Below are 72,089 nucleotides of genomic sequence, written 5' to 3'. Positions count from 1 at the left end.
AGATATTCATCACTCATGTGAATTGTGATAATTGTCAAAGTATCAATGACAACGAGTAGGCAGAAATCATTATTTTCTGTTCTGATATGTAGCAGCTATACTCCCAGTTTGCAAAACATAAGGAAAAATGAAGACAGCAAAAATATTTTTGTCAATCATTACTTTTAAATAATGCTCATCAGAAGAAACATCTTGATAATCATGCCTAATAATATCAGTATTTTATGTGTCTTATATACTCTTGGATAGAGCTACAGACAATAGAGTCTATCAAATTTCAAAATAGTTACATACAGGAAACATGGCAAGAACTGCACACTTGAAATGGAAGGCTTTTTAAAAGAGCTAGGTCACCCAAGCTGTCTTTCCTTACTTCTGAGATGATAGTGTGATGGCACTGATGACAGCTGCCATATTAACTACATATTAAACTATTGGTACAGTAAGGCTTTGTCTTTAGTCTGCAAAACACCCATATATTGATGTCCCTATATACAGCATAAGTCACCATGTCCTTATATAAAATTTACATTAACATATATTTTAGGGAACTCCCACTAGGGCTCATTTTATGTCAAGTGTTTTAATCAAAATTCAAGCACCATAAAAATATGATTTTGCTGTGTGCAGTGGTGCAGGCTTTAAATCTCAGCACTCTAGAGGCAGAGGCAAGTGGATCTCTGTGAATTCAATGCCAGCATTGTCTACACTGCAAGTTCCAGGCCAGCCAGAGCTACATAGTAAGACCTTATCCTCATTTTGTTTTCTTTTTTCATATGTATATGGTATGAATGTATTCATGTGTATATCATGTTCATATGTAGGTGGGCACACACATTCATATGAAAACTTAGAGCTGATTTCTGGAATCTGTGCCATTGCCTCTGTGTCTTATTGTTCGAGACAGGATCTCTCACTAAACTCAGAGCTCATGAGTCTGGCTTGCTACACAAATCCCTTGTCTCTACATCCTTAAGTCAAAATTGCAAGTAGGCTGGCTGCCACACCCACCAGACACCTATATGGGTTTTGGGGATCCAAGCTCCAGCCCTCTTGCTTATGTGGCAAGCACTTTAATCAATGAGCCCCAGCCCAAACATAAAGAGGTTTTTTTTCCTTCAAAATAAAAATAAAAAGCAAATATTATTCACTAGTACAGTTGTATTACAGCATTACATATATGGATGATTTTCATTATTGTTATTTATGTTATTGCTGCTGTTTTAGTTTTTGAGATAGGGTTTCATTGAGCTTCCGTGTAGTCAAAGATAACCATGAATTTCTCATTCTCCTGTCTCTACTTCCCTTGCTGTTGGGATTGATGGTTTAGGCTACTGTACTCTTTTATTTGGTCCTGGGGACTGAACCCAAGGGTTTGTGCATACTAGGTTAGCATTCTACCAACTGAGATAAAAACCCTGACCTCAAACATATACTGACCATGTGAATGTGTGTATGTGTGTGTGTGTGCACACAAGTGTGTGCAAGTCTGTATACAGTGTGAGTGCAAGAATGTGTGAATGAGTGTGTGTGTGTGTGTGTGTGTGTGTGTGCCCGCGTGTGTGTGCGTGTGCATGTATGTGTGTTAGGATACCAGAGATTGAACCTAGGTCCTAGACAGGCTAGGTAGGCAGCATGCTCTACCACTGAGATATATCCCCCAAGGTATGTCTTTTAGTGTCAATAGAGTTTTTAATCTTCTTCTTGTGATTACCACAAAACTGTAGGTTTGTAGTTGTGAAAAGAGAAAGCTGTGTTGATCGTGTATTTTTACGACATAAGCATGGTTCGTTGCTATTTTAACTATTTATTTATTTTATTTTTATACAAGTGACTCACTATGTAGACTAATCTGTCCTCAGACACACAGAAATCCTCCTGTCTCTTCCTAGGTCTATGTCTGAATGCTGGAACTAAAAGTATGCTGCCATGTGGCCCAGCTATCTTAGCATTCTTATGTCAAATATCTACTATGCAAGAAATATGATCTCTATGTAAGCAACTTTCATGGCTAATTTTGTTAACTAGGCTGGAATTCCTAGCTCTCAGCTGTTGAGAAACTTCAGCCAGACCTAGGGTGAGGAGCTCGTTTTCTTTCCCAAGTCCTCTTAATAGAAAGTCTAGACTTGTATCCACACTAGACACACTCAGAATAGGGATGTGTAGTTGCCTAGAGCAGTGTTGAGAACCAAACATTCACAAGGGGTGGGTCTCAACTGAGGCAATGGAAGCATTTTGAAGAAGAGTTCCAGTACTGATGCCTACGTGCACAGAATTCCTAAGATCTGTCCACCCGCACACTTACATTGAACTAATTTATGCGTTGTACAATTAAAATTTATATCTCATGACATATTCCTGGTTTCTAAGTGATTTATAAAGGTGCCATAAAAATTCAAACAATGATAAAAAGAACCTAAACTACAATTTGAGCTTCATATAGGAAATAGAATGGGAAGTTGGAGGCCAACCAAATCTACAATCTGCTGATTGTACAAAGAACAGAAACTGGAGGTACAGATCAGCAGTTCCATACCTTTCTGGCTCACACGGGTTCTGAGTTCAATTCCCTGCACCACAAAAGTAATACAAGTTTTTGAGAAATAAAAACAGAACTCATAGAAGACTACAGCAGAATATGTAATACAACATTGACAATGCCCAGGGTTCAGCACATAAATTACTGAACATATTTTGAAAAAATATGAAACTTAATTTTAACAATAAAATGATTACCAATATTCAAGGGGGTAGGATTTCATAAAAAGGAAAGAATATATTTGAACATGTGTGTGTACACACACATATAAATAGTTGAAACTGTGAGGTACAGAATTCCATGAAAAAAGTTGAAACTGACACACAATAATTTTAAATTTCACTGTTGTAATTATGCTCAGTGACATAAGGATAAATAAGAATAAATATGTCAGTAATCAATAAAGCAAAAGAAACCTAAGTAGAGATACAGAAATGATTAAGGAGAAGCTAAAAGTTCCATGTGATGGATGAGTGGATAAGGGAGCTGCGTTTCAACTCCCAGCATCTATGTGCAAAGCTGGATCTGCTGTCACACACCTGCAATTATAGTACCGACTGCAGGAGACAGGTTGATTCTTGGGATCTCTGGCCAAACAGTCAAGCCAATTGGCATGCTGCAGGTCCAACGAGAGGCCCTGGTGTAAAAACAATGAGGTGGAGGACACTTGACTGATTGCTGGTTTCACCTGCACAGACACGTGCATCTCTATACACATGCAAGCACACTTAGGTCATTGGTTGGTATAGTAATAAGACAGAAGTAAACATAAAAATGTGAACTTGATGATAACACACACACACACACACACACACACAAACCAAGATAGAGCAGAGCCACCTGTAACGTCAGAAATCTGGGGACTGAGGCAGAGAGACATAAATTTGAGGCTAGCCCAAGCTCTATGCCAAGACCATAAATATATGTGCTTGTGTGTGTTTGTGAGAGAAACAGAGACAGAGAGACACAGAGAGACAGAGAGGAAATGTGTTCAAATTGCTAATTTAAAATGCACCCCCTCAAAAAAACTGGAATAAGCCAACCAAAGCTTTGGAAACTTCAAGAAATATGCCACAGTATCACAGAATTTAAGGTGTATATAATTGGATACCCAGGAAGAGATGAAAGAATGTGGAGAGAAAAATACTTGAAAAAAGAGGACCCAAATCTCCAGCATTTGGTAAAGGAAAAAATACACAGTCAATAGAGGCTTGTTAAATCCCAAGCATGATACATACGAAAAAGCTATGGGCTGACACTTTATAGTCTACGTGCTGAAAGCCAAAGTAGAAGGCAAAACCATAAAAGTGGACAGAAAAGCAGGCAAGCTAACAAACGCAGGGGTAAAGAACGACTCAAAAGATTGGATTTCACATTTGAAACGGTCGAGGGCAGAACTCTATGAAGAGAAAAAAGCGTCAAGAATGCACGGTTCCATACTCAGTCAACATGTCCACCTGTTTAAAAGAAGAGAGAGAAAACTGACAGGGCATTTAAGTACAGCTACATATTTGTTTTCTAATTGATTTGTTGAAATCATGCATGAAATTCTTTAGACTGAAGAGAAATTATTCCAGATGAAAACTGGAGTTCTTAGGGAGAGAAGATACTGAGAAATGAAGATATCTGGATAAATATAAAATTCTATTTCACCACTTGACCTTTTTAATGTGTGTGTGTGTGTGTGTGTGTGTGTGTGTGTGTGTGTGTGTGTTTAGATTAAACAAGAAAGAAAGTATGAAATCCTCAGCTGATCACAATGAGTTGTGCCTGTAATTCCAGTGTTCAAGAGGCTAGGGCAGGAGAATTCCCAAGGGTCCAAATACAGTCTGGGCTTTAGGATGAGTTCTAGGAAAGCTCAGGCCATACAGCAAGACTATCTTAAAGAGTAAAATTCAGACATAAAATACACAAGATTCCTTGTAGACTTATAGTTTCTGTAGATGTGACACATGATAATTGTCACCATAAAGGAGAGGGGAAAATAATCCAATATAGTACCAAGCTTCTGACATTTATGTGACCTGGCAGATTACTAACCTTGGAGTTAGAGAAAAAGATTAAACCAGTAGAAGCACCAGTTTATGAGAACTAACATTTTTAAATGGTTTATCTATTTTTATTTTATGTGCATTGGTGTTATGCCTGCATGTATGTCTCGTGAAAGCGTCAGATCACTGGAGCTGGAGTTACAGATGATTGTAAACTGCCATGTAGATGCTGGGAATTGAACATAGGTCCCCTGGAAGAACAGCCAGCGCCATTAACCATTGAGCCGTCTCTCCAACCCCAGAATTTTTTAAAAAATAATTTTTTAAACTTCTTGATAGTTTAACCCTTCTATTCAGAATTCTTCAGCACACACATATACATATACATATATATATGGAGACAGAATATTTATAAGCATATTTTAATCAACTTCTTTTATTGACATGGCTCCCAGCTAAGTTATCATTAGACTCAATACAATGTTTGATATAAAAGTCAAAAGATGTAGCTATTAGTAGTGATGTCTATTCTTACTTGTGTCTTTGGTCCACAGCACTGCCATGGGTCATGTTTCCCAGGCCATCAAAGAATAGCCAACTCAAATTTAAAAGTGTGTTTGTTTCAGAGCACCCAGACTTAGGGTTTGAGTTTCACTATTTTCTATGTGACTTTTCTATTTGCGTGTGACTTAAGCATGACTTTCCTATTTGCGTGTGACTTAAGCAACATGATAATAAAACACAGTGCACAGAGCTACTGAGAAGATTCAAAGGAAAGTCACGGACATTGTTGATCACAGCCCTGTGAAAAGAAGGGTGCTTGATTTATGTGGGTCACACTTACTAGAGGAAGTATTGCATTTGACAATGCTCAGTATGAGCTTTTTTAAAACGTGGCAATCCATGCTTATCACAGACACTAACTCTGTGCTCATTACAATTTCCGGTTTTCACATTTATTGGATCACTGTGTTATACAATTCCCCTGTGTTATGGAAGTCATTCCTATACTGATTGTTTTGTGTCAGCATATGAAAAGCAAGATTGGTATTAACTATAAAGTAACTGCGACACAGATCAACAATTCCTTGGGAAAAGCCTTGGGACCTAACTCCTTTGAACTTCTTAAAACAACTACAGTCCAGAATGCAGTAAGTGCAGAGATATAACTCCAACTCACTGCCAATTCTCCTATTATACAGGTAGATATTCCCAGGAAATGGGATTGGTAAAGTCTTCAAGTTGCCAGGGTTCTGTTCCAGCCAGATTTAGTCGCTTGCTACACTTTGTAACAACTTTTTCTCTGATTTTCAGGTTTCCAGAATTGTAAATAAGGGATCCGGGACCTGTAATAGTAAACATTTAAATTGCATTTATCATGAGCCCGACACATTTTAATAGTTCACAAACTAACATTCTGTTCCATAACAAGGTCATTATATCAACTAGATAGCAAGGAAACACAGACAAAAAATGAGTAAAGGGTTTACCCGAAATACACATCTAATAAGGCACAAGCCTTATCAAGATTCTGGTCCAGGGCTTGTTCCTCAGCCACCTTGCCATATACTGCCTCTCTGAAATCTAATTTGGGCTCTAATTATCTATAATGCAACACATTTAAAGGTCATCCTAAATAACAATGTCTAAATCCTGCAGGTATCAGCCAGCTGGCCAAAGGGCCCATTAGAGCTGCAGAAAAGCTCCCTTGCACAGTGAACAGAAATAGAAAAGCTCACAGAGTACCAATATGTACAATATCCACCAACATGTACCAATCACCACATTGTTTTTCTCTGCCATGCTGGCAGAGAAAGAAATAGCAGGGGGTGAGAAATTGGTGGAGGAGGCAAGCAGGATGGAAAATAACATGTGAAAAGCAATCGAATCCCAAGTAGGTAGTCTTTTCTCACTTCCATGTGTTCATTTTTGCTGTTGTTTTGTTTTGGGGTTTCTTCCCCCTCTCTCATGGGGAGGACTGGGTGGCAAGTTGTCTGGGCTTCACTAAAAGTCATACAGCACTGAGTCTCCTCCACTTGAGGAACTACATAAAAGTCATTATTGATTTAGAGCATTTCCCTCTACGATTATTGATTTAGAGCATTTCTCACCCCTGATTCACTCAAGTATTGACTAAGACTTGAAAAGCTTTACCAGAATTTTCTGTATCTTAAATTCAACTACAAATGCACACTGGCTTCTTTTGAGGTTTAGGTAGTAAACTATACTTCATTGCCTCTTCTTTCAAAATCAAATAATCAAAATTTTCCAATTTAGATTTATTGATAGGTATATCACAATCATATCTGTTCAAATACTTTGTTTAGACATTGGCTCCACAGTATAAAGCATTATATTTGAAAATATTTATATATTTTTAATGGTATACTTTCCCTTTTGGTCAAGAAAACAAAGTTTTCATTGTGTTCCTTACCATCCTTGGGTATAGTCAAATCTAGGATGTGTCTACAAGGTTGGAAATCATTTTAATTATATGTCTGTGTTCCTTCTGGGGAAAGAAAATCTTCCTGATTTTACATTCTTGTTTTTCTATCCTCAGTTAATGTCCCAGGCCCTCAGGTAATCACAGCTCTTTCATTTGAAAAACAAGTTTAGTAAGATTAGATTTGACTGCCCTTGGTAAAAAAGTTAAGTCACTGTAGAACTGAATTGTGATATCCAAGGGGTATACAGAAAGTAAGGAAATCAATGGGCTGGAGTTTACAAGAAGTCACTTCATTATAAACCATGGGACAACTCAGTTTAACTGTATGCATCTAGAATGAGCTGATAAATGACAATGTAAAAATAAATGAGATCTCTACCTTCCCCAGCCTTGGAAATACTGGGAAACCAAGAAATACTATTAAAGACAGACAGTAACAAAACAGTATCTTAAGATCAAATGGATAGAAGTAGAACAGGACAAAACCATATAGATGGGACTTTCCAATAACTCAGTAGCCCGTTATCTCTCTCCCTAAGGGCAAAGGGCCATTACTGCCACAGAGAGAGTGAAATATTCTCCTCATTGAAGCGCTATACCAAACTGGGTGATCACAGAAAGGGGAAGTACACTAAGTGGCTTAGCAGGGGAGATTGCCTGCTAGGCTATCTGCAGACAAGGTGAGAAAGAACCCACCTCTAGGTTTTACCAGAACAATCACATTAAGGGGGACTTTGAATCCACTTAGAAGGACAGTCTTTTATGATGGAAGTCCTCTTTTTCACATGGTTACAATCAAACCTTGTAGGACAAGAGGAAGGAAACCTGCATTTGAGGGCCACAGTAGAGGGCATGGTGATTGTGCATTGTTCATAGCTTCCCATTTGATGCTTTCAGAAACTCCCTGTCTTGGATGTCTGCTTCTCTGGGCTGATGAGATGAAAGCCAAGAAGCTCCTGCGAGGTGGTCACAAGGGTGATGTGTGCTGTGATGAGGCGGGGTTCAGTCCACATATCTTCAAAGCCCATACTCTTCCTGGAACATTAGGGCAAGCTCTCCCTGGCACACAGGCCCTCCCATTTGCTTTTCTTCTCAAAAAAAAAAATGTAACCCATGACCAGACTCTTTCTTATGTGGACAAGGCAGTTTTCTAAACTGTAATATGCATGCTTCCCCTTTAGACTCCTCTTCATCAGTCAACTATTTTCCCTGAAAACAAGCCAAGCTAGAACGACACTTGGCACTGGCCAAGGAGCAGAATCAGGACAAAGGGACAGCATTCTTTAAACCATACTTCCTAAACGGAGGGAATGGACATTGTCTTTTGGCAAAAGAAATGAATCAGGACAGTTGGGATTCAAGTCATTCTAGACCACTCCTCAAAGTATAACCGACCCACGTGTCAATCATGGCCCAGAATGCCTACACTCTGGACTCCTGGGAGGCAGTTGCTCACCAAGAATCTAGGCTCCACCTGGGGGTGGGAAATGTGGAAACGGAAAATGAGCAAAGACTCCATCCTTTCCTCCACTTTCTTTGCTGGCCTTTGTCAGATGTCTCATACTACTAAAGTTACAAGGGAAAAATGAAAGTCATCATGGGATAAGAAACATGAAACTGCACATTAAATATGAGTTTCCTAACAATTCAGAGGTCAGCCAGATATAAGTCACAGCAGAATTTAACTTCACCTACACAGTTGGTCTGCCACATATTACAAAATCCAAGCTACCAACTCACTGGTTTTTAATGGGAATCAGTTTGCTATTGCTAAGGCATGCAAGAGACTGGGCTCCAAGCAGTGTATGGACGGCATATGTGGACATTTCATCTAGGTCAGAGGAGGAATGATGACATTTCCTTACCTCAAAGATCTTTCTCAGGACAAGAACGACTCCTAGTCTCCATATATGGTCATCTCTCCTTGCAGAAAACCGGATAGTCTTCCCCTAGCTCATTAGTAGACAGAGGGCAGCACACTCCCCCATATATCTGGTATTACTCAACTTTGTTCATCTCTCTACCCCTACCTCCTGAGGATACTTGTGGATTATATTGCTGCCTATTTACATATTTATGAAACTGTACTTAGGAATCTTCTTTACTCTGTGTTTTATAAATTATATCTCATTAGAACAACAGTTAAAAGGGAAATTCTCCTATACTCTCTTTATGAACGATAACATTTTTGCTTCAATTGAGGGACAACAGAAGAGGGACTTTAGTTGATAATTCTCATGCAGTGGGTAGTAAGGTGCCAAAACAGAGACAGAAGCAAAGGTTTCGCACCAGCTTGACTCTCTTGTCTTGAGATGCATTGACAGATTAAGATTGTTTATTTGACTCTTCTGATTTTATGTTCATCAGTTAAGTTTCAAGCAATAATTTGACAAACCATCTCTCATCTATAAAGGAAGAGTGAGCTGGTCATAGACTGTATAATTCTTTGGGGAGTGAGGCAATTGTACTTCCAATTAAAAATCAGGAAATTAGCATTCAGTTTTAAACATCCTTACAAGTTTGATTTTCGTGACGCTGCGACTGAAATACATCTGATCTTCTGCGAAGACATAGACTCGAGAGTTTCAAGCCCCTGCAAGCTCAGAGCCAGATCATTTGCTGGGATAAATCCACCCAAGCAAAGGCCCCTTGCAGGGTTCTGTGAGGTGTCAGGAAAGCCAGCTGCTGGCATGGCCCTGACGCCATTCCACTCACAGTCAGGGTCTGACTTGACATTTCCATAGCTTCTGAGGAACGGTGTTAACCATGGCACCCCGTTAATTGCCTTATGTACAGGAATTTACCACACAGAGAACATATTGTTCACATCTAATTGGGGTGAAAAATCCATTTTTGTGGTCTCTCATCCCACCTTCTGTCAATTGTCGTCGTATTTGGTGAGAAAAACATTAAAGCTGAGAAAGTCATTAATCACCATGCCCCTCCCCATGCCACCAAGCTTACCAAACTCACAAAAGGGAGACAGTACTTTTGTAAACTTTCCAGACTTCCATGTTGGACAATTTACTATTTATGTCAGCTTTGCTAGCTTTGATAATGCAGAGTGTTTCCTCCATGCTTTTCAAATTTTCTCTGTGTCTTGAACATCTGAAAACAGAGTTATAAATTCATCAAGGTGGAATACTGTAAATATATTTGATTCATGTTTACTTGCATTATCTCGACGGTTACTTGCTTTTCCTACTGTTTCAGGGGGTTGAGGGGGAGAATTGAGAGATGGACTGACTGTGCAGGACAACCCCAAACATGGTAATAGAATTTCGTGACATTCAGAAGGAAATCCATCTGTATTTATTGAGTTGTTATCATGTATCACATAAGAGTTCTCATGTTTATAGTCATGAGAATGTTGCATTTAAAGTGCATGTTTATGTTTATTTGAAGATGTGTCAAGGTAGAGACCAAAGAAGGTCATTATTTTTCCTTAGGTGGCTACCATAAAATATTGGGAGTATCTCTCTGAAACGACATCTATAGGCCTCAGTTTTAACTATGTGGTAGGTAAATGACAGCAGAAAACTTCCCCAACTGTGTTAGCCACAGAAGTCCTTTGCTGTCCCATTGGTCATGAATAGCCCTTGAAACCAAATACTGAAGAGAGTGCTGTTGCTATTTATACCCATGTAGCTCTGTAGAAATAGCCTGTCTCTATGGCTGGAAATTGCAAGAAACATTCCTGTACCAGCCAGCCACTCTGTTCAAACCCACCAATAAAATCTTAGTGCACAGGACATTTGGGGGGCTGAGGCAGGAAGACAGAAAGTTTCACAGGCTGAATTTAGGTAGTTTAAATACATTTTCTTTTCTTCCTTCCTTCCTTTCCTTCTCCTTCGTTATAGGGATTTTAATCTCATTCTTCCGATTTTATCTCGCTATCTCTCTAGTCCTTTCCGTGAAACCTTTCAGTAATTCCAAAGTGAGCTGCCTCTCTGGTTTCAGTGGCTTAACCACAGCAGATACTCATCATTAGTGGTTTTAATTGCTTCACTCTAACCCACTCTTGGCAAACAATATGCTCTGTATACAGAAGTAGTTAGAGAGTAACAGGAGGTGCCTGGCTTGATCTCATCCGACCCCACGGGATGCTCCTTTTTAATGCAGTGAGCTTCTGACAAACAAGGAAGAACAAACCTAGGACTAACCCCTACAGCAGCAGGGATGGAGTGGAGCAGCCCTGGACACAGGGCTCTTCCCCAGCTTGCTATGCCTGCTTTTTGCCTCACCCACAAAATTTTGAGTTACCTGCCTAATATTTAGCAACTACTGAGGAGTGCCACAAGAAATACGAATCCAGAAAGGAATGTAAAAGAGAGTCATGGAACCAGACATGCTAGCCGGAGGCTACCAGAGAGTGGAGGAATGAGGACAGGAGCAAAGGTTACCTGTTCTGCTGCTTATTGCTCTTCCTTCCAGAGCAGGGTTCCTTCTTAGTAATTGTGATTTTAAAAAAGAGTGAAGACAACTAAACTATGGATCCTGTTCTCAGATAATATTCAAAGAGAATATAGTATGCATTCAAACAAGGAACCCTAAAGGTAGTTACAGAGCTCTTTAACAAAACAATCGAACCGCATCTGTCATTGCAGGATGTCATCCCGTGGAGCTAATGGGACACAGGAAATAATTCCCAAGAATGTGCCAAAGAAAGTAATTTCCCACAAGAACCTAAAGAAATATGCTGCTGTAATGATGACGGCAATAACTGATATACTATTCACAAGCCTTCATTTATCATGTGCTTTACAGTTATTTCCATATTGAACAGAATTTTTTTTTTTGTTTCTTCCACCAGACAGCTACTATACCTAATGTTCCAGGATTAACTAGAAGGAATCGTGTTGGATTCAGAGTGACTATTTGCATAAGTGTAGCAGGTAGAGGCATAGGAACTGTGCTGAGAGGTCTGTAATTCATATTAGAGAAGACGCCGGGAACATTAGTGCAGGAGAGCTAAGCGCACGTCTCTGGCAGTCTGTGCATTCTTTACTGTGGTTATGGAGCTGTACTCAAATGAGAGAAGGCACCACTCTGGGCAGAGATTTCTGCCTCTGCAGTTAAAGCTAAGCCTAAGAAGAAAAATCGCATCCCTGTTCTGGGCTTTAAAGCCTAACTATCAAAAGAGAACATTTAGATGGTGGGTTGCCATCATTTTCTACACATTTTCCGAGTGACAGCAGATCAGGTAGCTCTCTTGGCATGATCAATATGTGCTCTTAATGACAACACATGGGCCTATTGTTTTATTTTTAATGGAACAACTATATCAGTTGTCTATCTCTAGATGTCTATCAGAACTCCCTGTGGGTGTACACACTCATAGTGGCAAGGGTTTAATCCTTGGATGTAGAGTACTGAAATGAAAATTAGAATAGTATACGGTAATTTTTATAACTACTTAGGTGTTCTAGGATCTAAAAGATTATATAGAAACAAATGGTAGCTTTCTTGGTAATTCCTTACCCCTGAGGCCACAGTTGTTTAACATGTATCATTTGTCTGATCCATTAAATAAAATCAGATTATAGAATCAGATTATAAAATTCAGAATCCTCTATAAGGATTCAAGGACCAAGGGATGCCTGAAGACATTTTGAGATCATGACCTTTAAGTCTTTCTGACACTGGCCTCTGCTCACACAATCAGAAATATCACCCATCACTGCCCACACCTCACCTTGGTAGCTACATTCCATCTTCATGGGTCTCCTTCTCAGTCTTAAGGTAGAAAGCCTCTTGCACTTTTGCCTATAATTTGGAATGAGCAGCTCTTCCCATGGATGCTTCTAACTCTAAAGATGCCCTCATCCACTCTTACACTGCTTTCTACTCACGACTCTACTTGCTTCATACAATAAATACTAGACAAAATAATTCTACTTATAGTTTGTATTATAGCTTGGTCTTTATGGGGAAGCAAACACAAACTAGTTTTTAGACTTTTCTTTTCCTAGTCACTGCCTTCATCTTTGAAACGACATGATTTTCCTTCCCTGCCTCTAAACAATAACTCCAGCAGCAACCAAAACTGGTGAGTCATTTTCACTTATTAAAAATACAGTCTACTTCATTTTTAAACCTCAGCAGCATCCTCTTCACAGGATATTTCTTTCCCATATTCTCTTTCACACCTCTTCCTGTTCCTTCCACTATTACAGATTTGAGAAAGAAGAAAATAAGATGGAAGATGGCCGGAACTTACAGAACGGCTTGTCAGTGGTTCTCCCTGGCCACTGAGACTTCTTTGAGGGGAGTCACCTAGTCTTTGGCATTCTCTTGTAGCAGCCATCAACTGCTAGTTCTTCAGAGGACCATGTGAATCTCCAGATAAAGAGCTCTTCCGTTTTACTCCTTACCTCCAAAAGTACCTAGCACAAAGTTCTTTCCTACTAAGAGAGGCAGAGTCTACTATAGCCTATGGTATCTGATAGTGTTAGGGAATCCTAACATCCTTGCCATACCAGGGTGAAAGGATTGAGTACTGCTCCTCTCTGTACTGTCATTCCTATCAGACTCCTTCTTCCTCTGTTGCCATGGCAAACACAGTTCCATAAGTCTGAGCATAAGCAAATGATACGCTGGGAAACAAGATGCCTTTCCACAAACTATAGGTACTCCCAATCTCTAGGTGACTGTCTTACAGTTCCACTCATTTGGTGGGCACTAACCAATGCTCACATGACTCTAAAGAGACATCTGTCCAACTCACAGCACAGAGAGGAGAATTAGGTACCATCACTCAGTTCATGCCTAGCTTCTTTCTTTTTCCCTATCCATTCTCTCAGAAGTATCTAACAGAGTATGACAAAAATAGAGAGGGGAGCTAGCCTGAAGTTGGAGATCACCAGCAAAGCAAACACAAAGTGATGGCTGCCCTTATCTGTTGGCTACCATTCTTTTTTTATTATTTAATATTTTTTCTTATTTTACATATCGATCCCTGTCCTCCTATCTCATCCCCCATCCACTCCACAAGGAGGGTGAGGCCTTCCAGGAGGGATCACCAAAACCTGCCAAGTCATTTGGAGAAGGACCTAGGCCCTCCCTCCTGTCTCTAGGCTAAGGGACAGGCCTGTCCTCCACGGGAAATGGCTCCTGAAGTCCTTTCCTGTACCAGGGATACATCCTGGTTCCACTGTCAGAGGTCCCTTAGATTGCCCAGGCCTCCTAACTGAGAGCCACATTTAGGGGTTCTGGGTCTGTCCTATGCTGGTTTCCCAACTATCAGTCTGGGGCCATGAACTCCCCCTTATTCAGGTAAGCAGTTTCTGTTGGTTTCTTCAGCCTGGTCTTGATCCCTTTACTCATCACTCATTCCTCTGTGTAACTGGATTCCAGGAGTTTGGCTCAGTGTTTAGCTGTGCGTGTCTGCTTCTGCTTCCATCAGCTACTAGATGAAGGCTCTAGGGTGGCATATAAGGTAGTTATCAATCTCATTATCAGGGAAGGGCATTTAAGCAACCTCTCCACTATTGCTTAGATTGTTAGTTGGGGTCATCCTTGTAGATCTCTGGACATTTCCCTAGTGCCAGATTTCTCTACAAACCTATAATGGCTCCCTCTATTATGGTATCTCTTTTCTTGCTCTCCTCTATTCTTCCCCCCCCCCACTCAATCTTCCTGCTCCCTCATGTTCTCCTCCCCCCTCCTCTTCTCCCCTTCTCTTTCTCCTAACTCCCTCTCCCCGCACATCCCCCTCCCACTCCCAATTTGCTCAGGAGATCTTGTCCCTTTCCCCTTCTGTGAGGGACCATGTATGCCTCTCTGAGGGACCTCCTTGTTTCCTAGCCTCTCTGGCAGTGTGAAATGTAGGCTGGTGATTCTTTGCTCTATGTCTAAAATCCTGTAGAATAAAGAAGATGAAGATTGTAGGCTGAGGACTTTATTACTACTCAGTATACAAGAAAAGAGTAAAGAAGGGAGGGAAGGGGACCTGAGGACTGGAAGAGTGATCAGACTAAGCCTTTTACAAAGCATGAGAAGCCAGCCCAGATCTCAGTGGGAGCTGGTTACTGATCCTGTCACTCCTACCCTTTCTTGCCTAGCCTCTTCACTGCAGTCATCTGTAATTCTTTCTCTCACCTTCTTCTTCCTCTTGCTGCTCATTTCTCTCCTCTCTCTTCCTTCTTTCTTCCTCTGTCCTTTCTTTCTTTACAAGGGACAAAAGGTAGTGCCCAATATTCACATGTGAATAGAAAAGTTTTTTTTTTTTTTTTAGTCAAAATATTGAAATGTTGGATAACTAAAGCCGCGGTCTACCGTAATCTAGTCAAATTAGTAGTCCTGTTTCAAATGACCTTGAAGTAGATGAAGTAGTAACGTAAGTGTAAAGAGATAATCAGATGTCATTTAAATATTTCATATGAAGAGAGTCCTTGGATGCATCATTTACTTTTCTCCAAAACTTTCAAAACTAGTTTAATGTTTCCTCAATTTCTTCAAATGATTTTGTAGAGTCAGAATTCACAGGTCAAATTTATATCAGTGAAAAAAGATGCTGAACAGTGAGTTCTTTAGTCTACTTTAAGACTCCCTAAACTCCTTCTAATTCATTTCATGGGATAAGAAATAGTTAGTCACACACATAAAGAACAGGAGGTATATTCTCAGTCAGCCCAGAAGGGAAAGCCAAGAATTTCTTTTCAAATGATCCTTCTTGACTTCCTTCACACCTCTTCCCATATTGTCTCCATCATCATGGAAGTCTAGACCACATGAAGCATCCTACCAAGACTTTGACAGTGTTGGCCATGAGATCTTTAAAATCTACTTTATGATTACTACATCAACACCATGAACAACCTGTGTAATTTCTTATCTAAGATAGCACTTAAATCTTATTTACTATTTCCTATCACAAAGCAAGTCTAGCACAACATAGGAGAATAAATAATACCGCAAAGTATTGTCACCACAGCCCTTCAGAGGTCTGATGCCTGCCCTTTACTGCCTTTACAATACTTTATACACCTGTAAACCATGGCTAACTGATTGTACAAAAACATCTATGGATGGCTAAACCAGCCCGCTCTCCATTACTTCCCACCTGCCATTTGAAGGGACCAGTTTTACTTTTATTTACACATTATTGAAGCATGTCTGATTTATAGTTTTTGCTTTTTTGTTTTTTTTTTTTAAACTTCTTTGAACAGGTAACATTTCACCTTTTAAATAAAAACCTTTCATGTATTTCCTTTTTTATGATGATAGAAGTTTTGCTTGTTTTGATGTGGGCACAAAACATGGGGCTTTATGTATACCGAGTATATTCTCTACAACTGAGCTATAAACCCAGCAGTCATTTTACCCTTCCAGAATTATTAAGCATACTCAACAGTGATACATTGTCACATCTTTTTGACTACTCCATCCTGGGTTAAAGTAATATTTAAATAGTCAAGTCAGTTTTTTTTTTTTCTCTCAGTACTCAGTGGGAAATTTCATTTTCTCTGTCTCTAAGTTGTGACTCTTCAAATGTTCTCACAGCTGAATTCAGTGAGAATGGTGGGGATATCAGAACCCCAGGACCATCTTACCTTCCAATCATTAGAAATCCTCATGTATGTTTGGTTTTAGTGTGAACAACTAATTCCTCATGGATGGCGCGGTGATTAGGGATCTGATTTTATCTCCCAGGAAATAATATGGATCAGTTTCTGTTGGATGAGAGATGATGAAAAATCTCGTTTGTCAGCCTTTCCCCAATTTATTTATCCTTCTATATGTGAGCACAACTCACTCCAAGAAAACATTCTGTGTTCCCTTAGAGTAACACATCTCTCTGCCATCTGCCATAGGGCTTTTTACAGGGATGTCTTAGCTGTTAACTTAGATGAGTCTGTAGGCCAGGAAAACAGATTCTCAGGAGGTGTATCTGTCCTTAGTTGTGGAAAAATCTTTACTTTAATCACGTAAATTTGATATTTCTGCTTCTGAAGTATGGAAATAAACAATCCCTTGTACAGAACTGTGCTCTCACTAACTCATAAAGAAAAGTATATCTACAAGTACAGTTTATGGGTTTCTTAGGAAGTAGATAAAGTGGGTACATAAAACTAGTCTTAAAGAACCCTTGGGAGACTTCAAGATCAGAAGTGGGTATGTAGAAAAACACACGTTCACACGGTAATGACAACTGTCATAGCTGTAACTCTTGGACTGAAAACAGCTGTGTAACTCTTCTCTGTTTTTGAGGGTGTGGTCGATTCACTTCCTGTTGCTGCAAACATTTAATTTACAGCTCCTGTTGGTGAACCAAGCTAAATGTGTTAGATAAACTAAAGTGTTACTCCATTGTGAGAGATCCTGTAAATGGGAAGGGAAGAGGAGGCTTGGGAACTGGAGCAGGATATGTGTGGTTAAGGCAGACTTGTTAAGACAGGACACTAACTGAGCTAGAGGACAGGCTAGGGCATCAGAGGACTGAGAGACAGTGGGAAAGCCAGCTTCTCCGCGTAACTTTTTTTTTTTTTTCTTTTAAGTTCTTTGAGTTTCATATGATGTGTTTTGAACAGAGTCACCCTCCCTCCTCCCAACTATTTCTAGAATCAGTACCCTTCTTTCCTAAACAACTTCAGGTCTTCCCCAATATTTTCTCCTTTTACTTATCAAGGTCAAGTGGTGCTGCCCATATATTCCTGGATGTGTAGCTAAACTAGAGAAACCTGCCCCTTCCTCCCCAGATACTAAGGATAGCCAATAGTTCCTCAGCCAGGGGTGCAGCTTCATACCCAACTCCCCTCTCCATGCTGGAATTTGGTATAGATTAGGTTTGCACAGGTCTTATTCATGTTGTCACAATTGCTGTGAGTCCATATGTGCTGTTGACTTGAGCCTTTATTTATTTATTTATTTTTGAGGGGTCAGTGTTAAAGCTGAACCAGGCTCTATTTAATAGTTACCCCCTTCCATGAGTTTTGATAATTTGAAAAATGAAAGCTAACTTTTTGGCCAGCTAAGCAATCTGTTGTCCTTATAGTAGTCTCTTTGACCAGAAGAACGAATTATACCTAGAAATTACTACTGAAAATTTTCCTGGTAGAAATAGTGGAGTTACTTATTGGTGTATAGTTTTATATTTCTAGTCAAAACGTAAAACAAATAATTAAATCAAGTTGATATACTATTGAAAAACAAAGAACAAAAACATATAAAGTATGTAAAATTTAGCCTCAACCAATAAGCTACATGAACACAGATGCTCGTGTACTCACATGTGACTTTCTATGAAGTTTGACAACTTAATCAAGATCTATGATTACCATAAGAGCTGAGGCTTATTCTGTTGCCATTTTTTGTCTTTGGCCAAAAGAGGAAAATCACAGTATGGGTAAAATATGATAGAGAGGTGGTTATCCACCTGATCAACATTATTTAGAGATATTTATAGCCATTTTTCTGTAGGACAGAGGAGGTGGGAAGTTCTGAGGATGTTTAATGATGCATAGAGGACGCATAGTTCAGAAACTGACCTCTGAACGATTAAATGATTCAAGGAAGAATCTGAACACTGCTTTTAAGCAAAAAGAGAATCTAAAATTTGGTCAATAGAAAATTTCAAAATATTTTCAATTGTTTCACATGTTGGTAACTGGCCATATGAATTATTGTATTTACTTTACAAACACTTAGAAAGATGAAAAATGGAAGTTTATGACAGTAGGGGATTATGTGCTTATTTATGAGTTTTACTGGATTTGCTTACTGTATAGGACAGGCATTTCTTGAACTCAAAGTTTTCTGTCAGAAATAGAAACTAATTTGGCTTAAAGCTGCCATCTGCATGAGTAACCAAGGGTTATGCTAAAGCCTTGGTAGCGAAGTAGAAGCAAGGGTTGAAAAGAGCAGATTATTCTTGCAGAGGACCTGGATTCCCAGGACCCATGCCTAGTGGCTTGAACTGTTTTAATTCCAGTTCCAGTGAGCCCGACACTCTTTTCTGGCTTCCATGGGCATGTGATCCTGTGCATATACTTCCACATAGATACCACACACACACACACATACACACGAAATAAATCTTAGGAAAAAGAAAAGTGCAACTAAGAATGAAAAGCAATGAATTGCATTCCAGGGGATAAAGATAGCCAGGCATGGTGATTCTCAAAATAACACCAGCACTCTGGACACTGCACAGAAGTTCAGGTTTGGGCCCTGGAATGCCTAAGAAAATTCTGTCTCAGACATAGGGGGTTACCTTGAAGTAAAACTTGTGGATTTTCTAAGAAATATTGTTAAAAGATTGTGTATGTAATGCAAGACCTAATATATGTACAAAGTTATAAATGTACAGAAAAAGATATTTTCTCTTAATGCAAATAATGAGAAATTGGTTTTCTACATAGTAAATTCCTAGACTGTTTGCTATGGGTAGTGAAGCTTATTCTTTTATACTTAGCATCATCTCCCTCCATGGCAGACATTCCATATCCCTCCAGTCCTCTGTTTTATGTTGAAGTTGTCAAGCTTTTGATCATCAGGTAACACAATTTTAATCTTCCCCCCTTCTGAAAGACCTATGGCTTCCCCCTTCTGTGCATTGTTGTTGTTTTATGGTTGCTCTGATAAGTACACATATTTATTTCTTAAGCATTCCTGTTTGTAGGTGATCTGAGGCACTCTGATGACTCTTTGTTTTGCTTTTTTATGATGATAATCTCATTTAAGAAAAATATATTTCAAAGATTTTTAAATTTCCTTTATAAGGTCACTGGAAAAATCTGGAAAGCTAACTCTTTTACCTGGAGGAAGAAGTGAGACCCAATTATTGTTCTAGACATTCAAAAAATTATCCCAACATGGTGGCCTGGATTGACCAAAAGTGGTCAAATTATAGGATATGTTTCATAGATACAATAATTTTCATCTGCCTATGACAGAGCCTACCCATACAGAATGGCACTAAATAGCTCTCTAGAAATCTTCGAGGAACCTCACTATCCATCCATAATACATTCTTTTCCCCAGAGAGACACAACAAAATGCTATGGAATATTTAACTATGTAGAGATGTGTTACATTTGTTTATGCTGTGGAATATTACTTTAACTGTGTAAAAGTAACATTTGTTTCTGCTGCCTTTGTTAATGAAGTAAGGATGTGTTACCTTTTATGTGCTCCATTTGTTTAATTGTGTAAAGATGTGTTGCATCTGTTTCACCTTACCTGCCTAAGGCACCTGATTGGTCTGATAAAGAGCTGAACGCCCTGCAATTGATAGCTAGGCATAGCTAGGCGGGAGAGGGATAGGTGAGGCTGAAAGGCAGAGAGAATGAGTAGGAGGAGAAATCTCAGCTCCAGAGAAGGAGAGGAGGAAGGAACAAGGGAGAAAAAGAGGGACATGCCTAGGGCCAGGAGCCAGGAAGCCACCAGCCAGACATGGAGACAGCAATAAAGAAATAAAAGAAAAAGAAAAAAATGAAAGAGTAAAAATCCCTGAGGCGTGTAGGTGGAGTTTCTCATCGGGACCACAGGTCAGCTCTGTCCCACCAGCGGCTCCCAAATAACACAGAGACTTATTATTAATTATGAACGCTCAACCAATAACTTAGGCTTGTTACTAAAATAGCTCATACATTTTAGATTAACCCATATTTCTTATCATGCTCTACCACATTGCCGCATCCTTTTTCAACATGGCATATTCATCTCTGCTCCCTGGGCATCTGTCTGGAAACCCCACCTTTTCCCCCTTGCACCCTTTTTCCCTGTCTACAGTCCCATCTAACCTCTTCCTGCCCGGCTATTGGCCATTAGCCTTTTATTAATCCAATCAGAAGGCACCTTGGAAAAGACACATCTTCACAGGGTACAAAAAGACTATTCCATAACAGAGGCAAAATGTAGATAAAGAGAAACAGATTAAAATAAGGGCTAAGATAAATAAAGCCGAGCACATTCAAAACTAATAAAAAGTCTCTTGTGTCATGATTTGGGAGCTGGCTGGTGACCCTAAAGGAAAAGCCTCTTACAACCAAACGCATGTGTCTCACTCTCAAAGAGAGTATTACTGTGTTCAGTTTTGACGGTGGATATATCTATATAGAGATAAATAAGTATAGGTGATATATAGATACTGGCAAGGCTCATTAAATAAAGGCATTACTTGCAAAGCTGAGAATCTGCTTTCAATGTCCTGGACTCATATGGTGGAAGAGGTGAGAATTTCCTCCCACAACTTGTGTGACTTTTACAAGTGCACTGTGGCATGCACGCAGGAACACACACACACACACACACACATACACACACACCTTTCAAAATTATACATTGCACCCCTATGAAGATTATACCTGGAGTCATATTTGAGAATACATCTAATCCAATTTGGAGAGCTTATCCATTATAGGACAATACCTACCAATGTTACCTGAGAATTTTACAGGTAAGACCTCACAATGAGAAGCAACATTGTTTAGTGGCCAGCTGGGAACCTTGGATTGTTTGGATACTTCAAGTGAAAGGAAATTTTCCAGAATCTAAAAGTAATGTAGACAAAATCTTGGTGGGTAGATTTTAGTGGGCTTGCTTTCTTGATCTTCAGATAGATGGAAAAATAATAGAGACATCTAAGTCACCAGTCCAATATTCTTTAATGAAATTCCCTACCAGAATTTAATTGTTGGGCCTCCATAGTGGATCAATACTGACTGCTCAGGGAGGCACATCTCATTAGTTAGTACCTCTTGCTGAACCATGCAAACAACCGGCCAAAAAAATACTGAGGCTCTGACTGTGCCCCGCCTGTGTGCTTAGTTGTGTGTGATCAAGAACGGTCCCCATGAAATGGGGCACAGTTTAGTATTAGGAGCCTTGTGTAGTATGTACTGGGCCCTGGAGTCAAACTACATAGCACGCGCACTCTCACATGCTCACACACACACACACACACACACACACACACACACACACACACACCATAATCTCAAGAGGTTTTTATGATCAAACTTGGATTGTTAAACAGAAGTACTCAAAACTAAAAACTAAGATTTTTTTTTTAGAGTGAGAACTTTAGTATTATATAGTATTTTGTTTGGGGGGTGATTTTTAAGGTTTAACCAAGGGTTATTTTACAATAAGTGAATGTGTGTGTGTGTTTGAGTTGGCTATGTTTTGTTAATCTCAGTGTTGACCTTCACAGGCAGAGGAAAAATGTAAGACCAACTGCTTAAGAGTTGACTAATTGCAACAAATTTTGAAGGAAGCAGGAGGCTTCATTGGGTATCATTAAACTGTCAAGAACTATACATTACTCACCTAGACATACAAACAACATTGAGTGACAGGTGCTATTGTCTTCATTTTACAAGTAAGAGAGTAGGAGTCCAAAGGTAAAGTGATTTTCCAGATTGTTTAGTTCAAACGTATGACAGCCAGGTGTCAGGTACCAAATTTTCTTTCAAAACTGCATGCTCTTTTTTTTTTTTTTTTTTTTTTTTTTTTTTTTTTTTTCCCTTTTTTTTTTTTTTTTTTTTTTTTTTTTTACTACATTCCTCTACCCCTATAGTAAAATTTCCCCTCTCCCCTTTGAGGACCACAAAGTTGCCACTGCCACTCCTGTAAGCTCAAAGTGATATCTAAATGTCACAAGTTGGAAAGGCAGCTCTTCATGAGGAGAAACATAAGCATGAGTTCTGGGTGCAGGATAAAAAGCTCGGAGTCATCCTGAGCAACCTAGGTTGACTATTGCTGTTTATCAACATGCTAGTTGGAATTAGAAGTATGTGAGATGAAGCATCCCTGAGGAAAAAGTAGCTACATTTCAAGTGTTTCACAGACATTATCTAATACATTTCACATGTCCCTGTGAGCTACACAGCCCCACAGGAAAAGCCATCCTAATCTGTTTACAGACATTTGCAGATATACCACTGTACAACGGAAGGCCAGAGTACACCTAACAGCATCAGACTTCCCTGAGGCCTAGGGCGGTTTGAACATTTCAGCTGCAATGACTCCAAGTTAATTAGCCACCATTTTCTTTAACCCCCTCAATGAAAAAGTTACTACCATTTTGGTCAAGAGGCTGTGAAGTCAGGCAAGTCATTTAGAAATTTCTTCTCCAGATTCCAAAGTGGCCACACTCTGATCGACTCCAATGGCTATACTTCCTCTATCTTAGGAACAGTAGGAGCCAGTCCTGTTCACTCTCCCCAACTGACACCAGGCCTCTTAAGAAGAAGAGAACTATAAGTTCCCATACAGTTGAAACCAACTACTCCACATAAAGGAAAATTTTTCTTGGTCTGTGAGGGAGATTCGGGGCAAAGTAACTATTAGACCATCATGCCTTTCTTTCCTATTTGGAAACAAAACGAAACAAACTCACTGGTAGGAAAATGTGGATTTCATCTAAAAGATTGCCTGCAAGCTGCAAACAGCATAGATGCCCTTTGTGTCCTGGGTAGGGAAAGGGTGATAACTGAGGTAGAATTTCATACAGGGATCTTCATCAAGTACTGGGTGTTTTTCAGTGTTAGCATGCCTAAATGTAGACAACAATTCTTTTAATTCTTTTTTTTAAGTAATTTATTTTTGTTTTATGCACATTGGTGTTTTCCCTGAAGGCATGTCTGTATGAGGGTATCGGAGCCCCTGGAACAGGAGTTACAGACACCTGTGAGCTGCCTTGTGGGTGCTGAGAATTGAACCTGGTTCTCCTGAAAGAGCAAGCAGCCAATGCTCTTAACTGCTGAGCCATGTCTTCAGCCCCCTAATCTACAATTCTCAAAAACAATACTGTAAAAAGTTCTCCCAAGATCCTTCCCACACCAGTCATTTCTGTACCTGTGCTTTGTGAAGGATCCAGCCTCTCAAACCAGACACAGAAGCTACCCATGCATCTTCCTTTTCATCCAGATGCAACCCCATAGGCAAACTGGGTCCATTTTCCCTGTAAGCTCAGTCTTCACCATTTCCATGTTCTTTTTATCTGTTTTACTTCCATGCTGCCAAACCATTAGGACAAACTTAGGTCACCAGATAGATGTGCAGTTTTAGAAACACACAGATATTCGGCATTCCCTATACACTATATATGTAGCAGAAGGAAACGAGGAAAGAGTCAAAATAAATAGATAATAAAATAAATAAAAAAAGAGGAAAACAATGCTCAGATTAAGGTAGAAAGAAGCAGAGGCCTATAGGCAACCCTCAAGTATGACAATCTAATGGCAAATAGTAAATAGGTGAATATAGGGTGAATACCCAGAACATACATTAAATTTTTTTTTCATTGCCAACCAATGTGAGACACACTTGAAATTGGAGATGGGGAGACAGGCTGATCTCTAGGGCTATTGGGCTGCTAGCTTATCCCTACTTGCTGAATTCCAGGTCAGTAAGAAACCCTGCCTCAAGATACAAGATGGACAGCTCCTGAGGGACAACACTATGTTACATCCTGTGGCCTCCACATGCACATCGGACAAGTCATCAATTGAATCCCAGATGAGGTACAATTTGCAATTGTATGGGTAAGTCGTTTGCACTGCCACAAGTGGTACATAATTTGCAACAATGTGAAATAACACATCCATAATAAAAGGCTCTTTGTTGAACCTGATCATGTTCCATCTTCCATTGAAAATAGCGATGGTATTTTTATTAGTAAGTCTTTCACAAGTTTCCTTTTAATATAAAAAGAACTAATTGCTCGTGCTCGAACGCAAAAAATTGCAAGTTAAGGGAGTGATGAAGGTGAAGGCAAACACAGTAACTGATGGATGGCAAATGTGCTGGAGTGTTTCTTCCCTCCCAACAGACAGAACTGCTGGTGTCTCTATGGCTTAGACAGCACAGGCAAGGAAGGTAGTTGTTCTTATTGGCTTGGGTGTAGACAGAGTTTCTGCCCAGCCTGATCCAACAATCGTTAAGCCCCAAATAAATACCTAAATGCTTATAATGATTTTAAGCTGTTAGGCTCATAGCTCAGGTTTCTTATTGGCTAGCTCTCTCTTAATTATTAACCCATTTCTGTTAAACTATGTATTGCCATGAGGTTGTGGCTTACCTCCAGCATGTTACTCCTTCAGCATTCATGCATGCTAAAAGAGTAGAAAATCTGTTCACTTATGTTTTGGATGTTCATTTTCAAAATGTCTTAATTTTAATGACCTCATTATCAGTAGGGACTCTCATATCAAAGGGCTTCACATTTATAGTAGTATCCATCCCTAGCCATGAGTAGAGGTAAATTCTTATTTCAAGTAGTTTGATAGTTTCATTTTTGATGATTTCCTAAGAGTTTTTTTAGTTACATATACACATACACATATTCCTTTTTTGTTTGTTTGTTTGTTTGTTTTGTTTTGTTTTGTTTTTGGAGACAAGGTTTCTCTATATTGCTATGGAGCCTGTCCTGGAACTAGCTCTGTAGATCACGCTGGCCTCAAACTCACAGAGATCCACCTGCCTCTGCCTCCTGAGTGCTGGGACTAAAGGCGTGCATCACCAATGTCTTGGCTACACATACTGCTTTTTAAAAGATTATTTATTTGGATTTGTCTGTGTGTGCTTGCATGTGCCCACAGAGGCCAGGGAGGCTCTTGGATTCCCTAGAGCTGGAGTTACAGGAGGTTGTGACCTGCATGGCTACTGGAAACCAGCTTGTAGTTTTCTGGGAGCGTAGCAACCACTCTTAACTGCTGAGCCACCTCTCCAGCCCTTGGTTGACATATTAAGAGTGGCTTAAGTAAAACAGTAGACATATTTTATTTCTCTGGTGTTTTAATGAGCAACAACCAGGTGTGGAGATGCATGCCTATAACCCTATCCTCCAAGAGGCTGAGCTAATGGGTAACAAGCTTAGCGCAGCTCTTACTACATAGTGAGATTGAATCCACTCTCCCTACAGAAGGACCATAATGTGTTCCTCTCAGAAGTCTGATGGTTAAGAGAAAAGACTGTGCGGTTTAGTCAGGAATATCTGAAAATACGGAGCATTTGTCAAATGGGAAGAAGGACATTGGCACAGATAAAAGTGACATCTTTGGGAAAGGGGAGTAAGAAAATTTTCTTAGAGCAAGAATGGAAAAGACAAAAAAGAACAATTTGTTACCTTGTTTTCAAATAATAAACAGTTGCTAGAGACATCAGACGTTTCCTTCCCCTTCTCTCCTCATCTTTTCTCCCAACTCCTTAAAATGTTATTAGAAAGGAAGTAACCAGCTATGGATTAATAAACATTCTAGATACCTTAGGGTTAGGCAAATAAGCAGGAGACTTAATTCTGTGATTTTTAACATTCACCAAGTGATTCGAGAATTTACAAAAAGTATAATAACCCATTTATTAAGGGGCGCAAGGGAAACACAAAACTCACAAGTACAGAACAAAGAAGAAGGCCCTATGGATCCAGCCTCCGCTGATCCCTCATCGCCTATTTGACACTTGGTGCCTAACTATGTCAAGCACGAGCCAGAGCAAGAGCTCAAGACTGCCCCCGTTCTGTCCTCTAAAGAGGGTTTGTTGCAGACAAGGACTACCTCTGTTGGGACAGATAACCCAAGGTCCTAGGCAGAGAGACTACCCACTACAACCAAGAAAAGACATTTAACTAAAGGCACAGAAAGAAGATGGTGGGGTAGAGAACAGACTTGAGAATTGCTTAGCGGAAATGAAGGATAATGCAAACACTTGCATGGATAATTCAGTGGACACTGAAAAGATGAGGTGTATAGTTTATCTTGAGAGTAATGGGGACCCAACTAATGATGAAGTGATGCTGAGGTCATAGAAACCACAAGTAGCAACCTGACAATTGGCTCAAGTCTAGTGTTCTTAAGAAGGGATCAAACAAACCGACAACAAAAATCAGCACTATCGAGCAAAGAAAATGTGATGGACAGGTATCAAATGAGATAGAATGCTCAACAGTGTTGAAAGCTACATTAGCTGACTAGCTGACCAAACTTAACCATCGAGGTTTTGGAGAGGAGACAGATAGAAGATAGGAAATAGTAAGGCGGGACGGAGAGAGGATCTAAGCCTTTTTGGGGGATAGAGGAATGGAAGAGATGGGCGGTTACTGGTGATACTATGTTGTTTCTTGATCTTTCATATCAAGAAACTCCTGATTTTTATTGATAGTTAGATAAAAGTTTCATTCCTAGCTATTTCCAATATTTCACAAAGCCTTCTGGAAATTGTAATTAAGTACACCGTCAGGTTTCTTTTTTTATTTTTGGTAGGCATTATAACAACCTTGGGGGGCTAACACTGGTTATTGAAGATGGATCAGAAATTCTAATCTGCTGCTGCTGACATCACAGAATTGTCTAGGATGTGATTGGCAGGCCACATATTGTTAGCCTAGCTATCTGGTTGTTGCCATATCTGATTCAATTCTGGCAGCATGTGATCATCCTCAGATCAGAAGAAAGACAACCAAAATTAAGCGACCATTTGCAGGGAGTGTTTGTACACTTACATAACTTTATTGCTTATTAGCATTATACCTATGACAGTGATGTATGTGATTTCATTTAAGCGACAAGAATCTTTCATGATATGATGCACGTGGCTGGAAACATAATTTAAAAAATCCTTCAATGGAGAATGGGAATGACTCGACAGGATCTGTAAGACCCTTCTTTCTAATGTTCTAGAATGTTGAGAGGGGCCTATAAGCACAAGCTTGAGAATGGCAAAGTTGTAAAGAACACTTGAGAATGCCTCCAACTTAACTGACTCATGTTAACCATAATGTCAATAGCCATTCTGGTCTGCAAGGCATCTTGAGACCAAATATACACATTCAAAGGACACGGTGTGTTGGTTTTATTGATAACCACAAAACATTAACCAAGTTTTAGGAGCTAGGATTGTCACAGGCTTCCAATCTGCCACCTTGGCTTGCCTTTGTGTAAACAGAAAGGAGAATGGGACTTTTATACTTTTTTATATTAACTTAGGCCTCAAGGACCTTCTATGCTGGGCTGTGTCTATCTACACCCACTGCAACTGGACTAACAGGAGATTAAAAGGCAATCAAGCCAAGACAGATGAGTAGTAAAGAGTGAAGAAGGTTCCCCTTTCTCTTGGGTCCAGTGTTCTGGGACTCACAGCAACCCCAACACCTGGCCAGCATCTTAACTTCAGAGGAACTGGCCGGACTGGTCGTGGGTGGCCTCCCTTTGAGCCCCCACGACTCTGGGCGGGCACGGGGAGTAGTAAGTTCAGAAAAGGGTGTGATAGGGCAGCGGGGAGTGTACTTTCTTCCGGAACAGCCGTTCTAGTGCCCCAACCTGGGCTCAGGTGGCTGCCAGTCCACCTGGAGACAAGCCTAGAGCCGACATCTGGACCGGGCTGCAAGCCCTGGCCCTCTCCCCACACCCCCATGTCCGTGCAGCCGCCGCCGCCGTCCGCCGCCGCCCGCGACCCGGTGACCCCGGAGGCCCGTGTGGGCCCGGTGACCCCGGAGCCCCGGGCATCCGGACCCCCCTCACAGGCGCAGCCGCTATTAAGGCAGGAGGCTACCGGGGAGGAGGAAGGGGAGGAGACAGGCGGCCGGGGCGCCAGGGGCACCGGCACGGCGGAGCAGCGGCGGCGGGGCTGGGGGGAGGCCGACCAGGGCCCGGGCAAGGCCGGCGGCACCGAGGCCGCGGGCTCGGGCTCCCCGGCCGACGGCGCGGGCGACGGGCAAGGGAGCTGGCGGCCGCCTCTCGGCCGGCTGCTGCTCCTGCCGCCCCAGTGCTGCCCCTGCGCGGCGCCCCTTCCCCGCTCCGCCGCGCACTGTTGTCATGGAGGAACCAAGATGGCGGCTCTGGCCTACACCCTGGGCAAGCGGGAGATCAACCACTACTTCAGCGTGAGGAGCGCCAAGGTGCTGGCGCTGGTGGCCGTGCTGCTGCTCGCCGCGTGCCACCTCGCGTCCCGCCGCTACCGAGGTGAGCGGGCCCAACCCCCGGCCCGGGCCGGCCGGGGGGAGGCGGCGCCGCGGCCCCGAGCGCGGGAGGCCGCCCCCCGCCGCAGCACGCCCGCGCGCCCGCGGCCTCCGGCGGCCCCGCGGCGCCCCACGTGCCCCGGCCGACCCCTGCGGGCCGGGCCGTGCGGCCCTCGAGCCCCAGCTGCCCGCCCTCGGGGCCTCCCCGCCTGCTCGAGCGGGGCCCTGGAGCCGCGCCCGGCCCGCGCTCGCAGGCAGGGGAGGCCCCCGGGGGCGGCGGGCGGCACCGCCTCCTGGACGCCGGGGTCGCACACCCTGCGCCCGAGGGGGCTGCCTTGTCCCCCGCGCCCCCAGGGCCCCGCGTTGGGACAGCAGCTGGGGCCGTCCTGATTGTCCTTGCCCGAAGGAAGGACTGCTGTGGCTCAAGATGCCCAGTGGCCCACCTCCCTCCCATGGAGGAGGTGCACAAGCCCCCAACCCCGCCAAGACTTTCGTACACTTTTCAAGAGTTTGGGTTGTACACTTTTTTTTTTTAAATTTTTTTTTTTTTTACGAATAAAGGCACTGAGGCAAGGATTTTGGTTTGTTTGTTTGTTTGAAGAAGTTAGGAGGTGACAGACATGGGCAGTCTGTCAAAGCCAAGTAGCACGCCTTTTGAAAGCAGGCCTTGGGTATGGGTTTAGATACTGGTGGCAAAAAAGGGAACTGTGACCCCGTCTCAGAAGGGATTATCCTTCAGCTATCAAGAGATATTTGCTTGTCTTTTTGATTGACTTTTACCCCCGGCCCCCTGCTCTTTACAAAAAATGCCACTGACAGGTGGAGGGAAATTATAATGATAGGATCTTTTATTTTTTGACCCTTGCTACCGCCAGAGCCATTATCTGGACAGCTGTTGGTGACTGAGATAATTAGTGAAGTGTGTTCGGTGCACATTAGCGCTGGGCCCACTTTGGCCAAATCTGCAGTCACCAGGGTGCTAGAATCTGAGCTGTCTTCCCATTTTAGGCAATCAGAGGCCATTTGCCTCCAACTTGATGGTTCGTTTTGGCCCACTCTTGAGTTTTCCAGGTCCTGTCCTTTAGTACCATAATTGTCTGCTATCTTATAACTATGTTAAATTGAACTAAAAAGATAGGTTCCTTATATCCTTGTGGCCACTGTCTTCCAGTCCTCTACAGAGTCATAGCTGATGACTGGGCCAAGCCGTGGTTCATCCATAGCTTCCATCAAGAAAGCCTACATTTTTCATGTAGAAAAATAGCTGTGCTGGTGTTCTGACTTTTGATAACCTGAAGAAAGTGTTCATTTTACATAAGATCAATCAATTTACGCTAGTTTGGTATGAGAGGACCATAATCTAACTCAAGTTTGTGTTTGTGTTGTCAATAGAACTAACGTTTAGTACTAATGCTGTTGTCCTAAATGTAAACTTCTGGCCTGCTCACTTTGTGTGTGTGTGTGCCTGTTGGCTTTTGATAACTTGGAGTACTGATTTTTAAATTTAGATTGTACATAGCATCTTATCAAGCTCTGTCATCAGCAGCGAAAATGGAATGTCAGATGGGCCCTTATGAGTCAGTTTAGCAATCTCAGATTATAAGCCTCCTCCGGAATCGAGTCATCCTTTCCAAAGGTACTTCAGTGCCTTGCGTTTGAAGCAGTACACCTGGCATGTGTACTTGCCCAGATCAAATATCAAGAACTTGAACCAGAGTCTGTCCGAGGAAAATAAACATCTTACCAGGAACATTTTAGCCATCTGTATGTCTTGGCCGTGTCAAACCGTGTAGTGCAGTGCCGTTCAAGATAAACTTGTACTCAGAATCACACAGAAATCAAGTGTAGAACAACAAAGGACTCTGTTTTAGATTAATGGTAGACATTAGGACCTTAGGTGTGTGAGTGTGAACATGCATCAAGCAAGGTAGAATGAGTTTTACCACACACACCCTACACCTCTTGTTTTGAAAATTACTCAACAAGAAGAATTATACATTTTGGAAAGTAAAGCTTCCCAATTCTGTGCATTAAATTGAGCACTTACTGGATGTAGGCAGTGTTTAATGGTTTTACATACTTCATTTCGTCTTTACAGCCTCTGTGAGGTACAGTATTTCATCTCCCCCTCTTTAACATTTCTGTAATCAAGAAGTGTCTTTAAAACTTTGATTGCATGTCAAAGTTTAATTGGTAACATTTTTTCCCCTGCTATGAAAAAATAATGATGTGTCTTAAATTCAGTGAATTAGAGAATTATTTACATTTTAAAGATGAAGCAAGAGAGGTTAAGTAAATTGCCTAAGAATACAGGGCTAGTCAATGGTTGAGCTATGATTTAGGACCAGTTAGTGTGCCTGGTGCCATTATATTATAGTCTGCCTTTCTTAAGGCTTGGTGGAAGGTATATGGAAGATGAAGTTAATTTAAGATACTAATGCTAGATAATTTAGAAGTACTAATTTTACTACCAGTAAAGAGTTTTCCCCTTGTTCTTCTTCTGACCAAGTGATAAGTTTCTAGAAGTTGCATGTACTTCAAAAAGGCTTGCTTTTGTTACCTAGTTCCCCCTCATTCTTCCTCATCTTTAAGCTCACAGTGTAAAAGCACTTTAGCTTTTTCTGCTTTTCTCTGCCTGCAACATCCCCTCTTCCCTTGAATGAAAATCCTCAGGGCTTTTTTCCAATGGGTGACTCAAATGTTACCTTCACAGAAGTAGGTCTGCCAAAACAACTTGTACATACTTACCATGTTGTACTTGTAAGAATTGATATTGTCCTCTTTCACACACACAATGTGAGCTTCCAAGTGTATCTTAACTATTGTTGTATAGCCAGCGCCTAACACACAGTAGGCGCTCCATAAATACTTATTGGGTGAGTAAATATACAAAACTTTTTCCCTCCTATTTTTCTATCTGCATTTGATTCTGTTGTAGTTCTAAGTGAATTTTGTGCTCTAATCCCAGTTTTAGGAAGCTGATTTTTTTTAATTATTAATGTATCATATGATGTCAGAATGAGTTTTAAGATACATTCTTGAAAATTTCCATTAAGAGTGATAATATATATATATATATATATATATATATATATATATATATATATATATATTATATGATTCCTGACCAGAGGCTGGTATCTAAACCCTTAAGGGAAATTTTAAAGTGGTAGAGTTAACATGCTTCAAATGTCTGAAGTTTTTGAAATTGATTTTCTTTCATTCACCAAGCATATGAAATGTCAATGTTAAATATCCCCCTGCCTCTGCTCGCAAATGTTAGGATTGCTGAATCTTAGACCTATTCTTCCATTGAACATACTGTTTGTATGCTGTATGATCTGGCTCTTTCATAGTTGGTAGCAGACAACACTATTGCTGGGTGACTCAAGTGTCTAGTGGTATTTTGTTCAAAGGAAATGCAACTTGTAATTTATGAATTTAGTTGTTACTTGTGTGTCTTCAGTTTCCTGGTTTGCTTGTTCTTGCTTCCCTTTCTATTGTTGAAAAAAAGTCATGCATACAAATCTATAGCCACAAACCAGAAACATTATACCAAGTATAACAGAATAAGGATAAAGATAACCTTTCATCTTAGATAATTTGAATATTGGAGCCAGCTCTTTTGGAATTGTCTTTTAAAAGTTATATTCCTACTTTGATTTCTTTGAGTACTTTGCAGTTCAAGTTGGTTATATTAAAGTAACTATCAGATTTATATTAGACAATTGAAAATAGTAACTAGACTCCTTTTATTTTGTTTTTGTTATAGCTGAACGGGATTGTATATTGGGTACATAATAAACAGTGTGGTAATTATCTTATTTTAACAACCAGGTATACATTTATTGATTTGCTCTGAAAGCATTTCCTTTCTAAGAAAAGAGAATGTGCTTTAGAGAATATGGAGTTTTAGAGGATGTTGTAAATCAATGTTAACTTATTTTTAATTAGATTATAGTAGTACTTATTCATGTTGGCTAAATATGAAAAGGCTACTCTTCCATATTAAGCAAGGTCATCACCAACTACCTTTCTCTGGCACGTGAAAGAAGTTTGTTTTCTGAGAGACCATTTGTTTCTTAAATATTGTGTAGATCTTGGTTACTAATCGCTTCAAGTCCCCTTTGCTATAGGATTTTTCTAAAATGGGTTCAGCACATTAGAACTGTAGCTTTCGGTAGATAACCTGAGGATCCAAATGTGGTCAGTAGTACCAAGAATGAAAATAGCTCTGCATGTCAAGCATTTCTGGTGAAGAAATGACTATTTTAAGCTATAGGCATGGTGCCTTCATCACCACACATGGAGACAGTGAGGGCTGATCAAAAAGAATGTTTTTCTTTAGGCTTTTATTTAGAAAATAAAAGAATAGGAATCGCCTACAGGTTTGATACCTTGGTTTTGCAGCTTACGTTTCTTAAAAAAAGAAAAAAAAAAAGTTGCTACTAACTCAAAACTTGGTTTTATATGTATATCTGAAAAGGTAGAAATGCAATGAATACCAGAATTTCGTTCTCATTTTAAACATACTCTAATTCATAATAGTTTTAATGTGGGACCATCACAAAAGAAAACTCGCAGAAGGACCATTTTTAGGAAAATCACTTAATTGTGTTTTTTCTGTAACCCTTCCTTTACTCATCTTTTGTTATCTGTATGCTTTAATTTTGTTTTTTGGAAGTAGAATTAGATTTTAAAAATTGGAAAGTATTGAGAACTATTTATAGTTAGACATGGCCTATTAAAATCTGTGAAATAAAAAAAAAAGAATGTTTAAGGTACATTTATAACTACGAAAATGTAACCATCAGTACCCTGCTTTGGTTACACCGTTTTCACCAGCAAGACAGTGCGGTGATGGGGATTTCCCCTTCTGTTTGTTTGGGCCATCGGAGCAGCAGCACTCTTGTGTTGACCCATTCATCCTTCTAGTGTGTGGAATGGCTGTCCAGACAGATAAAATAACTAGGCGGAGAAAAAAAGGTGTGAGCGTGAGGCTGTAGTGCAGTGGTGGGCTGCTCCTGAGTCATGAAGGGGACCCTGGCTTGGATCCGGCACCCAGGTAAACAGCAACAGCAACCACCTTTGAGTTCCTTGAGTCTTACCTTGAATGCCTCAGTACTGGGTGCTTGGCAGTTCTGCAGTGTTCCTTTTATTAGACCCCTTAGCCTGACCTAAAGTAATTATAAACCAAATTTAGCTTGCTGTTAAAACTGTTAATAAGGAACACGAGATTAACTTAAACTTCTTTTTTGCACTAATCCGCAGTTAATGCAAGTATCTCCCCTTTCATCCTTTTGGTTCCGTGTATTTGGCTAAGGTGAAATAAAATGGCTGAAGGGTGTAGCGTGGCTCGCACAGAGCCAGCGGGATTCCCTAGCTAGCAGCTCTAAAACCAGGTTTAAAAACCAGGTTTCAAGATACGCTAATGCATACATGTTGTTGTAAAGGGGATACTGCCCAAATCTTTCTTTTAGTCCTTAGCTTTTATTTTCCTCAATCAGAAATAAGATTGATAAAATGCCATAAAAGGCTTGTTTCATATTGAGATGGTATCTGAGGAAAGAAAGTGGAACTAGAAGGAACTGCCATGGCCACAGCGTTTAGGGGTTAGAAGTCCCTTACAGTCATCAGAGAGGCGCCCACCTGCAGATGGGAGTAATGCAGAGACCCGCAGCCAGACATTGTGCAGAGTCTAAATTGGAGGTCTCCATCTCCATCAGGCAGCCCCTTAGAAGAGAGGAGGAAAGGCTAGAGGCGCAGAGGGGATGGAGGACACCAGGAGAACATGACCACTGAATCAGCTAAGCCGGGTCACATGGCCTCAAAGACCTAAGCAGCAAGCATGGGGCCTGCGTGGGTCTGTAGCAGGTCCTCTGCGTATATGGCATGGCTGTTTAGCTTGATATTCTTGTAGGACTCCTATCGATGGGAGTGGGTGTGTCTCTGACCTGCTTGCCTGCTCTTGGGACCCTTTTGCTCCGAGTGAGTTGCCTTGTCCAGCCTCCATGTGAGGGCTTTGGGGTTGTCTTACTGCATTTTGTTTCGTCCGCTTTGGCTGTCGTCTCATGGACGTTTGCTCTTTTCTGAAGATCTGGGGAGGAGGGACGTGATGGGGGAGCTAGTAAGAGTGGAGGGAGGGGAACTGTGCTTGGGATGTATTATATGAGAGAAGAATTTATTTTTCAATTAGAGAAGTAATGAGTCCCTCCCAGGGTAACGTGTTTAGAGGACGAGTGGCCCTTTTCCTCCAGTGTGCTAGCGTGTTGATGTGGGCCATGCTTCCCACGAAAGCTTTTGTGGGATTGGAAGATATAAGGAAGTCTAGAAAACTTTACGTCCTAATTTCAAGGACACGGAATAAGACCAGGATTAACAAAATATAAAAAATATAAACTAATGTTTACAACACCATGGTGTTTTACTGTTATAGGCAATGATTCGTGTGAATACCTTCTCTCAAGTGGCAGATTTCTTGGAGAAAAAGTGTGGCAACCTCACAGTTGTATGATGCATAAATACAAAATGAGGTAAAAATGTGTTCATTTTGCTATTTCTCCTCCTAGCATAAGTCTTGATATGTAGTGAGAGGCAGAAGTAGGTTCAGTACTTTTCTGTGCAAAAGATGGTGGTGGAGCTGGACTTCCTGACAGTAAGCTGGGCTGGGCTGGCCTGGCTGGCCTGGAGCTGATTCCAAGTATGATTGCTGCCCCAAAGCGTTAGAGGAAGGGCTTTGACCAAACAGCCTTATCTCAGGTAAGAGGTAATGAAGGCGGAATGTGCAAGAAACAGACGTGTTCTGTAACCTGGATCCCTGAGCCCTGAAGCCTGGATAATGGGATAAAGGCCAGTACAGATGGGGCACTTCTCTGACGTTAATGCATGGGGTCTTACTTTTGAGTTAGCTGGTAATGAGGGCATAGGCCAGTAAGTTAAACACACCTGGCCACCTAATTCTAAAGCTGTGTGATTGGCTGTCTAGCAGTATGAACTGATTTTCTGTTTGACTTGTTTTCTTTCTTTCTTTTTCTGTATTAAGCCATGTTGTTTTAATTTCAATTACGTTGACTATTTTAATTAATGTTTCTTTCTCAATTTCAGTGAAGCTAAGAATTGCCTTGTAGATAAGCACATTGCATTTATCGGAGATTCCAGGATCCGTCAATTATTTTATTCTTTTGTAAAAATCATTAACCCCCAGTTTAAAGAAGAAGGAAATAAGGTAACCCTCCCACTCCACCTCGTCCTGTCCCTTCCCCCCATGCTGGTTCAGACACTAATCAAGAGGGCATCCACAGAAGGAGCGTGTGGACCGATAGTGGAAAGATGAACCTTTTCGTTTGATTTTGGGAAAAGCGAAGTGATGCAGAGAGACTTTGCTGTAATAGAGAGCTTGGGAAGAGACATGGCGGGTTAGATCGTGTCAAGACTGTATTCGCTTAGACTTTCCATTCACAAGAATCAGTTCTTCTCATGGAAAAACTTAGGAAAACTCTTGGAAAGAAGACGAGGAGAAAGTACCCCAACCCTTGCTAGTACCCCAACACATTTCAGTTTTTGTTCTTGACATAAATATATTGTGGTCTTTCTTTCAGTGGGTGTATTAATACCTTGCTTTCCCCCAGTGCTTACCATAGTCCACTATACTATTGTGTGATCCACTTAAGGATGTTCTTAGTGGCTACATATAATCCAGTATCTGTACCTACCATTTTTTTTTTTTTTTTTTTTAGTTTTTCTGCTTTTTAAAAAAAGTGTAGTGTAGGACTCCTGCAGTGCAAATATAGAGTGAAAGAACATAAATACTTGATGTTATTTATTTCTTGCTCCATGGCTTCAGTGTATACTGCGGTCCCAGTGAACTCTGGCATCCTGCCCTCAGCAACAAGCCTGTCACTGGCATGGAGCTTGGAACACAGACAGTAGTGTGCAAACCACTGTTCCTTTGATGAGGGCCTTCTCATTTTCAAAAAGTATACCTTGCTGGGAGCACTAACAACGATTAATATTTCTCCATATGCTAATTAGTTAATTTGTGGGGAGTGACCTATCTCATTATATCCTTCTATTTATATGTCTTTCTAGCCTGTCTTCAAACAGTGTGTGATTACAGATAGGAAATGGCAGAGGGCGGAGAGAGGAGGCTCAGAGTGCAGAAACAGAACTGTAGGAGTAGCTCTGAGTTTACGATGAAACTCTGTCTGTCCCGTGAACTGTCCTAGTAGTGTGCAGCTGAGAAGTTGGGTGCTTGTTTGGTGCTTCTTAACATAGAGTTTATTAATATTTACACACACACACAGAATTTTGATTTCAAAGAAGCAGTTTAATATTTATAGGTTTAGAATTCCTTCTGGAAATTAGTATGACTTTGTCAATTGTTAGTTGAGAAAACTACAATGACTTAGTCCACAACTATATATATGAAATGTTTTAATTCCTAGTTGAATACTTACATTTCCAGCACTTTTTAAATAATTTTTTTATTTAAATTAGAAACAAGCTTGTTTTACATATCAGTCCCAGTTCCCTCACCTTCCCATCATCCTCCCCTGTTCCCACTAACCCTAATCCCATCCTCTTTCTGATCCCCAGAGAGAGTGAGACCCTCCATGAGGGATCTTCAAAGTCTGTCATATGATTTGGACCAGGGCCCAGGTCCTCTCCATGTGTCTAGGCTGAGAGAGTATCCCTCTATGTGGAATGGGCTCCCAAAGTCCATACCTATACTAGGGATAAATACTGATCCACTACCAGAGGCCCCATAGACTGCCCAGTCCTCCTAACTAACACCATATTCAGGGAGTCTGGGTCAGTCCTATGCTGGTTTCCCAGCTATCAGACGAGTCCATGAACTCCCCCTTGTTCAAATAAGCTGTTTCTATGGGTTTCTCCAACCCGGTCTTGACCCCTTTGCTTATCATTCCTCCCTCTCTACAACTGGATTCCAAGAGTTTGGCTCAGTGTTTAGCTGTGGATGTCTGCTTCTGCTTCCATCAGCTCCTAGATGAAGGCTCTAGGATGGAAAATAAAGTAGTCATCAATCTCATTATTGTGGAAGGGTATTTAAGGTAGCCTCTCCACTATTGCTTAGATTGTTAGTTGGAGTCATCCTTGTAGATCTCTGGACATTTCCCTAGTGCCATATTTCTCTTTAGACCTATAATGGCTCCCTCTATTATGGTATCTCTTTTCTTGCTCTCCTCTATTCTTCCCCCGACTCAATCTTCCTGCTCCCTCATGCCTACCTCTGCCCTCCTCTTCTCCCTAACTCCCTCCCCTCCCCCAGTTCTCCCACTTTGCTTGGGAGATCTTGTCCCTTTCCTTTTCTCCAGGGGACCATGTATGTTTCTCTGAGGGTCCTCCTTATTTCCTAGCTTTTCTGGCAGTGTAAGTTTCTAGCATTTTTTAAAGGATACACACCTGTCTTGCAAATTATCAAGCAAGATACATTTTAACTTAAATACATTTTTAAAAGAAATAAGAAAAGACAGCATATCTTAGTTTTAAAGATACAAATACAATGAAACAACTCATTCCAACTGCTGATCAAACATTTTCCAGATTATATTTCATAAATTCTTTATTCTCACACACCATGGAAGCAGATATTGCCTATCGTGCTTTTGTTGGTATTGATAGAATTAAGAGGTGTAAATTCTAAACATAGCAAAGAAATAATTAAGCAAAGAACACTCCCCCAAGTCTGGTGCCAAGTTTGTATTTTACACACACACACACACACACACACACACTTACATATATACCAATATACAACATTTACATAAATATATCATTTATGTGTATATGTGAAAATATGTTTTAGGAAGTTTTGGTTTGTTGTTTTTATCTGTGTAATAGCCCAGGCTCTCCTGGAATTTGCTGTGTAGACCAGGCTGGTCTTGAACTCACAGAAATTTTTCTGCCTCTGCCTCTGCCTTCCAAGTGCTGGGATTAAAGGTGTGCAACACCACTGCCCAGTTTTTACGAAGATTGTGATTACATTAAAAAAAATTCACATGTACAGAAGGTAGAAACCAAACAAGATGGTCAACTATTTTAAATAAAATAAATGTTACTAACCCCTAAATTTAAGCTAAGCACAGATTTCTAGATTTCGTTTGAAAAGAGCAGTTTTTAGGAATGTGTACCTAAAATAAAGAACAAGAAGGTTTTAGTTACAGGAAGAGTAGTCAGTAAATGCCTGCTGAAGAAAAGTAAGCTGTATTTAAACAAGACAAAATAAATATTGGGGCAAGAGCATTATCAACACAGAAAGCTGCTTTCTGATGACAAATGGTTAAATCACTGAGAAGATTTAAAAATTGTGATGGTCATTAAGTTAGTCTTAAAATTAAATTTAGCAAAGATTAATGTAACAAGAAGTTGACAAATTATAATGGAAAATTTTCCCATTACTCTCAGTGGAAAACGGACAAGCAAATAAAACTAGCAAACATTGCTGACCTGTGGACTTTCTTGACTTTGCAGCTTTGTAGCTTAACAACAATGTAGAGGGTCACTATGGAGAGTCTGTTGGATCACACTTGGAATGTGTTTGTTTTTTTACTCACGTATTACTCCATTAATAAACATGTCTCAGTTGTGTCAGAAATTTGGTGTTATTCTGTCTCTTTTAGGCAATTTATGTTGGAGTTTAACTTGATAACAGTTTTAGAAGCCTACAGTAAATTTCTTAATGGTAAATTGTTAGACACATCTTCATTAAAATCAGGAGAAAATCAATGATGTTCATTATTGCTGCTTCTCTTCAACATTTTATTAGGCGGTCTAGTTCAAAAAAAAAATATAAGGTTTGGAGAGAAGGCAAACCAGGAATGGTACATTTGTCTTCTTGGACAAAGGAAGAGTAGCTGATGATAAGATGGGTATATAAACATTATATGCACAACTCAAATAAAGGTGTTAAAATTCACTTACAGTCTACATAGCAGTAATATGGAGCTAAAATTTGAAAAGTTATACCATATGAACTAGCAAAAAGAAAAAGGCCAACCAGTAAATATGTTATATCTGTATGCCTAAGAACTGCATAAAACCTTGCAGAAAGACAGTTTAAAATGCTATAACTTACTGGACATCATGGTTCATGCCTTTAATCCCAGTGCTTGGGAGGCAGAAGCAGGCGGATCTCTATGAGTTTGAATCCAGCCTCGTCTACACAGTGAGTTCCAGGACAGCCAAGACTGTTACACAGAAAACCCTGTTTTAAAAAACAGAAACATAAAAAGTATGACTCAGTGGTAGATATGTCCTTGGTGAAATGACTCAGCATGTAGAGATGTCAGAGTTATAACCAGATTGATCTATAGGTTCAACATAATTCCAGTAAATTCCTAACCAAATTTGTTATGGAACTGCTGGATTGATTTTACATTTTTATTTTATTTTTTTTAAGGAAGGCCAGACACACTATCAGCAACTCCAGCAAATCTTCAGAATTAGGAATTGGGATCTGTTCTTTAATGTAAAGATTTATCTTAACTGTAGTAATAAAGATAATGCTATAATGGAGTAGAACTAAACAAAGAAACCAGATGATACAATAGAGACATGACACATGCATATAAAGAGATAATAAGTAGCTACCCCTCCTCCGCACACGTGCACATGCACGCGCGAGCACACACACACACACACACACACACTTAAGCTCACTGTACACACACATGTATTACTGAAGAGTCCTGGATAAAGAAAAGTCTGTTTAATTAACTTTGCTGAAGCACCTGCGTAGGAAAAACTGAAATTAGATCCCTACCTCGTACCATTAAATAAAATAATTTCTAAGTGAATTTGGAATGGGCAGCACATTGAAACGTCTTGGAAAAAATAATAAGAGGATATCTTTATTATCTCAATGTAGGGGAAAGCTCTATACATAAAAAAACAAAATGCTCACTGGGGAGATAGCAAGATGATGAATTTATACACTAATGTTTCTCTGCTGTCTTTTCCCTATGACAGCATGAAAACATTCCTTTTCAAGACAAGACTGCATCAGTTAAAGTGGTAAGTTCATTTTACGACTTGGTCAAATGTTGAAGCTATATTCAAAGGGAAATTTATTTGGAAATCAGCTGATACTCTGTACATTTTATCTGCAGTGTATTTTACTGTACATATGGAAAGCACAGTAATAAAATAAATGTCTGTACAATTTTTGCTATTTAGTAAATTATTTAATAAATAATTTTAATTCAATTTTAAATTAATGAATTGCTTAATAATTTCTTTATTTAATAATGTAATAAAATAGAAAATTTTGGTCTCTCGAATTTTTATCCAAGCAACGATAATCTTGTATAGTAATTTGAAGCCAGTGTGAGTTCAGGATTCAAAACCCTTAACAAATATATGTAGAGAGGTGGGGAGGAACTGAGGAGTAGGGAGAGGGGAAAGTAATCAGGAAATACTATATAAGAAAAAAATACCTTTTCAATAAAGAAGGCTAAGGAGATCACAGACCTTTGTGTCTCCCATACTTGGTGAGAGTTGAGAGTCTGACCCAGCCAGCTTCATAGAGATGGCCAGAGATGCAACATCTTCATGCATCAATAAAGTTGTAGGAGACAATGTATACTCAAAATTACTGAAGCATTTTTGGGCAATGTCTTTTGCCACACTGGACTTTGAAGATAAAGTGTATCTGTTTCAAAATGTAAGTATCAGGAAATTCTGGAAGCCAGGTTAGTGGCTCCTGCCTAGGATCCCAACATTTCAGAGGGTGAATTTCCAAGATAGCCTGGGCTGAGAAGTAAGACCATGCCTATAAAACACAGAAACCTTGAAAGAAGGCCACACTTTAGCTTTACTGTGTTTTGCTGTGTGATTTAATGTTAATAATAAAGTATTATATACTTTAAAAAAGAATATATGGACATTTTCTGAATTCTCAATCATGGTGAGAATTAACAGGATTCAGGGGGAATATGTTCTTAGCCTAAAGAAGTTACAGGACATTCCTGTCCAAGGCAAATGTAAGTGGAGTAGGGTAAGAGCAGGGCAGGAGCACACAGGAAGGAACTGGAAAGTTTTCCTTCTGAACAAATGGTGCTTCCATCAAGGCCTGGAGGATAAGGATGAGGTAAGCCCAGGGGAAAGAACAGGATGTGCAGAAGCCCCAGATACAGAGTACACAGGCGCCCTGCAGGGGTGAAGCAAAGGTGCCTGGAGAGCAAGGGTGAAAGTAGAAGGGAAGGGCAGAGGGGCAGGGAGAGGCCTGTCTCTGCCTTCTCAGCAAGCTCAAGGGGCCCCACATTTTATTCTGAGGACAGTTATGGGGTTTGAGTGAGGATTTTTCTTCTCAAACGTGGGAAGCAGAGAAGACGAGGAGATACAAGAACTGTCATGAGATTCTGATCCAAAATGAAATGACAAATGAAGATCTCTTAGATACCTGTTATTTTACTTGTGAGCACTCTGTAGGAAAATGTTAATACTATTTTGAATGATGGAAATAAAAGTTTGTTTTGTTTTTTACTTTTTCTTTATTTCTAACGTTTCTCCCAGGATTTTCTTTGGCATCCAGAAGTTAATGGTTCTATGAAACAGTGTATCAAGGTGTGGACTGAGGTCTGTATCTGAAAACAGGCTTTTGTGTGTAACCAAGTTTAAGAAACCAAGGAGAAGCCATTGTTTTTCCTAAGCTGTATGGGATTTGTCTTATACTTGGCTGAAATGAGTAAATGTTATTAACTATCCCTGCCCTATTATCACCAGGCAGATAATACTTAGACTCTCCTTGTATGAGATCCTCTGCTGCTGTTACTTAAGTAACTCAAACATGGGGTGACATGCATAAGAAAGAAGGTTCAAGAACATGAGACCAGAGGCTGGATGGACATGTATTAGGTCCTGAGTTCATTGTGTGTGTGTGTGTGTGTGTGTGTGTGTGTGTGTGTGAGAGAGAGAGAGAGAGAGAGAGAGTGAGAGTGTGTGTGTGGGGGGGGTGACATTATTTGAGATAGAGATTGGTTGATTTGGTACAAGGCTGAACTATATAGTGAGCCTCCATCTTGAAGATAAACACAATCTTACAGCGTAACACATATTCTCTTTATACTTATATGGGTTTTTATTCATAGCTAGGTACTAAAGGGGACTTTCTTGGTTTTACTTTTATAGACTTTTCTTCCTTGTATCATTGCATTTATGACCTAATAGATAGGACTGGTGTGTTTTAGGTTATAATATGAGGAGATCAATTGGAACAGCAAGTATGTTCTTGAAGTCAGAGAACCCTAGGGTCTTGTAAGTCCACCTTACAGTCTCTCCTGTAGTCTCCACAAAGCTTTACATCAGTCAGGCTTTGGATGAATTTCTTTTCCCAAAGGCATTTACACTTGGCATGAATAAACCAATGTTCAGCATTGTTGACCTTGTTCTTCATAATAACCTTTTTGTACCAGTTTATCCCCCTCATGTTTATAATAAATGCTTAAAATTAAACCACATCACAGAACAGATAAGCATTTTTAGGGTCATGTTGAAATTTAGCCACCATCTGTAACTCATTTGTTTGAGGTATGTGTTCAAGTGTATGAAACACAGCCGGGAATGGTTATAGGGCCCTGTATCAGTTCAGGGGACCAGCAGTCATTTTAGTATGTCTTGATCTCAGTACAAAGTACTTCTTTGTGTTTGGGTTTAGTTATTTTCCTTTATAGATAATACCTAGAGTAAGTAGATACTAGAAGAATGGTTGTCTAAACTACATTAATTTTATTTACCTGTCCTTTAGAAATAAATGACTTCTAAATACTTTAAAGTGGATTTCCTAAAACTAAGGACATTGGATTGAATGTATTCTGTATTTTGAGGGCAGTAGACATCTATTGAAACTGGTAAATAGAAGAACGCTGAGATATAGCAGAGAAAGAATAGGAAAGTGGTCTAAACTCAAGGAACTCGCTGTTGAAATTGGATTTCTTAGGTGAGTAAAAAAATCAAGCTGAAGCTACTTGGGTAAATTTTGGGAGTTTTGGTGTGGACTGAAGTGTCATCAGAAGGTATCTGCATAGACGGAATTGAATCAGTAGAGAGTTTAGAGATTAGAGAGGAAAGTTTGTAGGGAATCATTATCTGAAGTGGCAGTAGAAGGGGAGGGGAGGGAAGCAAGAGACAAGGGGCTGGAGGGTCACAGTGTAAACAGGAGTCTCCAAAGATGGTGGGCGGAGGTGTGATTTTAACTAGACAAGAGGAATGAAGCTGCAGGGCTCAGCAATTCAGACTCCATTAGTGGACACTAAAACCCATGAAGTAGATGAACGATGTCCAAACTGAAAACCTGGTAACGTGAGGTTTAATAAGAGGAAGACAAACTGGCATGCAGAAGAAAGAAGATTCTTCCAAATAAGCATTGGCTTCTAAGTAGAGGAGGATGGGGGGAGTGAGGTGGGGCTGGAAGAATGGTTTGGGAGAGTAAAGATAGCTTGATGCTCCTAGGTCGAAGGAAGAAAGGTGAAGCAGGACATTATGAGCTTTGAAGGAGATGACTCATGGGTCAGAGCTGCAGAAGTGAGAAGCAAAGTGACTGGGGTCACTGCTCTGAAGAATGAGAAAGGGAGCTAGCTAGGGACAAGGAGAAAGAAAAGAATTACTTTAAGAAGTGTGGTGCTGTAAAATGAGTGTGTTAGAAATGGGCATGTCTATCTGAAGGGAAATGGACTGCTCTCAACACGTGTTAACTTTATAATGAGAAGTGACAATTGTCAATTAAGTATTATATGAGGGTTTTATTAATGTAGTGCTTGTTTTCATTTCTTCTCACATTACTGTAATGTCAGATCAGTGTAGCAGAAGATACAGTGGACTCAAAACTTAGAAAAATGACATTTTGGCTGTTCCTACCAGTCTAAGAAATATCCTATTTTTTTCAAATGGGTTCTTACTGAGCAAGTTCTATATAATCCTTGCCTATCACACAAGAATGTGTTTAAAAATGAAACATTTTAAGAGAAGACACCAAAAACTCAGTACTATGTATATGTTACAAATTCAGTTGTACTAATAATATGACTTAACTGTGTTACAAATAGTGCACTAGTGAGTGTTTCTAGAGACTTTTCCTCTTTTTCTACATGTGGTCTTTAATAATTACAAGTATATTTTGTTAAATACATGTTAGATTTAGCCTTCCCAACAGATTGCATTTACTTAGGGCATTGACTCTGTATTTTGTTTAACTCTTATACTATGTACCCTGTAGGCTTCTATGACTACCTCCTAATTGACTGACACAGTGCACTGAAGCTTTACTCTAAGCAGTTTACTCAGAATTCAGAATAATAGTAGGGCATTTTCTATTTCGTGTGTGTGTGTGTGTGTGTGTGTGTGTGTGTGTGTGTGTGTAAGAACACTATAAAGAATTAATTGCATAAGTATCATTCCATGCAGTGTAGCCATGTAGGCAGTTAGATATCTATCATATAGTAAAAATAATCCAGTAAGGGATTTGTAAGGGGTAAGAATGTATAAGGAAGAACATGACTGGTATTGCTTGTGTTCACTCCATGACCTGGATATAGCATGGCTATAAAGCTTTTCTTCCTTTAGGATTCAGGTGCGAAGCCCCATGTGATTGTAGCAGGCGCAGCCACAGTAAGTTCTCATCTGCATTGTGACAGAGTGATCTTTGTTTCACTCTTATGGACATGCAAGGAAAAAGCTAATTTATATTAAATAGAATTCTTAGTTGTGTTTATATTTTATTTCCATTTGGATTATAATTAACCAGACTGATAAATTTTAATAAAAAGTCTATTTTATAGTGGCTTTTTATAATTGTGAGCATGTATTTCATTAAATAATTTGACTAAATTTATTCTGGTATTAACTAAAATGAGAATTGTGTTAAAGTCACCTTGTTACAATAGATACATTATATACTCTGCTTTCCTGTGCTAAGTGCTGAATTAATGCTTAACTTTCACTGCTTCTTAGTGGTCCATCAAGATTCACAATGGTAGCGATGAAGCGCTGTCTCAGTATAAAATGAACATAACCTCCATAGCACCACTCTTAGAAAAATTGGCAAAGACTAGTGATGTTTATTGGGTCTTACAAGGTAAGGAATGAGTAATGAAAAAAATGTCATTTTATATATATATCCTATGATATAGGTTTTATTATATCCTGTTTCAAGAGACAAAATTACTGCTTTATGAGAATACATTTTTGAAATAATGTTTGCAAGATTAGAATAAACTAGATGATCTTGCTTTCTCTTTTAAATTTAAGGAATAAACTAATAAATATAGAAAGCCTAAAATAAATAAAAAATATCCTCCAAGCAGCAGAGTGCCTGCAAAATGAAGTGAAGAGATAAACCCTGAAGGCAAATGAGGCTTAACCTCCAACTGTTTCACTTTTTGCAGAGTATATTTACTTCTCAGGAAATGCAGGGACAATATTAACCACTCTTTGTATAATGTTGTAATCATTAGAAGTAAATATGTTTGGAAACCACACACTATGTTGAAATTGACACATCTACTCTATACTGGGTATGAAAGTCACATTAAGTCAGCTCATTTCAGGAATTTATTGAATGCCCATTATTTAGTGTTCCACACAATATGAAATGCCTTGGATATTTTAGCAACTCAATATGTTTGTCAAAAACTCTTACGATTATTTCCAAGTTGGAAGGAATAAGAAAGAGTAGAGAGAATCTCTTGCATTATTTCTATTCCAGTCACAGACACATGATGAGCCTTTGTCTTATGAAAAGGAGAAAGAATTAACATAGTATAGTTGATAAAAATGGACAGACCTGGATCCTGAGTATTACTTCCAGATTGTCTGAACATACTTCCCAGAATTGCATGTGAACCGCAGGGAAGCATTGGTTATTGCTCCTTATTAGACATTCTTGCATTATCCAGTTGTAATTTCTTATAATCTGCATCAAGAATTTTAAACTCTTGGGGCATGTTGCGACATGAAAATGTTTCCCCTCAACATTATACACAGGGAAGTGATAAAAGTTCTTTAAATTGAGCAAGATATTGGCTCAAAAGTTGAATGAAAGATAGGAAATCATTGCCAAGTTCAGCCAGCTTTATATAGAAGTGATTTACTAAGTACCTGGTACCACCTGGAGTTTAAGAACACATTATGAAGTGGGGATTAACTAACGTGTATGGTCATGCTTTCGCCATTAAGAAGCTTTGAAATGTGTTGTTTTGAATGTATTTCCACCGTGCAGACCCAGTTTATGAAGATCACTTGAGTGAAAATAGGAAAATGATCACTAATGAGAAGATAGATGCCTACAATGAGGCTGCAGTCAGCATTCTGAACAGCAGCACCAGAAACTCCAAGTCCAATGTCAAGCTGTTCAGGGTTTCCAAACTGATTGCTCAGGAAACCATCATGGAGTCCTTGGATGGCTTACACCTTCCGGAATCAAGCAGAGAAACTGTAAGAGTGCTTAGATGTCAGTAGGAGGGACTGGATTCAATTGCTAGCAGCCATGAGTCACAGAACAGAATTGCAGTCCTAATTACTTGTTCTGTCTAATGTACATGTAGAAATAATTTCAATGTCTGTCACCTAAATGAAGCTAGGATGAGTAGGAAGTTTCTTATACTCCAAAGCTTCAAGAAGCACCAGCTGTGGGAGGGAAATGGAACTTTATCTCGAGTGCCAGTCACGGCTAAGAACCTCTCAGTTGTCAGTACAGCTTCATGTTCTTCCTCCCTTGTGCAAGACTCAACTGCAGTGGAGAGTGCACATTTCAGGATTAAAAAAAAAAAAAAAGAAAAAGAAAAGGTTTTTTTTACAACCTTATGGTTCTTATACTGCATTATTCAAGGCACAGATGAGGTTGACTGATGCAAATACTTTATGTTAAGAGAGAAAGAACTTCACAGGTTAACACTTGACATACCACAACAAAATATGTAGAGGGATTTAAAAACATAATGTCTTTAATTGAAATAGAATGACATCAGTTTCCTTTTTCCGTTTCTTTCCTGCAGCCCCTCACAGGAACCCAATCCCAGCCCCTCCTATACTCACCCACTTTAAAGTCAATAGCCTCTTTTTCTTTTATTGTAGTTGCTACATACATATGTGTGTATGTATATGCACAAATATGTAAATACAGCCTGCTAAGTCTGTTTTGTTGTTTGTTTGTATATATGGTTTCAGGGCCAGCAACCGATAAGAGGGCTCATCCCTGGGAGACTTAATTCTCTTTCTGCCAGCAGTCATTAATTGTCTATAGTTCTTTGTCTAAGAATGGGACCTCATAACATTCTCCCCTTCTACATTTATGTGTTTGTTATTTGTTCCAGTCTTGTTTGTAATGCCTTTTCTAGAAAAGACTGTTTCACTTGGCTTTCCTGGTATTCTGCTTCTTACACTCTTTCTGCGCCTCCATCCACAATGCTCCTAGAGCCATAGATGTAGGGGCTGTGTCCATGGGAACTGTATTGCCCAATGGTCCATTCATCTCTGAATTGTGTCCAGTTGTGGATTTCTGTGATGGCCTCCATTTGCTGTAAAGATAGGCTTCTTTGATGAGGAGTGATAGCCACTTATCTGTGGGTGTAAGGATGAGATTTAGAATTTGGAATTAGGCTGCTCTGGCTAAGTGGTAGTGGCAGATTCTTTCTTAAGGTCATGATCTCACTGCCTTTGGGAAGCTGACTACTGGGTTTCAGTACTAGTCATGATTTCCCTTCTGTTGAGGGGACTTAAGTCCAATTAAACAGTTGGTTAGCACCAACATGTGACTGCCCCTACTGTACCTTTACAGACATCTTGGCATGCTGGTCAATGTCATAGTTCATAAGTGTTGCAGGTGGGTAAAACTGTTTGGTTGCTTCCTGCTCTTGGCAGTTTGCATAGTGTTTTCTGGTACCATAGATTCTGCAGGAAAGAGGCTTGATGGTCAGCTTCAGCTAGAATCATCTGAGTCCTGTGCCCCAAGTATACGTGTATATACAGAAGAATTAATCACAAAGGTATCTTACCATACTCTTACAATTTAAAAGTTTGGGCATTGAATGATTGTTTTATTGTAGCAAGATCCAGCAAGGAATTCTATAAAGTTAACTGTGTTTGTAAGGAAGGAAAAAGGCAGCTCATATTACTCATATTACTTGTCTTAGTCCATGAACTGGATGTAGTGTGGCTGTAGTCTTTTTTTCCCATTAGGATTAGGTTGCACAGCCACTTTTTATCAGCTGTCCAAAGGGCTCACATAAAATGCTGTGGTTCTCTTCCTCTCCTGTGGGAAAATGCCTGTGTTTGTATAACCCCATTTCTTTAGATACATAACAGGCTTTGAAGACTCTAGGAGATAGTTAAGGACCTTGTGAGAGAATCTGTAGACCAGGGTTCCTGAGAATACCAGCTAGAGGACTTCCTTGATCCAAGGGCTAAATGGTTAGGATTTTCTAAACATATGAAAGCTTGCATTCAAGTGATATCTTCACATACCCAAATTGTAGCTTTCATAAATTCTAGAGTTTGACCAAACCTTTGACTAGACAGGATCTTGACAGCTTGCCTCAATATTTATTACAATCAAACTATGTTGAACATTTCATGTTTTATGTAGCAATAGATATCTTAAAATTATACTCATAATCTCTAAGCTGTGAATTAAATAAAAGGCATATTGTCAATATCGTTAGCTAAGAATTATTTTTTCAGTGTTAGCTATATTTTATTCTTTTGTCATGTAAACACTGGGACTCCATCTTAACAATTCTGGTTTCAAAAGACTGCTAATTAAAATTCTATAATCTTTGACATCTGTCAGTATTGTTTTTTAGCTCATCTATTAGCAGGCTTAGACTCCATGAGCTTTTTGCTATTTTTTTCATTGTTATTGTTTTCTAAAAGAGAGCCAAATAAGTACATTCTAAGTGATAAAGATGTATGGCTTCCAGTATATCATGGGTCACATTCTGAAACAAACTCCTTATTGTGACCACAACCAGAGAAGTTCGAGACACCCCAACTAGCTCCTACAGAGTTCAGGAATACCATCACTTGAAAGTGTGTCTGGGAAGTGAGTGCGAAAAGCACAAGAGATTTTGGTTTTGGTGTCAAAATCTCAACACTATTCATAGGAGGAAATGGAATGTGAAAGGCATCACTGACAAGATAATAACCAAACGACTCGATCTGTTCACAGAGTGCAATGATTCTCATGAACGTGTGTTGTAATAAAGTTTTGAAGCCTGTGGATGGTTCCTGTTGTCAGCCTCGACCTCCTCTCACTCTCATACAGAAGCTAGCTGCTTGTTTCTTCACCTTATCCGTTATTGGGTATTTAATTTTCTATGTAATTCACCGCAATGCTCACCGGAAGAATAAACCATGTACTGATTTGGAAAGCGGTGAGGAAAAGAAGAATATTATCAATACTCCTGTGTCTTCATTAGAAATACTTTTACAGTCTTTCTGCAAACTTGGCCTGATTATGGCCTATTTCTATATGTGTGACCGTGCAAACCTGTTTATGAAGGAAAACAAATTTTATACACATTCATCATTCTTTATTCCAATTATCTACATCTTGGTTTTGGGAGTATTTTACAATGAAAATACAAAAGAGGTAAGAATCATTTACATTAGCCCACATTATCCTCCTCTCTGGTTACAGAATCTACATTAAAGAACTGTTGTCACTTATTATGGCAGAATTTACAAACATGCCCATAAATGAGGAAGAAGGGCTCTGTAGTTATACTTAGTAGACTCTTAACCACTCCTTTAAATGAGGTTAATGGATGGAAATACACCCTGTGGAAAGATGTCATGGTTTATGCTGTTTTTTGCCTGCTTGAGGCCAGAGAAATTTCAATGGTTTCTTCAAGTAACAGATGCTATTTATTGTCAATTATAATGAAAAACTATAATTATATTAAGAAATGTTTCAATATGAGGGAAATATTATATGTGTTTATTAGACATGTCCACACAAATTAGAACTTACATATGATGTGGCTTCTCATAATATTCTGAGCTTTCTAATTTAGAAGTGTGCTTATTGTTCGGAATTATTTGCTTAAGTTCTCTACAAGGGTACCTCATTTGAATTATCAGATCCTTCTGCAAAAAATGATAGCCCCTCTATAAGGATGAGTAATTGGTTCTTCATCCCTGGTGATAGCATGTGAAGGAAAGTAAATTCTAATAATACAATATTTTCTGTCAATGAATTGTAAGAGAACTGTAAGGTTTTTTTTTTTTTCCTGAAATTCCAAAGTTTTGTAAAGAAAATTGTAGGATGCCATTTTTAGATCTAGAAATACATCTATCATAGTTTCGGTACCATTTAAAACAAAACCCAAGGATCACCTGAACCCCTCAAGATCTCATTATAGTTGTCTTTCAGATTCATGTTACATTTAGAATAGGTTTACTATATCTTTTAGAGAGAAATAAAGACACTGTACCCCAGCCATGACCCTCTGACAGAAACATTAGCTTTAAATACTGTAAGAAAAATGTTATGTTCTTAATATGTTCTGTCCAAATGTTACTACTGGCCGATGGATTTTAAAGCAGATTTTGGTTCCTTCATGCAGACTAAAGTATTAAATAGAGAACAAACAGATGAATGGAAAGGCTGGATGCAGCTTGTGATTTTGATTTACCACATCTCGGGAGCAAGTACAGTAAGTAGTTTGGATGTACATTCAGGGCATACAGGAAGTAGTAATGTTGCCTAAGAGCCCCTTCTCATTTCCTACCCAGCTGTTGAGCCTTCTCATGCGTCCCCCAACCCTTTGGAAAAATCTATCATTTTAAAAGCAAAATCAATTTTCTTTGAAAATGATGAAGCAATAATTGATTTTGTATTTATTTGTCCTTCCTACTATAGAAATAGCTGGTATCTTATATCATCCTTGTTGAATAGCTAATTTAAAGTTATCAGCAAGCTTTGTAATGGGCAAAGGATTTAGAATAGGCTAGTTACTATCAAAAGGAATCAAATTTCTATTCCATCCTTCACTGTGTTTTAAGAAGTTGGATGAACTAGTTTTGCATTTTTAACATTTATTTTTAATGTCTAGTTATGTGTCTGCATTTGCACATGTGCACTTGAGTACAAGCAACTGTGGAAACCAGAGGACTGGATTCCTAGGAGCTAGAGTTACAGATAGTAGTGAGCTGCATGTGGGTACTGGGAAACAAACTTAGGCCCTCTGCAAGAACACTGAGCCATCTCTCCAGGTCCCACTAGTATCGTATTTAAAACTTAAAACTTTTTTGCCTTCATTTTTTTTTTCCTTCTTCCTGAGAATTTTATGATCCAGACTGCCTCGGATATGGAAGAGTTAAGAAAGACTATAGTCCTTCTGTGTTTTAACATTCCAACTGTAGTTCATTGAAAACAAACCTTTGTGGGTAAGCCTGACAGCAACTTGCCATCTAGGCTTTCATAGTGAAGAGTCAAACTTAAATGAAAAATGTTTTAAAATTTCAAGTCAGAAATTCATTCATAATTTGTGAAGTACCAAGTGTTTTTATTTTTTACTTATACAAAACTCATCTATAAAGTATTTAGTATTTGAATTGATGATAAACTCAGATAAGAGGAGTGTGCTCAGAGAGAAATATTTTGAACATTCCATAGCAGCGATTACTAATGTAAATATTATTACTGAATTTTTTTTCCTGAAAATATGAAAACCATAGTCTTCCTTATCTTGTATTTTTAAAGTTGTTGAACTTGTGGGTTTTATGGATGTTTTGTTTGAAGGCACAGAGCAAAGGAATGGCATGTGCTCCTGTGGAGAATTCTATGGTTGTGCTATATGCTTGCAGCAGCCGTGTGGCGGGATTCCTGTGGTCTCTGAAGCTGTAAATTTAAGCTACAGCTAGTGAAGCCAAGGCAGTGAAAGAAATCCAGTCAGGGAAGATGGCTTAGGACCCATAGCATAAATCCATAAAATTCTCTAGGAAATAAAGAGAAGTGAATGTTGGAACTTCGAAATACCTCCGGCATATGAATAAGGACTCGGTTAATAGGGGGAGGAGGAACTTGTTTTTAAGAACATGCCATTTAGAAACATAATTAATTGCTGACATATTAAATGGTGATATTTCTAAGAAATTAGGTAGGAAAAATTAATGGCAGATTAAGTTCCTCAATTCAGTGATTCCAGAGAGGAATTAGATTGTAAAAAGATGAAGGCAATTTGGCATTCTAGTGTAATCATTTAGCAACCCAACATTTAATACATCTTCTTAGACTGCCTCCCAATACATTCTCATTTAAAAAAAAAAAAAATTACAACTCTGTTCTGGAAGGACATGCTTTTCATGCTTTTCATTAGCAGATCATTTGTAATGATTAATTATGTGTCCCTGTTCTGATATACACATTTTGTTATTAAAAAATTACCTTGTCTTCACTGGGAAAGCATTGTCCATGTAGATTGCAAGATATTAGGGGGTTCTATTCTGGGGTAGTGGAGAAAGTAACCGTATTTAAAACTCTAACAGCCATGGTATTTTCCTTGTCCAATCACAAATATTTTAAATCAAATAGGTCAAGGAACAGTTGTTCATAGTTTTGATGTTAGAAAGAAAATTACGTTAAAATCCCAGAGAGTTGTCTAGGTCTAGGCAGATGGTATAAACATGTTGGCATAAACATTCTTTTAAAAATAAGGTTCATATCCAATATGCTTAAAATGCTGAGAGACACAAGTTTGTCATCTGCACTAGACAGTGCTTTTGTACTTCGTTATGTACCCCCCCCCCCTTAAGACTTTCATGAAAGGTAGTGAGGCTAATATTTAGGGCTTGAAAGTCAGCCTACCTCTTTGAGGGAGTTGAACTTGCAAATATAATTTCAACTCTAAAGTTTAGTTGTAATCTTGACACATGAAAGATAAAAGGGAAATACAGATTAAAAGATACTGAAATAGTATAATAGCCAAATGCATGTGTGATTCTTTGTTTGCAGAGTCAGGGATCAGATCCGTAGCTTTATATATTCTAAGTTAGGACACCACCACTAAGCTACTCCTCCAGCCCTTGGTTCTTTGAAACAGGCTCTCACTGGACAGCCTAGCTTGGTCTTAAGCTCTCTCTATAAATAGACTGGCCCCAAATTCTTTATCCTCCGGCCTCCACTTCTGAAATTACAGACGTGAACAAGTGTCCAACAAGAAAAAAGAATCTAAGAAACTATGGATTAGATAGTAGAAGCTATTATATTCACATTAAATTTCTTGGTCATTATAATGATAATGTGGCCATGTAAAGAGCTCCTTTCCTTCTTATAGGATACATTGTAGAATATTAGGCATGCTCTTATTCTACAAGTTTTCAGCATAGTTTGTGTACATTGTATTGGTCTTGCAGCTTTTCTATTGGTTTGAAATATTGCACAGTAAAAAGTTAGGAGAAATGTTATACAAGATTTATGACAGGCCAACACTGGTAGGAATTTGGAAATCTTCTGTAATAGAATTGTATTGCTTAATATAAATAAACAAGCCCAACTTTGTAGTCCCAAACTTAGTCTTGAAGCAACTTGAAAGTTTGCTTTATAGAGAGTGGTTAAGGTAATTAAGAATGGTTAACATGGGTTTGACATTTTTTTCCCAATACTTCCAGAGTGGTCCCAGGAAGAGAGATGCTCCTCAAGTATGTGGCTCTGCAGCCAGACTCGATGGTGTTAGCCAAGTAGCCATTGGCATTAGCTAGGTAGAGCTGAAACATGCTGTTCAGGGGAAAGCAGATTAAGTGTGATTAATTCTAATAAATTTGCACTTAAGGCCACATTTTTCAAATTAGAAATAATGCCTTTACAGTAACGTGTGAAAATGATAGTTTTAAAATATTTTAGTTAAGTAAATAAAATATATTTATTAAAATTGGATTCATATTTCTTTTAGCCTATAAAGGTTATGAAGCCACTTTTAAAAACCAGTAGAGGACTTACTCTTTCCTTCTGTTGGACAGGCTGCTATAGAGAGCAGGGCTTGCAGCCTTTATATATAGTTGCATTGCAGCTTTCATAACAGGGTCCTTTATAGCAGCTAGTGACCATCTCACAATGGAATAGATTACATTAATAGTATAGTTTCTGCTGTTAAAAACATTCATGGCCTGCAGAGAAGGCTCAGTGGACTGAGTGGGGACTACTTTTCTAGAGGGCTCAAGTTCATTCCTAGAATCCATATCAGGCAGCACACAACTGCCTATAACTCTAGCTTCAGGGGATCTTACTTATTGTTATATCTTCCATGGGCACCTACACTCAAATACACACACACACACAAAAAAAAAAAAATTTTCAGGTGTGTGTGTGTGTGTGTGTGTGTGTGTGTGGTATGGTGTGTTTAAGCCTTGGTGTGATTGTCTTCACCACAGCCATGAAGCTGAGACAAAATTGATCGTTCACAAGTTTGAAGTCAGCCTAAACCACATAGTGCAACTCTGTCTCAGAAAGAACACAATAAAACCTTAGACAGATTCAAGCCCAGTGTGGTGGCCCACACCTTTAATCCCATCACTTGGGAGGCAGAGGCAGGTGGGTCTGAGTTTGAGGCCAGTCTGGGGTACAGAGCAAGTTCCAGGATAGCCAGAGCTATACAGATAAACTTTGTCTAAAAAAACAAAACAAACCAATCAAAAACTCAAACCAGCCAAGGCATAACAACAAAGTAACTTAGCTTCAAGCAGGAGCTACTGTAGAGTACATTCAGGAGTAGAGTAGAAGATGTAGATGCATTTCTGTTTGCTGACTTCTGAGAGCTTTTTTTCAAGCACTAGATTTCCACTTTACTTCTCTGTGATTCTGAGATTCTGTGTTGTACCTTCATTGAGAATTTCTCATCTAATAATGACACAGATTTAGAAGAAAGAACTAATGATGAAATACAGTTTATAAAACCTGTCTGATATGCAGATCATTTCTACTCTAGTGACTCAGGAGAGAAAGTGAAGACCCAGACTTTGAGCTGGATTTTGAAGAGACTAGGATTTTGGATTTTCCAGTGTCTGTGGTGGATCACAAGTGCATGATAGGCAAGCACTCTACCACTGAGTTAGCCTTGGCTAGTCCTTGGTATTTTAAATAGTCACTTAGTGTGGTAGCCAACTGGCCTTGAGCTCTATGTGTAGCCCCAGGGTGGCCTAGAATTTGTACTCCTGTCTCAGCATCTCGTAAATGCTAAGATTACATACACCACCACCTCCTGGCATGCAAATAGGAATCCAGTAAAATATAGACACATTTAGAAGGAGATCCTAGGAATACACTGTCAAACACAAGACAGGAGACAAGGAAGTATACAAAAAATAAGTTTCAGAGAGAGTCTCTGTCAGTTTGGATAGAGTAGAAGCTATGCAGATGTGTAAATGATATACTGTAGGTTTAAAGGTTCAATCTAGGGTTGGTTTGTTTTTCCTTCTCAAGTGAAATATCTTTTATAAAGGAAAGAGATGCATCCCAAAATGCATATACTCTGGGCCTTAAAGTCTACTTAAGGTTATACTTAAGTTATTTTATCCTACACAGAATTCACATTATCCTGCAATGGCTCCAAGCAATGTTAAGGCTGGATAGTTGCAGAGCTCCCAGGTGGCTGTAAAGTGGGAGCCAGTGAAGTGTAGTGGTTATAAGAGTTTTAAAGGCATGCACTAATTGTATTGTAGAGATAGTAGTTACACTTTTAAAGGTAAGATGGCAGTGTAAAGTTGGGTTCCTTAATACTTGAAATGAGGTAACATTTCCTAATAACCACCATATGTAGATTAAAATGTGCAGTGTTTTAGTTGTAAAGATGTAGTTCTCCAAAAACAATGCAGCAAGCACCTCTGGAACTTGGGCGTGGTGAAGAGGGTGATGAGGGTGACAGGAGTCTAAATGAGATACTTTTCCAAGGAATTGTAGGGGGATAGCTCTAAGTTATACTTCTATCGTCTAATGCATTTTTTTTTTTTTTTGCTAAGCAAACTAAATATTATAAGTAATATAAGTAGTCCTTTGGCCATTGCCAAAGGTAAAGGGGTTTGTTCTATTTTCCATCTGTTAGGAAAATGTGAAAATATGTGATCCAGGGTAATTCCAAGCATAGTTATGCCATCTCACACTGTCCCTGTTTGTTTCTGTCAACAGTTTCTGCCTGTGTACATGCACATCCGGGTTCTAGTTGCTGCATATCTGTTTCAGACAGGGTATGGGCATTTCTCTTACTTTTGGATCAAAGGAGACTTTGGAATCCATAGAGTTTGTCAGGTAAAAATGCAGTCTGTTTTCTTTCTCTTTCAACTCAACATGCATTCCTGTCTGTTAAGGAAACACAAATATGGTTGTTATGAGATCGTTAATCATATGGATTTATGAAATATCACTGTAAAGTTGTGTTTTTGTGTTCACAATTTATAGTAATTTAAGATAATTTAATAGTGATGGGAGGAAAATGTAACCTAGATGCATATATAATAGCAGCAGTGTGCAAAAGTTCACAGTGTTGGTCTTCAGTTTTGCAGAGAGGTCCACAGTTAGCTCAAATGATCATGCTTTCTTCCCCGTCCCTAAGAAGAAAATTAATACTTACACCTTCTGCCTTGTGCTGAGCAGTTTCTAAAAACCACTTATCCTCTATTGCAACCCTGAGACATTCTCATGATCATAGATGGGAACAGAGGCTCAGAGAGACCAAATGCTCTGCCCAAGGTCATAGAGTCGGTGGTAAAGGACTGATAGAAAGTTGCTTACAGTCTGTATTTTGTTAATAAATTTAAATTGGTATCTGAAATGATTCTGAGGAAAGTCACAAAGACTTTGTAAAACTTGAATGATACTGCTTTACATCTCTGACACCTATCCATTTTTCCCCCCCAAATGGGTAAATCAACATCGAACAGGAAATGAAATGGACGCCTTTTTCCTGAGGCAATCGAGTCTCTGCCTATGTCCCTAAGAGGGTGGCATAGGATTTCCTCCCATTATGTAAAAACATGGCAACTGTGGTTACAGGACAGCTCTGGCCGGCTCTTTACTGGAGTTTCATTAGTGTAATAATACATAAATATTTTATATTAAATTCTGTAGCGATTTCAGGACAAATGAAACTTGGGGAATTGGTAAAATACACTTATATAGTCATTGCTTGAGTCTTAAGTGTATTACTATTACTGTGTTGAGGGAAGTCTGTCTTTGCTTTCCATGTGTATTAGGAATGAAAACCATTTTCTTCTCCATTTTCATAGGTCTTATTTCGTCTCAATTTCCTGGTTGTGGTGTTATGTATCGTAATGGATCGACCTTATCAATTCTATTACTTTGTCCCCTTGGTCACCGTGTGGTTCATGGTCATATATGTCACGTTAGCACTGTGGCCACAAATAATCCAAAAAAAGGCGAATGGTAAATAGACTGTCTTACTAACGTTAATACATGTATTCTTTCAATGTGCAAGATTTCCTATCAGTTGTTAAAGGCTGATTCTTATTAAAGAATGTAGATCATTTAAACTTATGTGTGGTTTTAGCATTTTTGTTTAAAACTATTTCTAAAATAATACAGCCAAGTGGCTAGTAGCAGAATATGACACTGTGGGATACTAGTTTACATTTTTATTATCTATTTCAGTCTCACCCAGTAAGGCAGGTTTCATGCAGCAGAGTGGAGGGAGGAGGAGGGGCCGCATGGAGCTGCAGGCTCTTCCCACATTGGACTTCAATATCACACCTGGTGTTCTGTTTTGTTTTGGTTTGGTTTTTTTGTTTTTTGGGTTTTTTTTTTTTGTTTTGTTTTTTTTGTTTTTTTTTTTTACATATGTGGGGGGTTTGAGTAAATATTCACTTGTGAAAACCTTCATATGACAGAGTTTATAAGGTGTCTTCTACACAACTGTTTAAGAATTAGAATTATCATAACCTGTAAGGTTGTCACCTCCAAATTTCTCACAGTCTCTTACTGACCACGTTCAAGTAAGCCCACAGTTGTTTTCTTAGTGTGGTTTTTCCATGATCGTATCATTAAAGGAAATGTCTGCTTTTTTTAATAAAGAATTTTTAAAAAATATTAAATCTGTATCTGACTTCCAACTTAAATACTGCTGGTCAAAATGCTTTCTCGTTGGCTTCCATTGAAATGTTAAATAAGTTTCCAGGAAAGTTTCAGTGAAACCCTTTTAACATGCATTAGTGCCTTTGGCCAGTCTATAGGTTTAGAGTACAATTTCTCTACAAAACTTAGGTCATTTATGAAAATGCACTTGAAGTCTGAACATGTACTTTGAAGGATGCATATGTTAAAATGTGCCTTGTGATTAAATCCTAGTCCATTAGAGAGCTTATACTTCCTGGAACTTTATGTTAAGCAGTGTTACCTAAGCTAGTATTTAACCTGAGTTTGAACATTGCATTTAACATATACAGTTGTATGATCTGTTGAAACATTCAGTAGTGAATGGGTGTAAATGCATCCAAGAGGTAAAGTGTGTATCTGTAGTAGAGGGATGGCAGGTTTGTGCACTGTCAGCGATACACTGTAGCCCTGTTGCTCACAATAACATTCCACTGACTTCTATTTGATCTACTTTTCTTTTGACCCCCAAACACATTTACACACACTATATGCAAGGGTTATTTTGATAAAAAGTCAAGATACAAAAACATTAAACAGAGTGTCCTCAGGGTTTGTTAACAGTAACTGACATTGTTTTGTACATTGTATATTTTCTCCTTTAGGAAATTGTCTGTGGCATTTCGGCTTACTGTTGAAACTAGCTTTTTTGCTACTGTGCATATGTTTCTTGGCATATTCTCAGGTTCGTATGGTCTCCTCAATTTATAGTTCATAATATTTTAAAGTTCAAGTCTACTAAGACTAAGGTATGTGAGAAGAGTTAAAGCATTTTTTTTTTTCTCAAGACAGGGTTTCTCTGTGGCTTTGGAAGCTGTCCTGGATAGAGCTTTTTTTAAGCTTCAGTTTTTAATGACTGTAATAAAAGTGTCACTCTGTAGTTGACTGCTCACTGTAGTTCTTTTGAGATTCTACCTACTTTGTTGCTACTGTTTTTGTTGTAAGAGCAATTTTAAGCTCTTCCTCTGGCAATTGTTCAAGATCCATTTTACTTGACTTTGATCAATCAAACCTTTATTGAATGCCTCTTAGAAGACAGTCTCTCAGCGATGATCAAAATTCTCTTGACAGAATTTGCAGCTTAGTTTGTGCATTATTCATTGCATCACACTGTGACTTGATTCTTCTGTAAATGAACAAAGTAAATTTGAGACAGTTAATAAAATGAACTTGGGTGCAGAGGGTTTGTGATGTCTTATGTGTTTCATTTAAAATATTTTGGTCATATTTATATGTCTGACCCTATAGCCTTTATTTTGGTGGCTGAGATTTTCTGTAGACTTAGCAAAATGGCAGTGTGTTATCTGCTGATTAAATCTACCAGGCCAACATTTTATTAGGGCAGCGTGATACTCAGAATAAAATATTTTAATTAGAATATCAATAGTTTTGACATAAGCAGCAGTTGACTCACAGTGCTCCATTTTGCATAAACCTATGTCAAGTGCAAATGCCCATTAGGTATATTTTGTTTTGTGTGGGATGGGGTGTGAGCTAATTCTCTGTGCCTTTCGGGGAGGGATTGGTAAGCCTTTTAGACTTGCTGTCATACTTAGCTATATTTAAAATATTTTTGTTTCTGCATGGCATACAGTTGTGAGATTAATAAAATGGTGAGCAAATGTATAAAGAAATAGGCAACAGCAAATACCCAACATTCTATGAGTACATTAGAATGAGGAAAAAGGGAAGCTGACCCCTTAATAAATACTGACAATAAGACAACCTCCCCAGCTCTGGGTCAGTGTTGACCCCAGGACAAGAACAACACACACACACACACACACAAAAAAAAAAATGTATACAATCCAGGTCAGCCCACTGTCTTTGCAAAATGCCAGTACTCAATAAAACTTCTTTATTGGTGACATGATAAATAAATTTCAATTAGAAATAAAATTTTAAGTTACAAATGCATTTATATATAGATACACTTCAATTTTATGATTGCCAAGGTCATATGTTTACATTTAGTAAATCTATATGTCATGTTATCTATCTCCTCATATCTGTGTGTGTATGTGTGTGTGTGTGTGTGTGTGTGTTCTAAAGGGCTTTATTTAGCAATTGTCAGCAGAGTAGATTTCAATACAACTGTGTTTTATGTGCAATTGAAGATGTGGTTAAATGGAAATGGTTGCATTTTGTTCAAGTAATGAAGTGCTTCTGACATAAGGGTCCAGTTGTATCTGTAACATTATCTTCATGTTTTTCCTTGGGTGTTAGTAATTATTTTTTAGTAATCAATTTTTATGTTGTTGCGGTAGCTCCAGTAATGGGACATTCCTTAGTAGAGTGTGCTGCCCTTCTTTAGTCGATATTGAGGATTTGTTCTTTTTGAAGAGCTTCATTAGTGTGCAGGAATGTACCCAAGACTTTTGCCCCTTCGTTCCCACACTTTCCTGGCTGTCAGATTAATAAGAGGGTGCCTTTCAATAACTGGATAGAGTAAAACTTGAAACTGTGTTTCAAAGGCTAGTAATAGCATTTGGGGATGGCTGATTGGAGTCCGCTAATCCAGGGGACTCTTTCAATTCTAGTAATTATAGGTAATTTAGGACATCTAGAAGAAAATTTATATTTTCACCTTAACAATTCTTTTGGTTATTGATAATTATATTGGTCAAAGCATTTTGTATTTCTGTGACTGAGTAGTAAATATGAGCATTTATATTAGATTATAACTTCTCAATAAAATGGTTTTCTAATTACTAGATTTTTTTTTCAAAACTTTGTAGTTTTAGTAGCTTGTATAAATTTGGAAAATATTAAATAACATTTATTGGTCATAGCTAAAATTAATTTATTCTTAAGTAGATTTCAAATGAAGTCATAGTTTAAAAATAAATTGAAAGGAAGTTAGAAATGTGCATGGACTTTGTGTATTTCTAGCTCAACAAAAATATATCTTAGAATAAAATTGCAAAGCAAACATTGCTTTGTATTGTCTTAACTGTCTGGATTCCTTTTCTTAGGGTGCATTTGAGAAGATCTTTTCTCTTTGGCCACTTTCCAAATGTTTTGAGCTGAACGGGAATGTGTATGAATGGTGGTTCCGATGGCGGTTAGACCGTTACGTATGTATTCACTTTGTGGTATATTGCTACCTCAAATTGTACTGTTAAAGGTATATGCACTTTTGTCTATTTCTGCTTACTTTTAGAATAAAGAAACATGTTGAGAGTAAGTTAAAGTAGACCACCCACATCCCCCTTTACAAAATATTCATACCTATTAGCAGGAAAGTTTTTTCAGTGTTGTCTATAAAGTGGCCTCTGACTGAGAGTTATAGCTTATAGGTGATTCACATATAGATGCTCCACCATTCAGAACAGAACTCATTGAGTTTCGTGATGAGTCCTGAGTTCCATGAGATGTTGATGCTGCAAAGTGTGTATTAAAGAAAGACATCCCTGAGCTGCCAGGCGTTTTCAATCCATTCTCAAGTCTAAGATAATATGGTAATAGGGTATTAATCTATGCAATATAGATTAGATAACAGACATGCAAAGCAGCAGCAACACAGTGGTACATTCCATTCACTTAACCTAAAATAGTCCAGATACCCTTGGCTAAGAAAATGCAAACAGTCTTGCAGAACACTCAGTCAATGATAATTATTTTACCCTTTGCTTGTTTCTATCTTTCATGTCTTTCAATATGCTTTCTTGATAACTATTTGGTGCCATTCCTCACTTCTAACATCTGTGCATTTCCCAGGGTAGTTTATTGCATCTCTAAGCCACATATAAATACAATGTCCCTGCTAAAGCCTCTTTAAAGCAATCTCCTAGGATGTGCTTATCTTAGTCTGTTTGGACAACTATAGCAGAACATGATAGCCTGCTTGGCTCCTGAACAACAAAGCATATTTCTTACAGTTTCAAAGACTGGGAAATCCAAGCTCCTGGTGATGGCAGATTTAGTGCTGGGTGAGGACCATGGGTAGTAGCCATGTTCTCACTAGGAATGTTCCCTAGGGTCTCCTGCAAGGCACTAACCCCACTCAGAAAGGTTGCACACTTAATATCCTGAACGCTTCCCACATACTCACTTAAAATTCCAAACTCCACATAGGAAGTTTTTACTACTGGGAGGAACTGAAGAATAAAGAAAAACCCAGTTCTTCTCATGCCTTTTTTTTTTTTTTTTTGGAGAAAGCTGTGTGCTCTCTGCTCCAACCATGTTAGTTTTTTGTGATTAGTTTCCTTTTAAGCTTAAGAGTTGTCAGTATTGTTGCTGGATTTGATTGAGGGGAGCTGTATTTAATGTGCTTTAACATTTTGGAGAATGTTGAGGAACACTTGGTTATGTTTAAGTTGTTGAGGATAGTTAAGAATGTAGACCAGTGGAGCCTTTGTGTGTCTCATGTATAAGGCCCCAGGTTCAGTGTCCAACATTTGAAAACAATCAGTTGTCTTTCTTCCTCGCTGCCAAAAGACCTTGAGTGAAAGCCTCTGCTACTGTAGGATGCTGGCTTTCTTGGCTTGCACTTTCTAGCAGTCACTGGCTTATTTGACTATCAAACTTTGCTCTTACAGTTCAAGCTCTTCATGGCAACTCTAAAGTCTTAAGCTTCTCGCCTCCCTGCTTTTATAAACACAGATTTAAATAACCAAGCATTTGTTATTAGTGTTGGAGAAGTGACTCTTCAAACAACCTTCCAACCTTCCTCTGTGTTGTTTTCAGGTAGTCTTCCATGGGATGCTGTTTGCATTCATTTATCTGGCTTTGCAGAGACGTCAAATACTTTCTGAAGGAAAGGGTGAACCTTTGTTTTCAAACAAAATTTCCAACTTCCTATTGTTTATTTCAGTAGTGTCGTTCTTGGTAAGTTTCAAGATACAAGTTTCTAATTTTCTAAATTTTTAACTGGTAGAAAAAAATTAACCTTAAAATGAAGAAATCTAGTCAATTGACTTAAACACTTTAAAACTTTTTGTTCTAAATAGAATGCACATATAAATTCAGTATTAACACTAGCTGAGAGTATAGCTGAATCTGAATTTCAAAACTTGCAATCAATTTGGAAAAAGTTATACCCTGTACTCTTTAATGTTGTAGAGCCAGTACTGCCTGATGATGACCAGATTCCCAGATGCCCAAATCTTTGTCCTCTGTCCCTTTGCTTTCTCATGCTTAGACATATGCTCTTACTGAAACAAGTGAATAGGCCTACAGCTAGTGGTGCTCTTTATGGAATAGCGAGCTGCCATGTTGTGAGGAAGATTACCACTAAAACTGTCTTTCGTGTCTGCTTGAGGGTCAGCTGTTTTGTGATCTGACCTGTACATTCTCGTTTTAGACCTACTCCATCTGGGCTAGCAGTTGTAAAAACAAAGCACAGTGTAATGAGCTCCATCCCTCTGTTTCTGTGGTCCAGGTAAGTATCTTGGGTTTTGTCTAGACAGAGTCATGCTAGCCCATGCTAGCCTCAAACTCATAATCTCCTTGCTTCAGTCTCCAGGTGATAAAATCATGGCATTCAGTGCCAAACTCAGCTCCCAAGAGTTATCTTGATTTAGAGAACTTTTCACTTGAAAGTTTTTGTATGAATATAATCTTCAGAAATAAAGAGATGACAGAAAGTTGAAATCCCAGGGAAAGTTGAAAATGCAGGGAAGTATCTAATCTCTAAAAGCCTGTTTTTCTTTACAGTAACAGAGATATTAAAGTCACTCAAAGGTTTATTATATCTCATGTTTGAAAATTATGCAGCCAAATGTTTGTAACTTGGAAAATATTAATTGCAGGACTAGGGCAATGGTTCATTTGGTAAAATGTTTACTGTACAAAGCACAAAGATGGGAGTTCAATCTCCAGTGGGATGTAAAAAGCCAGGTGCAGCAGCATGTGCCTAAAATCCCAGCTTAGGAGCAGCAGAAACTAGAGGGTCCCTGGGGCTCACAGGACAGCCTACCTAGCCAATTGCTGAGCTCCATGCTCAGTGAAAGACATATCTCATAAAAAAGAAATGAAGAGCAGTTGAGTAACACACCCAATTTCAAGGGAGCGGAGTCTAGTAAAGACTCAAATCGGATCTACAAAACAAAAGGTCAGTTGCAGGTCATGATAGGATATGATCATCAGTATGGAGACAGTAGGTATAGATTGCTTTGGAAGTGTGGGTGTTCTTCCTAACTTTTGTTGATGTAAAAGCAAGGAAATTGTGTCTTAAAATCTAAAGGAGGAATAGTCTAGCATAGAGGAGCATGGAGAGTTTTTGGAGTGTCTCATCCTAGGTCCTGAGTGTTCTTCAGTTCAGAGACTGTTGGATTTATTCTCAGCTTCTGTGTATTCTGTAGTACCAAACAGGTGAGAGATTCTCTAGACATGATTGGTAACCAAGTTTCCAATGCTGTCTTTGAATGACATTTCTATTGCTTCTGTACACAATGGTACTACTTACCAATAGCTTTTTGTGCAACTTATAAAATGTCATTGCTGTGACTCACTGGACAAGAGGGAACATTAGCACTCATAATATACCAGGCAGAACAATTTAGAGAGAGCAGGTGGAGAGAGTGGCTGCAAGCAGAATAAAACCAACTCATTCCTACTTAGCCACCTCCACACGCTCTCCAAAGTTACTTTGTTCTGAGAACTATTGCGTTCCCCCTGTAGCGTAAAGAGTGGACAAGGAATAGAAGTTAAAGAAAGTGTTAGTTTTATTGATTGTTTGCTTCTTTTTAAGGATCTTTGTTCCACCTAGTAAATGTCAACAGCATCTAAGAAACTCAGATGCTATAACAACATCCTTCTGACCAGACTGCATGCTTGTTCTTAGATGTGAACAGAGGGTATAGGTGTGTATTTCATGAGAAATCGGAAGAGTGACAGACAGACAAATAAATAGATATCATTAAAGTAATACACATTGGAGGGAAATCCCTTAAGATTTTAACCATGTAAACAGTTCCTGGTGTTTCATTTGAAAATATTTCCCAGCCTAACATATGAGAGTTGCTAGGAATCAAATCTAAGGTATGGAAGGTGCTAGGCAAACGTATTACAATGGAATGTACCCCCAGCCTACGCCAGTCTTTTAATATGAGCTTTGTGGGTTTGCCTATCAGACTTGATATGAATTTCCAACAGTGACTAGCTATAGATCAGGTAATTAACCATAAAGAATGTATAGAAAATGATTATAATAGTATCCAGAAAATTTTAATGCTAACCCAATTTTAAACATCATTATATTCACTTGAAGTTAATAATAACTTCCCAGACTTCAACTGTGCTCTCCATGGTTATTACTTCTTTGACTTTTCTATTTCCCTTATTTATTAAATACATAATAAAGTACAAGACTTCTTTGTGATAAAGAGATGTAATACATTTTGGGAATGGCATATCCCAGATAGAAAGAGAGGAAGTGGCTGTTTGCTGCTCTTCCTGGATATCTGGTTGCTTGGCCTATGGGATTGCATGCATATGTATCCATATTTCTAATAGTTTATATTACATTACAGTTATGTTACATTGCTAATTATAATAACACATTAAATAGACATGTGTCTCCTCTTCTTGATCTTTACCTCTAAGTGTTTAATGAGTATGCTGTTAACTGTGTACAATGTTTCTTTAAATACCTCCAAGGTGTGCATCAATAAATACCCATAGGTGTTTTCATATTAATGTTCATGTCCACTTCTTAAAGGTGAGCTCATCCCCATTTGTGTTGATGATGATGCAGGCCTAGTTAAGTGCCTTTCCTCAGGTGCCAGAACTGGCACATACAGGCCAGCTTGATGGCTCTCTCCTGCCAGTGCCACAAGTATCCCTCAGCTAAGTCATGCCTGAGTTTTTCCTGGCCAGATTATCCACAGACCTCCTTTCATTCCCTTACCCTTGTGTTCCCCAGAGTATTCCTTCATCCTTTGACAAAGGCATGGAGTGAACATCACTCAATATGAGTTCTTTTCTGAAGTTAAAGATGCCTCAACCCTTTCATAAGAGAAAAGTTCTGAAAAGATAACACTGAAAATACAATCTCTCTCTTCTGGAAAAGTAGTGTTGCTTCTCTGAAATATGAGCTTCTGGTGGTGGCACACACCTTTAATCCCAGCACTTGGGAGGCAGAGGCAGAGGCAGGTGGATCTCTGTGTGGACAGCTTAGTCTCCACACTGAGTTCCAGGACAGGCTCCAAAGCTACAGAGAAACCCTGTCTCAAAAATAAATGAATAAATATAAAATAAAAAAGATGAAGTCTAAGGATAGCACTTAATAACTTATCTGGTTATTGGATAAGAGACTATGAATTAGAAGTTTTAAAAATTGTTCTCCCTTGTACAAAAAGTTACAGGAGAGGGTTGACAACTAAAAGCCTGCATATGAATGATGGGTGAGATGTCACTTGTCAGACTTTGCAGAGGCAATCTGACAGTATTCATGGCCCTGCTGCTCCCTTACACACAGCTCTGGCAGTGAAGGAGGGGTTGTGTTCATTGGATTTCTGTCACCAAAACAAAATACTCAGGGAAAGCAACTTAAAGGAGGCAAGGCTTGCTTTAATTCATGCCTTAATAAGTTTTCGGTGGAGTTTGTGGACCTGGTACTTCTGGGCCGTGATGTGGCAGAGCACCGTACGTGACACAAATGTGGTCTGCCAAAGCTGCTTGGCACAAGGTGGCCAGGAGCAGAAATAGAGAGGAAGGTCAAGGGACAAGGTGCACCCTTCAAAGCCGTGTCCTCATTGAACTACTTTCTCCATCAAGACCTCACCAAGTATTACCCCATCCAGCCATGAACTGATTGGCGGATCCGCCATTGTAGGAACCCTCCATATACAAACTACAACAAGGAATTTGAAAACTGTGAAGAGAAAGAGTGGCCCTAGCCCTGGCAAATACTTTAGGAAAGGAGCAAATGTCTATCAGCTTTACACAAAGAATCTGGGGGGGTGGGCGGTAGAGGGGAGCAGCAAAGGGTTAATGTGTTCTCTGTTAGACATAAAATAGAACATTTCTGTCTTACTCCAGTATACAGATCATGTGTTGAGAAACCCAGTTTCGATGCACTCAACCAAAATACCCTGCCAATGTTGATCATATAAAAAGTTTACATCAAATTCAAGATTATAAACAATGGAGTTACCACTTGAGCTGCATTCAGATTCTTTTAACCAAATATGTTAATGTTATCTACCTTTTGTGGTTTCTCTCATAGATTGTAGCCTTCATCCTGATAAGAAATATCCCTGGATATGCCCGTTCTGTTTATAGTTCGTTTTTTGCTTGGTTTGGAAAAATTTCACTAGAGGTTGGTACTCTAATATTTTCCTTTATCACAAGCAGCCAAGAATACCTGTGCATGTATACGTGTGTGCATGTGCATGTGTGTGTGTGTGTGTGTGTGTGTGAAGGTGCAAATCTGACATACTCTTTTTAGATCAGAGTTACGTTCTGTCTAGAATTATAACTTTGAACAATCACAAGGCATTTGGGATGCTTTTAAGCCTTACTTAACAATAGCTAGATGTCAGTATCTGTCAGAGCTTCTTCCCATTGCCTTCAGCTTTTCAGTCCAACTGAGATGCTTGAGGAGGAAGAAAAGTACTAACTAACCAGATAGAAATGAAGTCACACCAGGGAGGTTTTGACTTTTTTGCTCTTCTCCATAATTAAATATTGCTGGAATTCAGATCTCTAATGTTTATTGTAGCAAATGTAATTTTCATATGCCTGGACACTGTGGGAAGATAGTCAAATTCATTACAGTTTGAGCTGTAAAAGATAAAATTATCTTCAAAATCAATTTAAGGCATGGGGTTTGAAGCACACTACAGATTCTGAGCTTTGTTATTTGAAATAAAATGGTTTAATACAATTCATGTTACAGTGATAACATACTTTTTTAGAATATGAGACTTGTGGAGGTTCCTTCTTAAATAGTGCAGGTGAGTTTCCCCAAGATCTCTGGTCAGGGTTCTGTCATTTTCTGTTGTCTCTGTTGCAAGAGGAGTTTGCACAGGGGATGCAAACTCTGCAGTAGGCTTTCGGGGCTGCTAGAGAACCAGATGGGTGGAAAGAGCCTCCCAGAGTAAAGCATGACATAGTAAGGTAGGAAAGTTATAATTTTGTCATTAATACTCTGCACACACCTGACTTTAAGTGCTTTGTTTTTGTTTTGTTTTTTTCCTAGCTGTTTATTTGTCAGTATCATATATGGCTGGCAGCAGACACAAGGGGTATTTTGGTACTCATCCCTGGAAACCCCACTCTCAACATCATCATCAGCACTTTCATCTTTGTTTGTGTGGCCCACGAAATTTCTCAAATCACCACTGACCTAGCCCAGGTCCTTATTCCTAAGGATAACTCGTCTCTCTTCAGAAGGCTGGCGTGTATGGTTGCATTCTTTTGTGGACTGCTCATCTTATCCTCCATTCAAGATAAATCAAGACCCTAGGCTCCTAAAATCCTAAAAAACAAACTCTGGGCTTACTTTGCATCTGCCTAGAGAAGAAAATAACCTGCCTGAGATACTAATGACTGTAAATATAAACATTTGGGAAGGGGACAGTTTTGTGATGTCCGTTAAACTCATGTGATTGTATATATCAGCACTGTATATATCCAATGTGAAATGCATAAAAACAATGAACCAGGTTACATCATATAGGAATGCATGTAGAAATACTTTTCTACCAGATCTGTGTCTCTGTTCATAGGTGATTATAGTTAACATGAAGGCAGGGAAATGATGGATTTTCCAGTAAACTTGTGAGTAATTTACTTAGCTTTGTGATTCCACTGAGTGTTTTGATATTCCCTCAATTTGTAGTGATTGTCCCATCTGCATCAGTACTTACAGAGCTTCCTGCTTCACTGAGAACTTAGTGCTGAAGTGACTTGCAGGGTCCTTTTCTGTCATATGTGCAATGATGTAGAAATGAGAAACAGTATGACATTAACTCAAGTATTCATATTGGCTGTGTGTTTTCTTGTGTGATTTTTTTTTCCTAGCTGTGGTTTTCAGGTGTATAAGCCTAAATCTGTACATTTGCCCTTCACAGAGTTGTTCTAAAGCTCTGTGACAAGGTTTTGTTATTGTGGATATCATCATTATTTTTTAAAAGGCCAAATTTTCCTTCCAATCCAAACATTCTCCCATTTTTTCCTCTAAGTTATAACAGGATAATAAATCTAACCTGTGGATCCACTTATGTTTTCTGGCCACTAATTAAGTATTGTATATTATTTCCAATGTTTGGAAAGTCCTTTATAGCCATTTTGGTATTGCCTATTATTCCCTCCTATTTTTTTTTTAAATATTTATCGATCTGTAACCTGTCTAGAATAGTGAAGTTTCAAATCATTTGATTGAAATGTCTGACCATAGTAGAATTTTAAGTAAACTGGCGACTTTGGATAATGAATGATTTGTTCAGTTGGGTTTTTTTTATAAGCTAACTGTTAAAAGTATACATTTATTTATCTGTTGTACAGATCTGATTATGATTTTTAATGTATGAAAAAGATTGCACTTATTTGCTTTTATCCTGTGTGTGGTAAGATGTATTTTCTGTTCACAGTGTGTGACAATAAGGAGTAATTTAAACAGTGAATAAATGTTCCGTGGAGGCTTATTTTTGTATTGGCGAAATATTAAGCCTTGTGTGTATGGTGTTTTTTAATTCAATTTTTTTATTCGTCCTCTTTATCAAACCCTTAATTTGTAGGGGTAAATCACCAAGTTCTAGCTGAGAATAAATAATTAAGTTATTAAAGCTTGTGATGATAATCTGTCTTCAAACCAGGAAATTTAAGAATTATGGTTTATTTGTAGTTTTATTTAAAAGTTTTATAATTCTCAAACCTTACATGCCACTGATACATTCCCATTAGCTGAAAAATATTTGTTCAACAGAAATGTGCTTTTCTGTTTCTCTGTTTTTCTGCCCTTCCGTAATCTTTTGACATTTCCCAGATAGACAATTGTAATGATTCATTGCTCTGCCTCTTAGACGGCAGCCTTGTAAGCAGAGAATCGTATAGTTATAAATCAAAAACTTCCAAGCACCATGCTCACATTATTCTTGCTCATGTAGCTTGCCAATGAGCAGAGTGCATTTTAATTTCACTTGTAAGTTTTATCACCTGAAGGAGACTCTTGTTGATGGAGCAATTGAAAGAGAAATATGACCAGTTCTTTCCATGGTTTGGAGGCAACTATGTCTTTCAGTAATGGTGCCTAAGAGAATGCAGAAGTTTTTCTCTTCTATTTGAAATCAAGCCTAAAACTCCAGTGAAAAGCACTATTTCTTCATGGCATGTTTTATTTAAGTTGCAGGACTTTCTTAGATAGCACTATACATAAGAATATAATTAAAACACAGTGGGGTTTTATATATATATATATATATATATATATATATATATATATATATATATATTGACACTTGAAGTCATTCTATTTAACTTGGTTTAGCATGCCCTCTGAAGAAGAGGATTTTGCAGAAGTTGCCACTGGGAAGGCATCTGTGTTTGGTCAATGAATTGTTCTTGCTGCTGTAGTCTAGATGCTGACTGTTTATTCTCAATAGAGCTGTTTCGGTATGCTATGAACAGAGAGCACAGTTCCCAAAGTCAGATTGTCTCTAGTCACAACCACATTCAGGAAACCATCCTCTGCCTCAGGATATTTTGCCAACTCAACTTTCCCATGACCCTCCCTGCTTCTTGTGGCAAACCTTCCCCTTGTGTCTCTTGAGAAAGAATCATTGAAATTTCAGCCTGTATCCAAGCCCATTACCTATCTCCCCATATTAGACCAGGTTGTTTGTTTTTGTGATGGCAGTAAATGACATCGATGTACCACTGCTCCATCATAGCATAACACTACAGTTTCTTTAATGGATACATTTTTTTCCTCCACAAATCTTTTATTTTCTCAAGGCTAGGAAGCTTTTAAACTTGATAAAGTTAATTTTAATAATAAGCATATCAGTATTTCTTTTTAGTTTTTTTCACAGATATTTTATAGGTAGATCATAAATGGATGGTGATGAGAGTAGGTAGGTAAGTGGGTTGATTCTGCAGAACCAAGGACAGCACTTCATGTAACAGATGTTAAATGAGAGTTAATGTTATCACAA

General features: G+C 38.9%; 1 protein-coding gene across 2 annotated transcripts; it reads left to right on the top strand.

Moving 5' to 3' along the window:
- Positions 1-28,200: 28,200 nt before the first annotated feature.
- On the top strand, positions 28,201-70,603 carry Casd1 (CAS1 domain containing 1). Of its 2 annotated transcripts, XM_051177175.1 has the most exons (18): positions 28,202-28,881; positions 35,314-35,410; positions 35,982-36,102; positions 40,866-40,910; positions 42,411-42,473; positions 45,456-45,500; positions 45,843-45,966; positions 47,110-47,324; positions 50,056-50,478; positions 51,455-51,544; positions 57,010-57,129; positions 58,107-58,263; positions 59,592-59,671; positions 61,962-62,063; positions 63,676-63,816; positions 64,292-64,369; positions 68,159-68,251; positions 69,134-70,603. In XM_051177175.1, the coding sequence occupies exons 1-18, from the start codon at positions 28,332-28,334 to the stop codon at positions 69,398-69,400; spliced, it is 2,811 nt and encodes a 936-aa protein (XP_051033132.1). In that variant the 5' UTR covers positions 28,202-28,331; the 3' UTR covers positions 69,401-70,603. The 2 variants fall into 2 exon arrangements, with proteins under 2 accessions (XP_051033133.1, XP_051033132.1); XM_051177176.1 differs by lacking the exon at positions 42,411-42,473 and having other exon boundaries at positions 28,201-28,881.
- The last annotated feature ends 1,486 nt before the right edge of the window (positions 70,604-72,089 follow it).

The sequence above is a fragment of the Phodopus roborovskii genome, unplaced genomic scaffold (genome assembly GCF_943737965.1).
Source record: "Phodopus roborovskii unplaced genomic scaffold, PHOROB, whole genome shotgun sequence".
Classification (NCBI taxonomy): Eukaryota; Metazoa; Chordata; class Mammalia; order Rodentia; family Cricetidae; genus Phodopus; species Phodopus roborovskii.
This window is presented reverse-complemented; position numbering and strand designations above follow the sequence as displayed.

What these genes read in the sequence shown, in the direction of transcription:
- Casd1 (XM_051177175.1), top strand. Translation starts at nt 28,332, where the DNA reads ATGTCCGTGCAGCCGCCGCCGCCGTCCGCCGCCGCCCGCGACCCGGTG. An exon ending in TTAAAGAAGAAGGAAATAAG is followed by an intron (nt 36,103 to 40,865) that starts GTAACCCTCCCA and finishes TCCCTATGACAG; the next exon opens with CATGAAAACATTCCTTTTCA. An exon ending in TTTCAGTAGTGTCGTTCTTG is followed by an intron (nt 63,817 to 64,291) that starts GTAAGTTTCAAG and finishes TTCTCGTTTTAG; the next exon opens with ACCTACTCCATCTGGGCTAG.